The sequence below is a fragment of the Oncorhynchus clarkii genome, chromosome 23 (genome assembly GCF_045791955.1).
Source record: "Oncorhynchus clarkii lewisi isolate Uvic-CL-2024 chromosome 23, UVic_Ocla_1.0, whole genome shotgun sequence".
Classification (NCBI taxonomy): Eukaryota; Metazoa; Chordata; class Actinopteri; order Salmoniformes; family Salmonidae; genus Oncorhynchus; species Oncorhynchus clarkii.
Window position 1 is genome coordinate 42,127,401 of NC_092169.1, and position 72,089 is coordinate 42,199,489.

At 43.9% G+C, this 72,089-nt stretch overlaps 1 protein-coding gene across 1 annotated transcript; it reads right to left on the reverse strand.

The window, feature by feature from the left end:
* Window positions 1–15,770: 15,770 nt before the first annotated feature.
* LOC139381090 (heparan sulfate glucosamine 3-O-sulfotransferase 3B1-like) lies at window positions 15,771–55,342 on the reverse strand. Its single transcript, XM_071124342.1, has 2 exons — window positions 54,444–55,342; window positions 15,771–16,459 (listed from the first exon to the last, which is right to left on the reverse strand). The coding sequence occupies exons 1-2, from the start codon at window positions 55,028–55,030 to the stop codon at window positions 15,841–15,843; spliced, it is 1,206 nt and encodes a 401-aa protein (XP_070980443.1). The 5' UTR covers window positions 55,031–55,342; the 3' UTR covers window positions 15,771–15,840.
* Between the last annotated feature and the right edge of the window lie 16,747 nt (window positions 55,343–72,089).

Consider the following 72,089-nt stretch of genomic DNA (forward strand, 5'->3'; position numbering starts at 1 on the left):
GCGCTCACCAGTAGCCCTCCGCTTACTGATGAGCTCTGGCTTTTACTGGACATGAAGTGACAAAATGACCAGCGGAACCGCAATAGAGACAGAGGCGGTTGGTGATTCTCCGTTCCCTCTCCTTAGTCGAGATGCGGATACCTCCCAGCTGCATAGGCTCAGCACCCGAGCCGGCAGAGGAAGATGGTAGTGATGCGGAGAGGGGGGCAACGGAGAACGCGAGCTCCTTTCCACGAGCTCGGTGACGAAGATCAACCCGTCGCTCAATGCGAATAGCGAGTTCAATCAAGGAATCCACGCTGGAAGGAACCTCCCGGGAGAGAATCTCATCCTTTACCTCTGCGCGGAGACCCTCCAGAAAACGAGCGAGCAAAGCCGGCTCGTTCCAGCCACTGGAGGCAGCAAGAGTGCGAAACTCAATAGAGTAGTCTGTTATGGATCGATTACCTTGACATAGGGAAGACAGGGCCCTGGAAGCCTCCTCCCCAAAAACAGATCGATCAAAAACCCGTATCATCTCCTCCTTAAAGTCCTGATACTGGTTAGTACACTCAGCCCTTGCCTCCCAGATTGCCGTGCCCCACTCACGAGCCCGTCCAGTAAGGAGAGATATGACGTAGGCGACACGAGCAGTGCTCCTGGAGTAAGTGTTGGGCTGGAGAGAAAACACAATATCACACTGGGTGAGGAACGAGCGGCATTCAGTGGGCTCCCCAGAGTAACACGGCGGGTTATTGATTCTGGGCTCCGGAGATTCGAAAGCCCTGGAAGTGGCCGGTGGATCGAGGCGGAGATGGTGAACCTGTTCTGTGAGGTTGGAGACTTGGGTGGCCAGGGTCTCAACGGCATGTCGAGCAGCAGACAATTCCTGCTCGTGTCTGCCTAGCATCGCTCCCTGGATCTCGACGGCAGAGTGGAGAGGATCCGAAGTCGCTGGGTCCATTCTTGGTCGGATTCTTCTGTTAAGGTGCGTGAATGAGGACCCAAAAGCGAATTAACAAAACAGAGTTACTTTAATGACGAAACACACGTAGGCTCAGATGGACAGGCAGATTCCGACAGGACAGGACAAGGTTAGATGAACAGGCAGATTCCAACAGGACAGGACAAGGTTGCAGCAAACACGACGATAGTCTGGTTCAGGCATGAGTAACACAAACGAGAATCCGACAAAGACAGGAACAAAAACAGAGAGAGATATAGAGGACTAATCAGAGGGAAAAAGGGAACAGGTGGGAAAAGGGGTGACGAGGTAGTTAGGAGGAGACAAGGAACAGCTGGGGGAAAGAGGGGGAGAAAAGGTAACCTAATAACGACCAGCAGAGGGAGACAGGGTGAAGGGAAAGGACAGAAACAAGACACAACATGACAATACATGACACTTTCGCAAGGCACTGTAAATGTCTCCTAGCCTCCCAGTCATAGACTACTTTCTGTCCCTAACAGTAACATGGAAAACTGAAACTATACACAAACAAAATAGAAATGTTTTTATCAAACTGAAACTAAATAAAAAACAGTAAATCAAATAGAAAAACATATATATAACAGCTAATAAAAAATCACCAAACTATAATAACCTTGGTGTGTTCTCTCTGCTGTCTCCTGTAGTCCACGATCAGCTCCTTAGTTTTGTTGACATTGAGGTTATTTTCCCTGCACCATTTGTAGGTTGGCTCTCACCTCCCTGTCCAAATGGTCTGCACCTGCTCTGAAGACAGGGCTTGGGTTGCCATCTGTGCCGGCAGCCTTGTAAGAGTTAACATACCTGAATGTCTTACTCACGTCAGACACAAAGATGGAGAGCACACAGACCTCATCGGCGGCAGAGGCCAACTGTGTTTTACTATTAATCTAGATACCCTCTGTGTCTCCGTCACACACACATCCAGACTCATGCAGTGGTCTAATGCTAATAATCACACATTAGATTAGATGTTACTCGTTCTTATACTAGACTAGGCTACAGTAAACTATTGTCTGGGATGGTTTCTCATCAGATTAGAGATTGAAGCCACCCATCCATCTGTGGAGGATGAGGCTTCTAACAGTGGAAAACAGTAGAATGTCCATCCCTGGTTATTGTGTGTGTGTGTGTGTGTGTGTGTGTGTGTGTGTGTGTGTGGCTTGATCCCTATGCACTCTACATTATTAATGGACGTCAGTCAGCGTGTCTCTGACCACACTTAAGTGTCTCTGCAGGGGCTCCTGCAGTAATCACAACACACACAAGCTTGTCTACACTCCACACCGGCTCTGATAAAACACATACACACACACACACACACACACACCACAGGCTCACTGACTCCTACTGTTAGTCTGCTGTCTAGTGTCCTCTACATGTTTATTGTCTGGGTTTGTTCTGTCTTCTATCAGTAACCTGTGATGTCTCAAAACCTTGTTCTGTCTTCTATCAGTAACCTGTGATGTCTCAAAACCTTGTTTTGTCCTCTATCAGTAACCTGTGATGTCTCAAAACCTTGTTCTGTCCTCTATCAGTAACCTGTGATGTCTCAAAACCTTGTTCTGTCCTCTATCAGTATCCTGTGATGTCTCAAAACCTTGTTCTGTCCTCTATCAGTAACCTGTGATGTTTCAAAACCTTGTTTTGTCCTCTATCAGTAACCTGTGATGTCTCAAAACCTTGTTCTGTCTTATATCAGTAATCTGTGATGTTTCAAAACCTTGAGGAGGTACATTATACAGGTCCTGGTACCATGTACCTTCATCTATTTATCCATCCCAACAAAGACATACAGCATTCAACCCACCATCACCATAGAGGCATACACTATTCACTGGAGGAGCAGTGTTATATAGACACACACATGCAGTACACATTTACTTATACGCACACGTGCTCACACAATGTGTGCAAGCATATAATATAGTAATCCTAAATACACACAAACAGACACTAACACAGACACACATGGAAATGAACAGTCATTATGTTCACACTGGACTGGCAGGTGTATCAACATCCTGTCTTGGTACTGTAAGTGCTCACGTTCACCTCTTTGTTCTTCAAACCCCTTTTCTCCTAAAGCCTTCTCTTTGTTCTGGCCGCCTGTCACCAACCTATATTTATATTTCCTCTAACGTCCCTCTCTAAAGGCTGATGGGACGCCATCACTTCGCCACCATGTGAAAGGCAGCTGCAAGAAGGGTCTTGCCACATCCTAGGTCTGAGTGTAACAGCTAAACATCCTTTCAGTGTCAGCCCACTGAGCCTCATATTGGCAGGCTGCCCCAGCGGGTACAATAACAGTATAGTACACTACACCTTACAGTACACCTGTCAGAATGACCAACAGACAAACAGCATCCTGTAATGGGTCTGGCATGTCACTCAGCCACAGGCAACACCTGGGCCACAGGGATCCTCAATACAACACTTACCAGGCCGAACACCTTGGCCACAGGAATCCCCAATACAACAACACTTACCAGACCCAACACCTGGGCCACAGGGATCCTCCTTACTAAAACACTTACTTAGGCTATATGTCCATGTAGATTTTCTTTATACATTGTTAACAAAATGACTTTTAACACAGTGACTCTCTGTGGTCACTAAAGGATCCCATGGCACTTATCGTAAGAGTAGGGTTGTTGACCCCGGTGTCATGGCTAAATTCACAATCTGGCCTTCATACCATCAAGGCCACCTAACTTCTCTGGGATTTGTGGGACGGTGGCGTCCCACCTCGCCAACAGCCAGTGAAATTGCATGGGGTCAAATTCAAAACAACAGAAATCACATAATTAAAATTCCTCAAACATACAAGTATTTTACACCATTTTAAATATAAACTTCTTGTAAATCCATCCACTGTGTCTGAATTTAAATAAGCTTTACAGTGAAAACACACCAAACAATTATGTTAGGTCAGAACCTAGTCACAGAAAACCATACAGCCATTTTCGAAAGAAGGAGAGGTGTCAGAAAAGTCAGAAATAGCGTTATAAATATTAACTTACCTTTGATGATCTTGATCGGAATGCACTCCCAGGAATCCCAGTTCCACAATAAATGTTTGTTTTGTTCGATAAAGTCCATAATGTATGTCCAAAAACCTCCTTTGTGTTCACGCGTTTAGCCCAGTAATCCAAATGCATAATGCGCAATCACTTGTTCAGACGAAATGTCAAAAAGTTCTACTACAGTTCGTAGAAACATGTTGAACGATGTATAGAATCAATCTTTAGGATGTTTTTATCATAAAGCTTCAATAATGTTCCAACCGGAGAATTCCTTTGTCTTTAGAAATGCAATGGAACGCAGCTAACTCTCACTGAGGTGCGCGTGATCAGCTCATGGCACTCTGCCAGACCTCTGGTTGAAACAGCTCTCAATCTCTCCTCCTTCATAGTGGAAGCCTGAAACAAGGTTCTAAAGAATGTTTGCATCTAGTGGAAGCCTTAGGAAGTGCAATATGACCCCATAGACACTGTATATTGGATATATTCAGACTGTTTTCTATTCAAATGTACTAATTATATGCATATTCTAACTTTTGGGCCTGAGTAGCAGCAGTTTACTCTGGGCACCTTTTTATCCAAGCTACTCAATACTGCCCCCCCAGTCCCAAAGAAGTTAATCATCCCAGTTTCCCGTTGGTTCATTCATCCCTTTCCTCTCCCCTGTAACTATTCCCCAGGTCATTTCTGTAAGAATGTGTTCTTAGTCAACTTACCTGGTAAAAATCGTTGTACTTTTATAAAATGGTAGGAAGGGAGAGATGGTGGGGGTGGGGGTAAAGGAGGGAGAGAGGGGGAAAGAGAATAACTAGAAGAGGGATAGAAGAAGAGGGATAAGACCAGGCAAAGTATGATTGAATGATCTTGTAGATGCCAAACTGGATACGGTGTCACTCGTAATGCCCCTTAACCCTGCATGGCTTAATCAGTCATTACCTTGTGTAAACTACCTGGTGTAGCATTACCCCTCCCCCCTCAGGTGGGTCAGCGAATCTCCTCCTGAGCTGATAAAATGATAAGATAGACTTTCTCTTCTCCTATTAGCCTACCTGTTTCTCTGACAGCTGTGGACCAGACAGCCTCAGCATGTTTGACATCTGTCAGACAGAAAGGTTCACTGGAAGGATAGAGGAGTAGATGGGTAGAAAGGCCTCCAAATTTAAAGGGGCTTTTAGTGAATGGGGAGGACACTGTCTGTATGGATGGCTGCTTGGCTGGTGGGGGGATTAGCAGAGAGCAGGTATCGTTTAGCCTGTTTGCTCCTAGAGAGGAAGAAGCTAGTTCTCCCAAGAAGAGGCTGAACATAACAAATGTCTCATTGGATATGACTCACCCTGTCTCTCTTCACTCCTTCACAGCCCCACTATTACTGTTGTTCGCTCTCCTTTACTCTCCATCAATTGAAATGGAAATGCTACAATTGAAAATCCCAGATAGATGGTCAGGGTGTGACATCAACTGCTTGCTTGGAGGTATTTCTGCCTCCTTTGGTAAAGAAAGCGGTTTCTTTACCAAAGGAGGCAGAAATACCTCCAAGCAAGCAGTTGATGTCACACCCTGACCATAGAGAGCTTTTTGTTCTCTTGGTTAGGTCGGGTGTGACTAAGGGTAGGTTATCTAGGTGAATATATACAGTGCCTTGCGAAAGTATTTGGCCCCCTTGAACTTTGCGACCTTTTGCCACATTTCAGGCTTCAAACATAAAGATATAAAACTGTATTTTTTTGTGAAGAATCAACAACAAGTGGGACACAAACATGAAGTGGAACGACATTTATTGGATATTTCAAACTTTTTTAACAAATCAAAAACTGAAAAATTGGGCGTGCAAAATTATTCAGCCCCTTTACTTTCAGTGCAGCAAACTCTCTCCAGAAGTTCAGTGAGGATCTCTGAATGATCCAATGTTGACCTAAATGACTAATGATGATAAATACAATCCACCTGTGTATAATCAAGTCTCCGTATAAATGCACCTGCACTGTGATAGTCTCAGAGGTCCGTCAAAAGCGCAGAGAGCATCATGAAGAACAAGGAACACACCAGGCAGGTCCGAGATACTGTTGTGAAGAAGTTTAATGCCGGATTTGGATACAAAAAGATTTCCCAAGCTTTAAACATCCCAAGGAGCACTGTGCAAGCGATAATATTGAAATGGAAGGAGTATCAGACCACTGCAAATCTACCAAGACCTGCCGTCCCTCTAAACTTTCAGCTCATACAAGGAGAAGACTGATCAGAGATGCAGCCAAGAGGCCCATGATCACTCTGGATGAACTGCAGAGATCTACAGCTGAGGTGGGAGACTCTGTCCATAGGACAACAATCAGTCGTATATTGCACAAATCTGGCCTTTATGGAAGAGTGGCAAGAAGAAAGCCATTTCTTAAAGATATCCATAAAAAGTGTCGTTTAAAGTTTGCCACAAGCCACCTGGGAGACACACCAAACATGTGGAAGAAGGTGCTCTGGTCAGATGAAACCAAAATTGAACTTTTTTGGCAACAATGCAAAACGTTATGTTTGGCGTAAAAGCAACACAGCTGAACACACCATCCCCACTGTCAAACATGGTGGTGGCAGCATCATGGTTTGGGCCTGCTTTTCTTCAGCAGGGACAGGGAAGATGGTTAAAATTGATGGGAAGATGGATGGAGCCAAATACAGGACCATTCTGGAAGAAAATCTGATGGAGTCTGCAAAAGACCTGAGACTGGGACGGAGATTTGTCTTCCAACAAGACAATGATCCAAAACATAAAGCAAAATCTACAATGGAATGGTTCAAAAATAAACATATACAGGTGTTAGAATGGCCAAGTCAAAGTCCAGACATGAATCCAATCGAGAATCTGTGGAAAGAACTGAAAACTGCTGTTCACAAATGCTCTCCATCCAAACTCACTGAGCTCGAGCTGTTTTGCAAGGAGGAATGGGAAAAAAATTCAGTCTCTCGATGTGCAAAACTGATAGAGACATACCCTAAGCGACTTACAGCTGTAATCGCAGCAAAAGGTGGCGCTACAAAGTATTAACTTAAGGGGGCTGAATAATTTTGCACGCCCAATTTTTCAGTTTTTGATTTGTTAAAAAAGTTTGAAATATCCAATAAATGTCGTTCCACTTCATGATTGTGTACCACTTGTTGTTGATTCTTCACAAAAAAATACAGTTTCATATCTTTATGTTTGAAGCCTGAAATGTGGCAAAAGGTCGCAAAGTTCAAGGGGGCCGAATACTTTCGCAAGGCACTGTATATATCTATGTTGGCCTGGTATGGTTCCCAATCAGAGGCAGCTGTAAATCGTTGTCTCTGATTGGGGATCATATTTAGGCAGCCATTTCCCCATTGTGCTTTGTGGGATCTTGTCTAGGTATAGTTTCCTGCGAGCACTACATTGAGCTTCATGTTTCGTTTTTTTTTTCGCTTTATTTGTTTTTGTTCTTTGAGTTTCTCTTCCAAATAAGAGTTTCAGCGGCGGTCTGCAGTCCGGAGCCTCCAGCGACAGTCGGCAGTCCGGAGCCTCCAGCGACGGCCGGGAGTCCGGAGCCTCCAGCTACGGTCTGCAGTCCTGAGCCTCCAGCGACGGTTCCCAGTCCAGAGCCTCCTGCGAGGGTTCCCAGTCCGGAGCCTGCTGCGAGGGTTCCCAGTCCGGAGCCTCCAGCGAGGGTTCCCAGTCCGGAGCCTCCAGCGAGGGTTCCCAGTCCGGAGCCTCCAGCGAGGGTTCCCATTACGGAGCCACCGGCGACTATCTACGGAGTACCCGGAGACGATCCACGGCCGGTTCCTCCCGCGACGATCCACAGTCCAGATCCTCCGGCAACGATCCACGGTCCGGAGCCTCCTGCGACGATCCACGGTCCGGTTCCACGGAGGGATCCGCGAGCAGAGCGGGGTCTACGTCCCAAACCGGAGCCGCCACCGAGGCTAGAGTCCGCACCTTTGGGGGGGGGGGGGGGGGGGGGGTACTGTCACGCCCTGACCTTAGAGATCCTTTGTATTCTCTATTTTGGTTAGGTCAGGGTGTGACTCGGATGGGGAGTTTTTGCATTTCTATGTTGGCCTGGTATGGTTCCCAATCAGAGGCCGCTGTCTATCGTTGTCTCTGATTGGGGATCATATTTAGGCAGCCTTTGTCCACCTGTTTTGTGTGGGATATTGTTTTTGTGTAGCTGCCTGTGATCAGCCCAGAACGTCACTTTTCGTTTTCTTCTGTATTATTTTTGGTGAGTTGAATATTTATTAAACATGTGGAACTCTAAGTACGCTGCGCCTTGGTCCATTCATTCCAACGACCATGACAGTTGAGGTGGGCTTGCCTTGCTTGTGAGGGAGGCAATCCATCCTCCTTACAGCCATTCGTATGGATAGTGGCTCCATGTTGGGTTTTAAAAGGATAGCGGGGCCAGTGGCCTAAATTATTGATGCCCCCCCTGCAGCCCCATGGCTGTGTTCCAACCATTGTGACAAGACTGTTTGGATATTGTGCAATTGCTTTGCAGCTTGAAGTTAATAAGATCAAACACACCTCATATAGCAACCCGCTCTAGAGACAAGGCTGGGGGAGGGGGATTGAGGGAGGGGGACAGGGAGGGAGGGATTGAGGGGATTGGTAAAGGGGAGGAGGGGGATTGAGAGGGGAATGAGAAAAAAGGGCAAAGAAGACAGCAAAGAAAGAGAGGGAGAGAGAGGATGGGGGTTTGGCTTTGTGTGTCTATACGGCTGACAAGTGTCTAGCTGGGCTCTCATGATCTAAACCTCCAAACCTCACAACAGCAGCACCCTATCAGCCTAACCCACCGTAGCCATCAGCCGCCCTGGGAACACTGCAACTACCCACACTGCCTTTCCTCTGCTCCAGCTCCAACAATGATTAGACCAGTCAAACTGTGTCCTCTATGATGACGATGATGACCCGGCAACGTACTCTGATGACATCTGACAGTCCCCGGCCAATTCTGAAATTGCACCATATTCCTTATATAGTCCACTAATTTGTCCAGAGTCCACATGTGACTCTATAAAGGGACTATTTCGGGAATATAGGGAACAAGATGCCATGTTGGATGCGCCCAAACCCATTTCCAAGGCCCAGTGCCTGTCCCATATTCTTCCTCTCTCTGTCTTTCTGTCACCTGTGAGCAACACGTTTATCAGGTTATTATCCAGTCGTTTAATAATACAGGGGTCTGTATTACAGAACTGCCAATGGGGGCGGTGTTGCTGTTTATATTCAGAACTACATTCCTGTAATGCTTAGAGAAGATCTCATGTTAAATATTGTTGAAGTAATATGGCTACAGGTTCATCTGCCTCACCTAAAGCCCATTCTTGTGGGAAGCTGCTATAGACCACCAAGTGCTAACAGTCGGTATCTGGATAACATGTGTGAAATGCTTGATATTGTATGTGATATCAACAGAGAGGTGTATTTTCTGAATGATTGAAATATTGAATTGCTTTCATCAACCTTCCCACTCATGAGAAAGCTTCAAACTGTAACTAGTTCCCGCAACTTGGTTCAGGTTATCAGTCAACCTACCAGGGTAGTTACAAACAGCACAGGAAAGAAATCATCAACATGCATTAATCACAACTTTACTAATGCTGTAGAAATGTGCTTTAAAGCAGTATCCAAATCCATTGAATGTAGTGATCACAATATAGTAGCCATATCTAGGAAAACCAAAGTTCCAAAGGCTGGGCCTATAGTTTAGAAGAGGTCAAACAATATGTTTTGTAGTGATTATTATGTAAATAATATTTGCTGGTCTGTGGTGTGTAATGAGGGGAAACCAAACGCTGCACTTGACACATTTATGAAATTGCTTTTTGCAGTTACTAAAAAGCATGCACTCATTAAGAAAATGGCTGTAAAAACTGTTAAATCCCATTAGATTGATCAGGAATTGAAAAATGGTATGGGCTGAGGCAAAAGGTATGGCAAATAAGTCTGGCAGCACAACCGATTGGCAAACATACTGAATATTTAAAAATCAGGGGACTAAACTAAATAAAATAAAAAATAAACTATACTATGAAACAAAAAGAAGTGTGTATGTCGTGTGTACAGTTCTACTGCATGCTACTTTTCATGTTTGTTTGACATATTTCATGTGGAAATGTTACGGAGCGTATAGAACGCCCCTGGTTTGGAACCTAGTTCCAGCATGTCAGCATCCCCGTCAGAACACAGCGAGGTAAACACGGCACCTCTGACATGGTGAATGGGGCCCTGTTGAGACATGAAGGTGTTCCATTCTCTCTCTCTCTCTCTCTCTATCTCTCTCTCTCTCTCTCTCTCTCTCTCTCTCTCTCTGGCACACACACACACACACACACACACACACACACACATACACACACACACACACACACACACAAAAACAGCCCCATAAGTAAACAGCCCCAAAAATTAACAGCCAGAGGTGTATCTTATTAGCCCACACTAGGTACTAGGAAACGGTGTATCTCTTTCAACAGAGGGTACCAGGGTATGTGCGAGGGGGGCATCAGACCCACACTAAGCCCAAACCTCCCACGCTGCTCTGGGTCACCCCACAACCACAAAAGCCCGTAGATCCACTACTACACACACAGAAAAACACACAGACACAAATGTGCACACCCCAAACATGCATGCATGCGCACACGCCTTCCAACCATGGTGGATGACACAACATGGCCTCAGTCTGCACCTCCCAACCGTGGTGGATGACACAACATGGCCTCAGTCTGCACCTCCCAACCGTGGTGGATGACACAACATGGCCTCAGTCTGCACCTCCCAACCGTGGTGGATGACACAACATGGCCTCAGTCTGCACCTCCCAACCGTGGTGGATGACACAACATGGCCTCAGTCTGCACCTCCCAACCGTGGTGGATGACACAACATGGCCTCAGTCTGCACCTCCCAACCGTGGTGGATGACACAACATGGCCTCAGTCTGCACCTCCCAACCGTGGTGGATAACACAACATGGCCTCAGTCTGCACCTCCCAACCGTGGTGGATGACACAACATGGCCTCAGTCTGCACTAGAGCTTCTCTGACAATAATGAGATACTCTGACAGTAACTCCATTGTAGAGGAAAGGTACACCACAGGAAAAGTATTATAGATCAAATTGCGCAATTTGAACAACTATTTACTGTCTGAGTGCACTAGGAACAACTATTTACTGTGTGAGTGTACTAGGAACAACTATTTACTCTCTGAGTGCACTAGGAACAACTATTTACTGTGTGAGTGTACTAGGAACAACTATTTACTCTCTGAGTGCACTAGGAACAACTATTTACTGTGTGAGTGCACTAGGAACAACTATTTACTGTGTGAGTGTACTAGGAACAACTATTTACTGTCTGAGTGCACTAGGAACAACTATTTACTGTGTGAGTGTACTAGGAACAACTATTTACTCTCTGAGTGCACTAGGAACAACTATTTACTGTGTGAGTGTACTAGGAACAACTATTTACTCTCTGAGTGCACTAGGAACCACTATTTACTGTCTGAGTGCACTAGGAACAACTATTTACTGTCTGAGTACATTAGGAACAACTATTTACTGTCTGAATGCACTAGGAACAACTATTTACTGTCTGAGTGTACTAGGAACAACTATTTACTGTCTGAGTGCACTAGGAACAACTATTTACTGTCTGAGTACATTAGGAACAACTATGTACTGTCTGAATGCACTAGGAAGAACTATTTACTGTCTTAGTGCACTAGGAACAACTATTTACTGTCTGAGTGTACTAGGAACAACTATCTACTGTCTGAGTGTACTAGGAACAACTATTTACTGTCTGAGTGGACTAGGAACAACTATTTACTGTCTGAATGCACTAGGAACAACTATTTACTGTCTGAGTGTACTAGGAACAACTATTTACTGTCTGAGTGTACTAGGAACAACTATTTACTGTCTGAGTGCACTAGGAACAACTATTTACTGTCTGAGTGCACTAGGAACAACTATTTACTGTCTGAGTGCACTAGGAACAACTATTTACTGTCTGAGTGCACTAGGAACAACTATTTACTGTCTGAGAGTAACTAAATGTGTAAACAGCGATTTACTAGCTTACTTATTGGAATTGCTCGACAGCTAAACTAGCACTTTGTGCATGTCATGTGGAGAGAACGACAGATCATTACTTTATTATGTTCTTTTGATGTGCAAAGATTCCATATTCTACATTTCATATTCTGACATTGACAATTTCATATTATTTTCATATTTTCACATTTACATTCAAAAGATGATCTTATAAAGTTAGACACATTTTTGGTAAAATATATACTTTATTTCTTCATACAAAGTAATAGTTTGAATGTTCAGCATTTCATTATTTAAAAACATTTCTTCCATTTTGCTCTTTCACTGTGTAAAATTCCTTTGATGTACAAGATACCACAAAATACTTGATGTCCATGTTCCTTTTCATTTTTAAACATACCGAATCTGCTAAACCTCTAAATATGAACCACATTACACGCAGACGGGGTGGGAAAGACAAACAACCCTAGCATTATATTTTGTAGATCTCTAAAAGGGTTGAATAAAACTCAACCAGAACGGATACAGCAGAGGTGGATCGTGACCATGAGTGCAAGCTTTTGAGATAGCGTTTCCTTTCGGACCGATCCTATTTCCTATAAAGTGCACTACTTTTGACCAGAGCCCTGTAGTCCTTGGTCAAAAGTAGTGCACTAAATAAGGAATAGAGTGCCATTTGGGATGCACCCCTATTCTCTTAGTAGCATGAATAACACCATAATTCCAATGCATTAGTGGGATTGTAAATGTAACAGAGGGCAACAGCCCCAGTCTCCTTTACTCCAACCGTTACAGAGAGAAAGATTGACATTACTCAAATTCAGAATTTCCTGCTCTATACAAAGGCCATTTTAAATGTTTTCAACAAACATTGCACTATAAGGAGAGAAGGGGAGGTTGAGGCGTTGTCCATATAGGCATGATCATTGAAAACAGGTGTAAATTCCTTGGTGGTAAAAGCCACTATGTGAATAAGGGACCAGTAAAATGCTGGGACAACCCCTCATCTCCACTAATACCATCCACTGGTTTGAGATTTTAAAAAATCTACCTTCATAACTGGTTCCACACTGTTGAAATGAGATGGAGGTCGGGTATTTGAATTAGACTGGGTAGTTTAGAGGCGCAACATTTTCTTAAAACTTACCATACTGTCACTTCTTTTAATGATATACTTTTAAATTGCCAATAGTCAGTGACAGACACTTTCAACTTTGCATTTGATTGGAGGTAATTTAATGTGTAGTATGTAGGGGAAAGGATGTGCATATTCACTCTGGGTCCCTCCACACTCAGCCGTTTTAGGCTTACCACCCAAATGGTCTCCTATTCACTATGGGCCCTGGTCACAAGTAGTACACTGTAAGGAATAGGGTGCATATTCAGCAGTTTTACAATCCAAAGAGGATAGGATGGCTTTGAAGTAGCCCCTACCTGCGAGAGTATGGGCCAGCATAACTAGACTGTTTCTCATATGAAGAACGTTTTCATATCATCTGTATCAGACATCCTACCTCAACTCATGCCAAGCATTCTCACTGTGCCATGAAGACAATGGTTGTCCCAAATGCCACCCTATTCCCTTTATATTTCACTACTTTTGACCAGGGGTCACAAGGCTCTGGTCTAAAGTAGTGCACTATATAGGGTAGTGTGCCATATGGGATGCATTCAAGGACTATACTACAGTCCTCCCCTGATCCAGTGTGTCCTCCCCTCTCAGTCTCTTCAACAAATCAAATGTCCCTCAGAGCAAATTTGAATGTGTATGACCTTTGAACCCTGGCTCTGAGCACACAGTGTCTTGTAATGGGAGCATTAGTATAGCGGAGAGGAGACCTGAATCAATGGGCCTCAGTAAAGTTATTCCATTAGCATCATGTCAATATGGAGCCATATCAATGTGATGCAGTCAGAAATAGGATTTAAACCTTTGGTGGATGGGCCATTCATTAGAACAGGCTATAGGAGCACTAGAAGAGGAAGGCCACGCATTAAGCATGGCTGACACAATGAGCAGCAGTTAGGCCTATTGATCCACCTGTTATTAAGTGAAATGGACATGGACATGGTTGGGCCAATGACAGGGCAGGAGATCAGCTGGTTAGGCCAATGACAGGGCAGGATATCAGCTGGTTAGGCCAATGGGACGGTATGATAATGGGTTGTGGATGGGGGTAACCGGTAATAACTGAAATGACCTAATTTCAATGAAACACAGTGTTTGAATGGATGGAACAGAAACCGATAGGAGTAATGTGGGGATGAGGGTCTGATGATGTCTATTGAGGAAGGGTTTGATGATGACTATTGAGGAAGGGTCTAATGATGGCTATTGAGGATGGGTCTGATGATGGCTATTGAGGAAGGGTCTGATGATGGCTATTGAGGAAGGGTCTGATGATGGCTATTGAGAAAGGGTCTGATGATGGCTATTGAGGAAGGGTCTGATGATGGCTATTGAGGATGGGTCTGATGATGGCTCTTGAGGATGGGTCTGATGATGGCTATTGAGGAAGGGTCTGATGATGGCTATTGAGGAAGGGTCTGATGATGGCTATTGAGGAAGGGTCTGATGATGGCTATTGAGGAAGGGTCTGATGATGGCTTTGAGGACAGGTTTGATGATGGCTATTGAGGAAGGGTCTGATGATGGCTATTGAGGAAGGGTCTGATGATGGCTATTGAGGATGGGTCTGATGATGGCTATTGAGGATGGGTCTGATGATGGCTATTGAGGAAGGGTCTGATGATGCCTATTGAGGAAGGGTCTGACGATGGCTATTGAGGAAGGGTCTGATGATGGCTATTGAGGATGGGTCTGATGATGGCTATTGAGGACGGGTCTGATGATGGCTATTGAGGAAGGCTCTGATGATGTCTGTTTGAGGACAGGTTTGATGATGGCTATTGAGGAAGGGACTGATGATGGCTATTGAGGATGGGTCTGATGATGGCTAATGAGGAAGGGTCTGATGATGGCTATTGAGGAAGGGTTTGATGAAGGCTATTGAGGATGGGTCTGATGATGGCTATTGAGGAAGGGTTTGATGAAGGCTATTGAGGAAGGGTTTGATGATGGCTATTGAGGAAGGGTTTGATGATGGCTATTGAGGAAGGGTTTGATGATGGCTATTGAGGATGGGTCTGATGATGGCTATTGAGGAAGGGTTTGATGATGGCTATTGAGGAAGGGTTTGATGATGGCTATTGAATATGAATGTTTAAATCAGAATGCACATGAATGGAGTATGTATTACTGTTCTGTCAAACTCTATACCCATAAAATGGGGCCTTAATAAATATCCCTCTATTCTTCCTTAAAGTATACTGTTGACATTAGGGACCATTTTAACTCTACTGAGTATACATGAGGGACCATTAAGTGAAGAGAAAAGAAAAAAAACATTAAAGGTGGAATGTAAAAAATATAAAACAAAGTGTGGGCCAGATATTATGCATGTACATATATGGTTAGGCAGCTTAGTGAATTAATTGCTTAGAAATAAAAAATAAATTATTATAAAATAGATTTCTGTACATCTTACACACACACACACACACACACATACATGTACATATATATGCATATATATATATATATATATATATATATATATATATATATATATATATATATATATATATATATGCATATATATGTACATGTATGTGTGTGTATATATATATATATATATAGCAACATCTCCCATGTCTTATTTGCCATTCATTGAATTACAGATAATAAAATAAACAATGTGTTCTCCCAAATTCACATCCTTCAATCCCAACCAAAGTTATGTCCCGTCATCTGGTAGAACTTCATGTTGAAAGGCCTGTAGAAGTCTCGTAGCCTCTGCACCACCTCTGGGTGGATGTTGGGGTGGGTCCGCCCTTTGGTTTTGCCCAGGCAGTGGGGCTTGCTGCTGCCCTCAGCCTTCTTGAGGCACGGGAAGCCCTTGGTCTGGTTGAAGTAGAAGTGTTTGTCTGTGATGATCCTCTTGAGTCCCAGGAAGTCCTGCACCCTGCCCAGCTCTCCGGCCGGGTCGCTGATGAGATGCTCCCCGCTCACAAACAGAATCTGGCCCATGGGGAAGTACTGTAGCCAGTTGTCCAGGTGCTTAGCATAGATGCCAATCTGGATGGCGCTCCAGGACGTGTCGATGAGCCCCGTAGTCCTGTTTTTGAAGGACAGGCTCTCGAAGGTGGGAATGTCTGGGTTCTTTGACAGTGTCTGTGTGTAGTCAGAAATAGCCCTGGTAATGGGGTCCCTCACCACCACGATCAGCTTGGTGTCCCGGGACATGGCGGAGATCCGGGCCGGGGCTTCTCTGGTCACAAAGTAGCTGGGGGTCTTCTCCATGGTGATCTGGCCCTCCAGGGTCTTGGGCATCAGCTCCCTGAGGAGAAGGAGGACAGGGTTAAAAGAGCATCTATGACTCATGACTATTACAACTATGAAATATTACATTTTAAAGCAATCAGAGAGAGAGAGAGAGAGAGAGGGGGGGAGAGAGAGAGAGAGAAAGAGAGAGAGAGAGAGAGAGAGAGAGAGAGAGGATAATCTTGCATATAGTCATCAACCAGATGGAGAGCGGTGTTCTACAATCAATGAGCCAGTCAGTCAGAGAAGGTCACTTCTTACCTGGGCAATAGCAAACAGAGAAGTGCCCAGTCTCATCCCTCTGTCTGTCTATCTGTCTGGCTGTGCCAACTACCCTAATGGTCCAGTGAGGCTGGGCTAAATCTAAATCCACCCTGCCTCTTCAAACCATTAACCACTTAGGCAGCAAAGCTTAATCTGAAATTTCACTGACTCAGCTAGAGCCCTCTATGGCATGCCCATGGTGGAGTGCTGCTTCAACAACAAGCCCTGGAGCTGTCTGAAATTAGATTTGACTTGTTTCAGACCAGCCAATGTTTCTAACAGGGCCCGGGCCAGCCAGGGTGGCTGTGATAGGGGGAGTGAGACAGACATGTCAAATCTATAAAGTAAAACCTATATGAACAACACATTTTGAATGAAAAGTGAATGTGCTCTCCACTGTGGTTTCATGTTTCAGAAATGGTAGCCAATCATGGAGAGTGGATTATGGTGAGGCAATAAGAGGGGCTTTGATGGACACCGGGACACAGATCCCATTTCCATCACTGGTGGAGAACCCCTGGAGCCTCTGGCAGAAAACCCTGTATTTCTCTGATTTCTACACGTGATCATTTGTTTCTGATACCGCTAGCTGGAGGTGAGGTGGTCCTGCTATAAACCGGAGATTACAGGTACTAGTACTCATGCTTATACATGCTCATTAACACACACACACACACACACACACACACACACACACACACACACACACACACACACACACACACACACACACACACACACACACACACACACACACAAACACACACACACACACACACACACAGCCTTGATACAACCCTGCAGGACACACAGCCTTGATACAACCCTGCAGGACACACAGCCTTGATACAACCCTGCAGGACACACAGCCTTGATTACAACCCTGCAGGACACACAGCCTTGAAACAACCCTGCAGGACACATACGCATAAATGCACACTAGAAGCATGATATTATCTTGTTTGAACCCCGATCAAGTGCAGCAGTGTGCAGTGCTAGAAAGAAGAAACACCAATGGAAATACAACCCAGAATTATCTGTTTATTTATTCCCCCCTCCCCCCTATTTACTGTTCATGTCTGGTTGTTGGTGGTTTTTGTCATTGTTTTGCTTTTCTCTTTTTCATTTGCATTGGCAATGTAAACACGTTTCTCATGCCGTTGGAGCCCTTCGAATTGAATTGATATAACTCAAGCAGGCAGGCTGTAGGGGGCATACACTCACAGAGATAAGGGTTCCTGTTAGCCTATTGTCGCCTGACTATTTATTTTAGTTTTTTTTATTTAACTTTTATTGATTGCAATCGCTGTGTCAGATTTAAAAAAAACTTTACGGAAGAAGCATAATCTGAGAACGGAGCTCAGAACCCAAAACAGCCAGAGGAATATCTGCCATTTTGGAGTCAACAAAGTCAGAAACAACACCATAAATATTAACTTACCTTTGATGATCTTCATCAGAAGGCACTCCCAGGAATTCCAGTTCGAAAATAAATGACTGATTTGTTCCATAAATTTCCATAATTTATGTCCAAATAGCCACTTGTTGTTAGCGTGTTCAGCCCAGTAATCCATCTTCATGAGGCACAGGCACTTCATCCAGACAAAAACTTGAAAAGTTCCGTTACAGTCCTTTAGAAACATGTCAAACAATGTATTGAATCAATCTTTAGGATGTTTTTAACATAAAACATCCATAATGTTCCAACCGGAGAATTCCTTTGTCTTCGGAAAAGCACTGGAACGAGAGGTAACTCTGTCGGGAGTGAGGGTCATGAGACCAAGGCACTCTGCCAGACCACTGACTCAAAGAGGTCTCATGAGCCTCTCCTTTATAGTAGAATCCTCATTCAAGTTTCTAAAGACGGTTGACATGTATTGGAAGCCGTAGGAAGTGCAACTTTATCCATATCTCAGTGTCTATTCGGTAGGGCAAGCTTTGAAAAGCTACAGACCTCAGATGTCCCACTTCCTGGTTGGATTTTTCTCATGCATGTCATATGAGTTCTGTTATACTCACAGACATCATTCAAACTGTTTTAGAAATGTCAGAGTGTTTTCTATCCAATACTAATAATAATATGCATATATGAGCATCTGGGTCAGAGTAGGAGGCAGTTCACTCTGGGCATGCTATTCATCCAAAAGTGAAAATGCTGCCCCCTATCCCAAAAAGGTTAAGGAGAAGTCTATCTTTAATTCTGTGAATAACACTTGTATCTTTTATCAATGTTTATGATGAGTATTTCTGCAAAATCACCGGATGTTTTGGAATCAAAACATTACTGCACGTAAGGTGCCAATGTAAACTGAGATTTTTGGATATAAATATGCACATTATTGAACAAAACATACATGTATTGTGTAACATGATGTCCTATGAGTGTCATCTGATGAAGATCATCAAAGGTTAGTGATTCATTTTATCTATATTTCTGCTTTTTGTGACTCCTATCTTTGGCTGGAAAAATGGCTGTGTGTTTTTTCGACGTGGCTATGACCTAACATAATCATATGTTGTGCTTTCGATGTAAAGCATTTTTTTTTAATTGGACAGATGGGTAGATTAACAAGATGTTTATTTTTCATTTGCTGTATTGTGTGAAAGTGTGAAATATTTTTTTATTTTGCGCGCTGCCTTTTCAGCGGAATGTTGTTGAGGGGCGCTTCACTCAGTTGATCTACATGTGTGTTTGTGTGCGGAGCAGGATTTTTGGAGCATTGGACAATTTTTGTTAACATGATATCCCCACCAGTCCCACTCCCATTCACAAGGGGGCAACGTTTTCTTGTAATGTCTTTTCATTTGGTGAAATCAAGGAAGAGTTGCTTTTCCTTGCTAGAAGTAGCTAGCTGGCAGCCTTGCTAGCCTGGCTAAAAACATAGAAAGCTAGCTAGCCTTTTTAGTTTCCCACATTCAGTCCATGTGAAATAATCAGATGTATAATTTTAAAACATATTCATATACTTGCCGGCTTGTGTATTCTCTCTCTAATTCTTTCTTTCTTTCTCTCTCTCGGAGAACCTGAGCCCTAGGTCCATGCCTCAGGACTACCTGGCCTGATGACTCCTTGCTGTCCCCAGCCCACCTGGCCGTGCTGCTGCTCCAGTTTCAACTGTTCAGCCTGCGGCTATGGAACATTGACCTGTTCACCGGACGTGCTACCTGTCCCAGACCTGCTGTTTTCAACTCTCTAGAGACAGCAGGAGTGGTAGAAATACTCTGAATGATCGGCTGTGAAAAGCCAACTGATATTTACTCCTGAGGTGCTGGCCTGTTGCACCCTCGATAACCACTGTGATTATTATTATTTGACCCTGCTGGTCATCTATGAACATTTGAACATCTTGGCCATATTCTGTTATAATCTCCACCCGGCACAGCCAGAAGAAGACTGGCCACCCCTCAAAGCCTGGTTCCTCTCTAGGTTTCTTCCTAGGTTCTGGCCTTTCTAGCCACCGTGCTTCTACAACTGCATTGCTTGCTGTTTGGGGTTTTAGGCTGGGTTTCTGTACAGCACTTTGAGATATCAGCTGATGTAAGAAGGGCTTTATAAATACATTTGATTTGATATTCATTCCCATATCAGCTAAACATAGAACATTGTGTATTGGTCATGGAGAAAAAAACAAATGGCTATCTAGCTGGCTACATCAGGTTCTAATTCATGGACATGTACTTCTGGTTAAGACTACTGCACCTCATGGCTAATTCATGGAAATTTACCTCTGGCTAAGAATACTGCACCTCATGGCTAATTCATGGAAATGTACCTCTGGCTAAGACTGCTGCACCTCATGGCTAATTCCTGGACATTTACTTATGGCTAGGACTACTGCATCTTATGGCTAATTCATGGACATGTACATCTGGTTAAGACTACTGCACCTCATGGCTAAAACTACTGCACCTCATTGCAAAAACAACTGCACCGTATGGCTAAAACTACTGCACCTCATTGCAAAAACAACTGCACCGTATGGCTAAAACTACTACACCTCATGGCTAAAACTACTGCACCTCATGGCTAAATCTACTGCACCTCATGGCTAAAACAACTGCACCTCAAGGCTAAAACTACTGCACCTCATTGCGAAAACTACTTCACCTCATTGCTAAAATTACTGCACCGCGTGGCTAATTCATGGGCATGTACTTATGGCTAAAGGTACTGCACCTCATGGCTAATTCATGGACATGTACTACTGGCTAAGACTACTGCACCTCATGGCAAATTCATAGACATGTACTTCTGGCTAAAACTACTGCAGCCCATTGCTAAAACTACTGCACCTCATGGCTAAAACTACTGCACCTCTACTGCAAACTACTGCACCTCATGGACATGAACTACTGGCTGGTCCCTTCAATGAACTACTAGACATGGTGTGTAGTGGAAATTCCCTTTCTGGGAGAGACAGTGCAAGTGACAGAGGAGAGAGAGGGGGGTGTTGGAGAGACAGAGCAAAAGAGAGACCTCTTGCCAAATGTATGACCATATTAAAGACACATATTTCCCTCAGATTACACAGACCCACAAAGAATTTGAAAACAAATCAAATTTTGATAAACTCCCATATCTATTGGGTGAACTACCACAGCGTGCCATCACAACAGCAAGATGTGTGACCTGTTGCCACAAGACAAGGGCAACCAGTGAATAACAAACAGTATTGTAAATACAACCCATATTTATGTTTATTTATTTTCAATTTTGTACTTTAACAATTTGCATATCATTACAAAACTGTATGTAGATATAATGTGATATTTGCAATGTCTTTATTCTTTTGGAACTTCTGTGAGTGTAATGTTTACTGTTAATTTGATTGTTTATTTCACTTTTGTTTATTATCTACTTCACTTGCTTTGGCAATGTAAGCATATGTTTCCCATGCCAATAAAGCCCTTAAATTGAAATTGAATTGAGAGAGGGGGGGGGGGGGGGGGGGGGGGGGGTGGTGATGATGAAATAAAAGAGACAAAGCCCAGGGGGGTGTGAGGTAACTAGGCAGATGTGTAGTAGTTTCAACAGAGTATTTCAAGAGCCAGCCATTGATCTAATTCTGAATATAAACTGGGTGGTTCGAGCCTTGAATGCTGATTGGCTGACAGCCGTGTTATATCAGACCATATACCATGGGTATGACAAAACATTTATTTTTACTGCTCTAATTACATTGGTAACCAGTTTATAATAGCAGTATGGCACCTCAGGGGTTTGTGGTATATGGCCAATATACCACGGCTAAGGGATGTATCCAGGCAATCTGCATTTCGTAGTGCTTAAGAACAGCTCTTAGCCATGGTATATTGGCCATGTACCACACCCCCTTTAGCCTTATTGCTTAATCATATGAGATTGATTGCTGACATATCAGAAGAGAAGAGAGAAGAGGGAAGAGAGCCAAGGCTCCTTCCAAAAGCTAATGAACTGCCTATTGAAATCAAACGAGATTCACTGAATCTCTCTCTGCAAGAGCATGACAGATCTCCCTTTAGTAAGCAGAACCATTAATAGATAGAGAAGAGAGAAGTAAAGGCTAGACTGATTATACAGTGCCTTGCGAAAGTATTCGGCCCCCTTGAACTTTGTGACCTTTTGCCACATTTCAGGATTCAAACATAAAGATATAAAACTGTATTTTTTTGTGAAGAATCAACAACAAGTGGGACACAATCATGAGGTGGAACGACATTTATTGGATATTTCAAACTTTTTTAACAAATCAAAAACTGAACAATTGGGCGTGCAAAATTATTCAGCCCCTTTACTTTCAGTGCAGCAAACTCTCTCCAGAAGTTCAGTGAGGATCTCTGAATGATCCAATGTTGACCTAAATGACTAATGATGATAAATACAATCCACCTGTGTGTAATCAAGTCTCCGTATAAATGCACCTGCACTGTGATAGTCTCAGAGGTCCGTTAAAAGCGCAGAGAGCATCATGAAGAACAAGGAACACACCAGGCAGGTCCGAGATACTGTTGTGAAGAAGTTTAAAGCCGGATTTGGATACAAAAAGATTTCCCAAGCTTTAAACATCCCAAGGAGCACTATGCAAGCGATAAAATTGAAATGGAAGGAGTATCAGACCACTGCAAATCTACCAAGACCTGCCGTCCCTCTAAACTTTCAGCTCATACAAGGAGAAGACTGATCAGAGATGCAGCCAAGAGGCCCATGATCACTCTGGATGAACTGCAGAGATCTACAGCTGAGGTGGGAGACTCTGTCCATAGGACAACAATCAGTCGTATATTGCACAAATCTGGCCTTTATGGAAGAGTGGCAAGAAGAAAGCCATTTCTTAAAGATATCCATAAAAAGTGTCGTTTAAAGTTTGCCACAAGCCACCTGGGAGACACACCAAACATGTGGAAGAAGGTGCTCTGGTCAGATGAAACCAAAATTGAACTTTTTTGGCAACAATGCAAAACGTTATGTTTGGCGTAAAAGCAACACAGCTGAACACACCATCCCCACTGTCAAACATGGTGGTGGCAGCATCATGGTTTGGGCCTGCTTTTCTTCAGCAGGGACATTGAAGATGGTTAAAATTGATGGGAAGATGGATGGAGCCAAATACAGGACCATTCTGGAAGAAAACCTGATGGAGTCTGCAAAAGACCTGAGACTGGGACGGAGATTTGTCTTCCAACAAGACAATGATCCAAAACATAAAGCAAAATCTACAATGGAATGGTTCAAAAATAAACATATCCAGGTGTTAGAATGGCCAAGTCAAAGTCCAGACCTGAATCCAATCGAGAATCTGTGGAAAGAACTGAAAACTGCTGTTCACAAATGCTCTCCATCCAACCTCACTGAGCTCGAGCTGTTTTGCAAGGAGGAATGGGAAAAAAAATTCAGTCTCTCGATGTGCAAAACTGATAGAGACATACCCCAAGCGACTTACAGCTGTAATCGCAGCAAAAAGTGGCGCTACAAAGTATTAACTTAAGGGGGCTGAATAATTTTGCACGCCCAATTTTTCAGTTTTTGATTTGTTAAAAAAGTTTGAAATATCCAATAAATGTTGTTCCACTTCATGATTGTGTCCCACTTGTTGTTGATTCTTCACAAAAAATACAGTTTTATATCTTTATGTTTGAAGCCTGAAATGTGGCAAAAGGTCGCAAAGTTCAAGGCGGCCGAATACTTTCGCAAGGCACTGTATATATACACACACACAGGTGAGCCCTTACACATACGCACACGCACACGCACACACACACACTCAATTCCACTGTTTCTTCAAGAGCGTTGATCCCACTTAAAGTGTTTATACAGCCTTCTAGAATGTCTTCAAGGAATATAAACCAAAGTCAGCCTTCAAATTCAAAGCATTAGTCACTAATTCTCTGTAGAAATGATGGTGATACAGCCGGCAACCTTTTTGTCTTACATAGTGCTAACATGCTGCATGAAGTGCCTAGAACCAAAACAACTCAGAACAACAGCTCTCATTCTAATGACAATGGGGCCTGGCGATATGAAGGGATAGGAAGAAATAGATAGGGATTGGGAGGGATAAGGAAGAGATACGGAAGGATAGGAAGGGATAGGGAAGGATAGGAAGGGATAGGGAGGGATATGGGAGGGACATGGGAAGGATAGGGAGGGAAATGGGAGGGATAGGGAGGGATTCTCCTGATTCCTGCTTACAAGCAAAAATTAAAGCAGGAAGCACCAGTGACTAGATCAATAAAAAAGTGGTCAGATGAAGCAGATGCTAAGCTACAGGACTGTTTTGCTAGCACAGACTGGAACATGTTACAGGAATCCTCTGATGGCATTGAGGAGTACACCACTTCAGTCATTGACTTCATCAATATTCATCGAAAATTCATCGATGACGTCGTTTCCACAGTGACCGTACGTAGATACCGCAACCAGAAGCCATGGGTTACAGGCAGCATCAGCACTGAGCTAAAGGCTAGAGCTGTGGCTTTCAAGGAGAGGGACTCTAACCCAGAAGCTTATTAGAAATCCAGGTGTGCACTCTGACAAACCATGAAACACGCAAAGCATTAATACAGGACTAATATTGAATTGTACTACACAGGCTCTGATGCTCGTCGGATGTTGCAGGGCTTGCAAACCATTACAGACTACAAAAGGGAAGCACAGCCGAGAGCTGCGCAGTGACATGAGCCTAGCAGATGAGCTAAACTACTTCTATGCTCGCTTCGAGGCAAACAACACTGACACATGCATGAGAGCACCAGCTGTTCCGGAAGACTGTGTGATCACGCTCTCCGCAGCCGATGTGAGTAAGACCTTTAAACAGGTCAACATTCACAAGGCCGCAAGGCCAGACGGATTACCAGTACGTGTACTGCAACCATGCGCTGACCAACTGGCAAGTGTTTTCACTGACATTTTCAATCTCTCCCTGTCTGAGTCTGTAATACCAACATGTTTTAAGAAGACCACCATAGTGCCTGTGCCCAAGAACACTAAGGTAACCTGCCTAAATGACTACCAACCCGTAGCACTCACGTCTGAAGCCATGAGGTGCTTTGAAAGGCTGGTCATGGCTCACATCAACACCATTATCCCAAAAACCCTAGACCCACTCCAATTTGCATACTGCCCCAACAGATCCAGAGATGATACAATCTCTATTTCACTCCACACTGCCCTTTCTCACCTGGACAAAAGGAACACTATGTGAGAATGTTATTCATATTGACTACAGCTCAGCGTTCAACACCATAGTGCCCTCAAAGCTCATCAATAAGCTAAGGACCCTGAGACTAAACACCTCCCTCTGCAACTGGATCCTGGACTTCCTGACGGGCTGCCCCAAGTTGGTAAGGGTAGGCAACAACACATGCGTCACGCTGATGCTCAACACAGGGGCCCCTCGAGGGTGCTTGCTCAGTCCCCTCCTGTACTCCCTGTTCACTCATGACTGCACGGCCAGGCACAACTCCAACAGCATCTATTTAAATTTTCAGATGAAAAAACAGTGGTAGGCCTGATCACCGACAACAACGAGACAGACTATAGGGAGGAGGACAGAGACCTGACCATGTGGTGCCAGGATAACAACCTCTCCCTCAACGTGACCAAGACAAAGGAGAAGATCCGCAAAAGGTTCTACAGCTCCATCAAGAGCATCCTGATTGGTTGCATCACTGCCTGGTATGGCACCTTCTCGGCCTCCGACCGCAAGGAACTACAGAGGGTAGTGCGAACGGTCCAGTACGTCATTGTGCCAAGCTTCCTGCCATCCAGGACCTATATACCAGGCAGTGTAAGAGGATGGCCCTAAAAATTTTCAAAGACTCCAGCCACCCTAGTCATAGATGGTTCTCTCTGCTAACGCACTGCAAGCGGTACCAGAGTGCCAAAACAATAGTCAATAGTCAATAGTCAATAGTCTCGCTATTGTTGTTTTCCTGCTGCTCTTAAATTACTTCTTACTTTTATCTCTTATTCTTGTCTGTATTTTTTTAAACTGCATTGTTGGTTAAGGGCTTGTAAGTAAACATTTCACTGTAAGGTCTACTACATCTGTTGTTTTTGGCACATATGACTAAAAAAAATAGATTAGATTTGATATGAAGAGATAGGGAGGGATATGAAGGGATAGTGAATGATAGGGAGGGGTATAGGAGGGATATGGGAGGGATAGGAATGGATAGGGAGGATAGGTAGAGATAGGGAGAGTTAGAATGGGAAGGCAGATTGAGGTAGAATGTGCATGCTGACAGATTATGCTGATCTAGGGAATCCCTTGTGAATTAATTGTTGGAGGTTGAGATGGCTGGATGGATGGAGAAGGTAAAGGGAGGGTAGAGTTGGACAGAAAGAGTAGGAAGACAAGACCTGACAAATCCACCACAAGAAGAGAAGGCCCCTCAATAAAAACATCCCCCTCTGACTTGACCCACTCAACTCTGAGAAGAGTGGCAAAGAAGCAGAAAGGGAGGGAGTAGAATAGAAGAGAAGAGGAGGAGGGATATCAGTTTAGTGGGAAGAGTAGCTCTTGCGGGGAACAATGCCTATTATGCTCAATTTGATTTATGAGGTAGTTCTGTCAGCAAACCGGCAATTGTGTGACAACGAGCCCCTCTTTTTCCCTGCTTTCCTTTCAAAACGAGGGCATTGTCCTTTGGCGGCGGGGTGAACAGGGCAGTGGCCAGGCCATGGGGGCGGGGGCGGGGGTGGAGGGGGCTGGGTTCCTATTGAGGACTGAGTGGAAGCACTTCTAGATCACTCTCAGCTTTGAGTGAGAGGAGCTTTTGGAGAGTGTGGTTCCCCAGAGGTTCCCCCTGGAACACTCGGCTGCCCCCTGGGTTCCATGAGCTCTAGGAAGATTCCACTGTCTCTCTCTGCTCTGTCTCACATGGGAGAAATGTCTTTACACTAAACAACTAACATCTATCCATGCTTTAGTATGATATATTTTACCAATCAAATTGTACTATTATTTTTCTATTCTCTCTCTCTCTCTCAAGCTCTCTCGCTCTCTCAGATGAACACGAGAAGAGAGATGTAGATACAACGTCGTCTGGTAAAATACAAAGACTTGTCTTTCTTTTGCGGTATAAGATAGGCATCTTCAGCCCCACTTGTTCCTTGACTGGGCATCAAAGTTTGGAGAATGTTGTGAATTATACCTATTTAACCCCTGTTCTCGGCAACATGCTGACAAATAAGTCTGGGCTCAAAGTAGTCTATTAAGTATTCTATTGGTGCCTCTCTCTGTTCTGAATTTAGAAGAATCCTTCTGCATTGTTCGACTCTGAGGACACATTGAAGTTGGCTGTTTTCCTAAGCACCATTTATCACGGCATGGATGATGAAGGGTCCATTCTACAAAGGAAAGTATATTATATTTGACAGTTTTTTTGTAAGAACTAATTTGAACAAATTCAACATCTTGAGCCCTCTATAGGGTGCTGAAAGAAAGGTACTACAGTCTGTTTGTAATGGCCCAGCTTGTCTGTCTGTGAAATGGGATTGAAATTAGTAGAAAGAGTTTATGTAACACACACATACAGTGGATGCCACTGACTGAGCAGACAGGCAGATAAGCTCCACTATCGTGGATCTCTGCATACATATTTTCAAAGCAGTGCTGAGACACACACAGAAGCCAGATGTTTTGAAATATACCCCGATGAACCTGGAGTCTGACATTATATTTAAACGCAGAGCAAGGTTGCGGCTATAAATTCAAAATAATAAGAGGAGATAAGAGTTAAGAAGAGGACAGGAGAGGAGGAGATAAGAGGAGAGGATATAAGAGGACAGGAGAGGAGAGAAGGAGATAAGAGGAGAGGATAGGAGGGGAGTAGCTAAGTGGAGAGGAGAGGATGAGGAGATCAGAGGAGAGGAGGAGATATGAGGAGAGGAGGGGAGAGAAGAGGAGGAGATAAGAGGACAGGAGACGAGAAGAAAGAAGACAAGTGGAGGAGAGGAGAGGAGAGGAGAGGAGAGGAGAGGAGAGGAGAGGAGAGGAGAGGAGAGGAGAGGAGAGGAGAGGAGAGGAGAGGAGAGGAGGAGATAAGAGTAGAGGAGCAAAGAGGAGATAAGAGGAGAGGATGGTAGGTTCCTGTACATGGCCATTTAGTGTTTCCTGGCATCATTTCCAGTTTGAAGAGATCCAGGGATCTCCTCTTAACCTAAGGGGCAGGAGATTGCATGCGTGGATTGCCTGTGTTCGCACTTACGTCTGTGCGTTCTCTTGATTGTGTGTGTAGTCTCTATTTGTTAGTGAGTAAATGACTGTCTGGCTGCCTGACTGGCTGGCTGGTTGACTGCCTGACTGACTGGCTGACTGTGGGATGAACCCTATTTGATACTAAAGCACCATTAAGCCTTGAGAAGGAGCCCCTCTTCAGACTGTCAGGATACTTTCCATCCAGGCCTGGAGCTACACATTAATAGACCTCGCTGAATAAATGGTGTCACTGGATCTCTGTAAGATGTCGGGTTGGATGGTGGAACAGGCACAAACAATCACACCACATACAGAAGGCACAAACAATCACACCACATACAGACACAAGCCCCTGGAAGAGGCTGTCTGAGCGGTCTACTGAAGAGGAGAGATGAATAATGTAGACAGGCGTAGCCTCACAGATATACTGACACACTGACCTGGCTGGATGGCTGGCTGGCTGGCTGGCAGAGCCCAGCCTCTTTCAAACCTCTACCACATACAAGGAGACAGACTCTCAGAACATCATAGGAAAGAATTGACCTTCGGCTCCAACGTTAACAAACAATGAACTTAAACAGCCCATACATCACTGAAATCACAGGGAGAAATATGCCAACAAAGGGCATTCTTATCTAAGCATGTTTACTCTTAATGTCTATCTGGTTTTAGTTCAGGCTATGGACCAGCCAGAGAAGAGTAAATCAAGAGAAAGTAACCGACACATACAGAGTGAGGGATTGTATCTCAGGCAGAGTCAAAAAGACACACCAACACTGTATTACTGTACCCACCAGCTTTATATACTTGCTTGCACTACAAATGGTACCCTATTCCTTATATAGTGCACTACTTTGGACTAGAGCCCTATGGGCCCTGGTTAAAAGTAGTGCACTTTATAGGGAATAGGGTGCTATTTGGAATGCATTCACATCACAATAGTCTCTGTTTTTCCATGAAAACACTTAACTGAGGATAGAGTGGTCCAGAAGCCTTTCTCACAACCACATTGGTTCCTTTGTGGTGGGTTACCATCCCCACAGCATGACACACACAAATCACTCAATTCAATAACTCACCATTTGCTACACGGTCTGTTTCGGGTATATTTTTTGCTAATCAGCACCTCTGGAAGGAAAAAATAACAGTAAGAAAGTGGCATTGTTCTAATCTGAAGGAGTTACAGGCCTGAAGCCATGCAGGGTGAGTGACATCACTGAGTGTTAATAAAAGGACTGTGGTAAGGAGAGGCAGGGTGAGTGACATCACTGAGTGTTAATAAAAGGACTGTGGTAAGGAGAGGCAGGGTGAGTGACATCACTGAGTGTTAATAAAAGGACTGTGGTAAGGAGAGGCAGAGTGAGTGACATCACTGAGTGTTAATAAAAGGACTGTGGTAAGGAGAGGCAGAGTGAGTGACATCACTGAGTGTTAATAAAAGGTCTGTGGTAAGGAGAGGCAGAGTGAGTGACATCACTGAGTGTTAATAAAAGGACTGTGGTAAGGAGAGGCAGAGTGAGTGACATCACTGAGTGTTAATAAAAGGTCTGTGGTAAGGAGAGGCAGAGTGAGTGACATCACTGAGTGTTAATAAAAGGACTGTGGTAAGGAGAGGAAGGATGAGTGACATCACTGAGTGTTAATAAAAGGACTGTGGTAAGGAGAGGCAGAGTGAGTGACATCACTGAGTGTTAATAAAAGGACTGTGGTAAGGAGAGGCAGAGTGAGTGACATCACTGAGTGTTAATAAAAGGACTGTGGTAAGGAGAGGCAGAGTGAGTGACATCACTGAGTGTTATTAAAAGGACTGTGGTAAGGAGAGGCAGGGTGAGTGACATCACTGAGTGTTAATAAAAGGACTGTGGTAAGGAGAGGCAGAGTGAGTGACATCACTGAGTGTTAATAAAAGGACTGTGGTAAGGAGAGGCAGGATGAGTGACATCACTGAGTGTTAATAAAAGGACTGTGGTAAGGAGAGGCAGAGTGAGTGACATCACTGAGTGTTAATAAAAGGACTGTGGTAAGGAGAGGCAGAGTGAGTGACATCACTGAGTGTTAATAAAAGGACTGTGGTAAGGAGAGGCAGAGTGAGTGACATCACTGAGTGTTATTAAAAGGACTGTGGTAAGGAGAGGCAGGGTGAGTGACATCACTGAGTGTTAATAAAAGGACTGTGGTAAGGAGAGGCAGGATGAGTGACATCACTGAGTGTTAATAAAAGGACTGTGGTAAGGAGAGGCAGGGTGAGTGACATCACTGAGTGTTAATAAAATGACTGTGGTAAGGAGAGGCAGGGTGAGTGACATCACTGAGTGTTAATAAAATGACTGTGGTAAGGAGAGGCAGGGTGAGTGACATCACTGAGTGTTAATAAAAGGACTGTGGTAAGGAGAGGCAGCTCTCCATGTGGTATAAATAAAACAGTGAGGGTGGTGGGGGAGTAGGGAGGTGGGGGAGAACGTTGGTGGGGGAGTAGCAAGGTGTGGGAGTGGGGGAAATCGGTGGGTGATGGGGGAGTAGTGTGGTGGGTGAGTAGGGGAGTGGGGGAACATCGGGTGGAGAAGCAGGGGAATGGGGAGTAGAGCAATGGGGGAGTAGCGTGGTGGGCGAGTGGGGGAATGGGGGAGTAGGGGAATGGTGGGGGATTAGGGGAGTAGGGGAATAGGGTGGTGGGGGAGTAGGGGAGTGGGGGAGTGGTGGGAGAATAGGGGAGTGGTGGAGTGGTGAAGTAGGGGAGAGGCGGAGTAGGGTAAGGAGAGAGCAGTGGAGGAATAGGTTGGTGGGGGAATTAGATGGTGGGGGAGTAGGGGAGTGGGGGAATAGGGTGGTGTGGGAGTATGGGAGTGGTGGAGTGGAGGAGTAGGAGATGGGGAGAAAGGGAGTAGGGGAGTGGTGGAGTAGGGGAGTGTGGAAGTAGAGGAGTGGTGGGGGAGAACGGGAGTGGGGGATTAGGGAAATGGGAAGTGGTGGAGTAGGGGTGGTGGGGGAGTGGTGGGGGAATAGGGTGGTGGGGGAGTGGGGGTGTGGTGGAGTAGGGGAGTGGTGGAGGAATAGGGTAGTGTGGAAGTAGGGGAGAGGTTGGGGAATAGGGTGGTGGGGGAGTGTGGGGGAGTAGGGGAGTGTGGAATTAGGGGAGTGGTGGAGTAGGGGAGTGGGAGAGTAAGAGAGTGGTAGAGTATGGGAGTAGGGGAGTGGGAGAGTAAGAGAGTGGTGGAAGTAGGGGAGTGGTGGAGTAGGGGAGTGTGGGAGTAGGGGAGTGTGGAAGTAGGGGAGTGTGGAAGTAGGGGAGTGGTGGAGTAGGGGAGTGGTGGAGTAGGGGAGTGTGGGAGTAGTGGAGTGTGGAAGTAGGGGAGTGGTGGGGGAGAACGGGAGTGGGGGATTAGGGAAATGGGAAGTGGTGAAGTAGAGTAGTGGTGGGGGAGAGGTGGGGAATAGGGTGGTGGGGGAGTATGGGAGTGGTGGGGGAATAGGGTAGTGGAGGAGTAGAGGATTGGGAGTGTAAGGGAGTGGTGGAGTAGGGGAGTGTAGGAGTAGGGGAGTGTGGAAGTAGGAGAGTGGTGGGGGATTAGGGTGGTGGGTGTGGTAGGGAAGTGGGGGAATAGGGTAGTGGGAGAGTAGGGAAGTGGTGGAATAGGGGAGTTGTGGAGCAGGAGAGTGGTTGGGGAGTAGGGTGGTGGGGGAGTAAGAGAGTGGTGGGGAATAGGGTAGTGGGGGAGTAGGGAAGTGGGGGAATAGGGGAGTGGTGGATAGGGGAGTGGTTGGGGAGTAGCGGGTGGGGGAGTAGGGAAGTGGGGGAATAGGGTAGTGGGGGAGTAGGGAAGTGGGGGAATAGGGGAGTGGTGGATAGGGGAGTGGTTGGGGAGTAGGGGAGTGGGGGAATATGGGAGTGGTGGATAGGGGAGTGGTTGGGGAGTAGCGGGGTGGGGGAGTAGGGAAGTGGGGGAAAAGGGTAGTGGGGGAGTAGGGAAGTGGGGGAATAGGGGAGTGGTGGATATGAGAGTGGTTGGGGAGTAGGGGAGTGGGGGAATATGGGAGTGGTGGATAGGGGAGTGGTTGGGGAGTAGCGGGTGGGGGGGTATGGTGGTGGGGGAGTAGGGAAGTGGGGGAATAGGGTAGTGGGGGAGTAGGGAAGTGGGGGAATAGGGTAGTGGGGGAGTAGGGAAGTGGGGGAATAGGGGAGTTGTGGAGCAGGAGAGTGGTTGGGGTGGTGGGGGAGTAGGGGAGTGGTGGGGGAGTATGGTGGTGGGGGAGTAGGGGAGTGGTGGGAGAGTATGGTGATGGGGGAGTATGGTGGTGGGGGAGTAGGGAAGTGGGGGAATATGGTAGTGGGGGAGTAGGGAAGTGGGGGAATAGGGTAGTGGGGGAGTAGGGAAGTGGGGGAATAGGGGAATGGTTGAGGAGTAGCGGGTGGGGGAGTATGGTGGTGGGGGAGTAGGGGAGTGGGGATATAAAGTGCCCCTTCACTTCCTTACCTTAAATAAGGTATTTCTGTTGTTTTTTTTTACTGTTTTTGCTTTGTCATTATGGGGTATTGTGTCTAGATTGTTGAGGATTTTTATTTATTTAATCCATTTTAGAATAAGGCTGTAATGTATCAATGTGGAAAAAGTCAAGTGGTCTGAATCCTTCCCGAAGGCAGAGAAATTCCTTATTTCAACTATCTACGCACTCTCCTCCTCTCACCCTTTCCCTCTCACACTCCCTCATCAGCTGTCTGTGACCAGGCAAAAAAAATGAATCAAAGCCAAATCGTCATATTATGACCACTAAGCGCTACACACAGCCTACATCGTTGTCAAGTCATACTCAACATAACTACTTGAACTAATGTGTTAGTAAACCCCCTATGACTCTCTGGTCTGGAAACAGCACTGGCTCTCTGGTCTAGACACAGCCCTGGCTCTCTGGTCTGGAAACAGCACTGGCTCCCTGGTCTGGAAACAGCACTGGCTCTCTGGTCTGGATACAACCCTGACTCTCTGGTCTAGACACAGCCCTGGCTCTCTGGTCTGGAAACAGCACTGGCTCTCTGGTCTGGAAACAGCACTGGCTCTCTGGTCTGGATACAACCCTGACTCTCTGGTCTAGACACAGCATACATGTCACCATCCCCATTACAGACAGACAGACAGACAGACAGACAGACAGACAGACAGACAGACAGACAGACAGACAGACAGACAGACAGACAGACAGACAGACAGACAGACAGAGACACTCACTCACTTAATCACTCACTACCGGTCAAAATTGTAGAACACCTACTCAATCTAGGGTTTTTCTGTATTTTTACATTGTAGAATAATAGTGAACACATCAAAACTATGAAATAACGCATATGGAATCCTGTAGTAATCAGAAAAGTGTTAAACAAATCAAGATATATTTTATATTTGAGATTATTCAAATAGCCACCCATTGCCTTGATGACAGCTTTGCACACTCTTGGCATTCTCTCAACCAGCTTCATGAGGTAGTCACCTGGAATGCATTTAAATTAACAGGTGTGCAATCTTAAAAAGTTATTTTGTGGAATTTCTTTCCTTCTTAATGCGTTTGTCTTGTCAGAAGATAGGGGTGGTATACAGATTACAGCCCTATTTGGTAAAATACAAAGTCCATGTTATGGCAAGAACAGCTCAAATAAGCAAAGAGAAACAACTGTCCATCATAACTTCTTCTTCAGGCTAGGGTCTATTTTTCTCAATTTCCGTCGGACTGACGTACCAAAAGTAAACTGCCTGTTGCTCCGGCCCTGAAGCCAGGATATGCATATAATTGGTACCATTGGAAAGAAAACACTCTGATGTTTGTAGAAATGTTAAAATAATGTAGGACACAATAGATATGGTAGGAGAAAATCCAAAGAAAAAACAACCAGAATAATATTTTTTGAGAGCACATGCTCTTCCAATGGAACGTCTAGGGAAATAATAAAATCTAGCTCCCAATATGCAATTCCTATGGCTTCCCCTGTCAGTAGTCTTTGTTCAAGGTTTCAGGCTTGTTTCTTCCAAAATGAGAAAGAAATATGAGTTTTACTACAGGGACACAGACTTGGAAATTCGTATATGTGCGCGCACCTGCTAATATCGCTTTCCTATTGAACATACTTCTTTCCGTATGAAATATTATAGTTTAATTACATTTTAGGGTATCTGAGGATTACATAGAAACATATTTAGGGGTACATTTTCTGATTCCTATCTTGGCATGTTGAACGAGTGTGTTACTCAAATCAATGGCGCCAAATAAACAGACTTTATGGGATATAAAGAAGGATTTTATCTAACAAAACGCCACTACATGTTATAGCTGGGACCGTTTAGATGACAAATCTAAACGGAATACTTAAAACCTCTTAAGTCTACCCCTTCCTTTTTCGAACATTCTGTTAAAAATCGCGCAACTTTTCAGCGTCCTGCTACTCATGCCAGGAATATAGTATATGCATATGATTAGTATGTGTGGATAGAAAACACTCTGAAGTTTCTAAAACTGGTTAAATCACGGCTGTGACTACAACAGATTGTGTGTTTCATCGAAAAACGCAAGAAAAACTGCTCTCTGAAAGCTAAAAATAATTTCCATAAGTCACTTTCATGGGTTGTTAAAAGGGCACAAAATTCATTATGGATCTGCATGCAATTCCTACAGATTCCACACGATGTCGCCATTGTCGTCATTTTCCAGGGAGTTTTTTCTTGGTAAATCCAACTAACTGGATTCAATTTCTTCCGGTCTCCACCAGGATGTTTTGAATGTGCACATTGGCAGCCATTGATGTGAAGACGAGGAGCTATTGAATACACATCGCCCTGTAATCATTTTGATAGATTATAAACGTTTACTAATACCTAAAGTTGGATTACAAAAGTATTTAGAAGTGTTTTGTGAAAGTTTATCGTCGACTTTTTTAATTTAAAAAAATGACGCAGCGTTTAAAAACAATGTTTTTTTCTGAATGACACAGCTACCATAGAAAGCTATTTTGGGTATATATGGACCGATTTAAACGAAAAAAAGACCCAATAGTGATGTTTATGGGGCATATAGGAGTGCCAAGAAAGAAGCTTGTCAAAGGTAATGAATGTTTTATATTTTATTTCTGCGTTTTGTGTAGCGCCGGATAAGCTAAATCTTTGTTTACGTCGCATTCAGGCATTTTGAGGTGTTGCATGCTATCAGATAATAGCTTCTCATGCTTTCGCCGAAAAGCATTTTCAAAATCTGACTTGTTGGCTAGGTTCACAACGAGTGTAGCTTTATTTCAATACCCTGCATGTGCATTTTGATGAACGTTTGAGTACATTTAGCATTTAGCGTAGCGCATTTGCATTTCCAGGTGTCTACTTGAGACATCTGCGTCTCAAGTAGGAGCAAGAAGTTAATCGCTATTTGTGAATTTATGAGACCTGTGCCAGTGGGAAAATATGTTGATGTGGGGCGCCGTCCTCAAAACAATCTCATGGCATGCTTTCACTGTAAAGCCTACTGTAAATCAGACAGCGCATTTAGATTAACAATAATTTGAGCTTTTAACCAATATTAGACACTTGTTTGTACCTAAATGTTTAATATCCATTATTTGTATCATTATTTATTTGAAATGCGCGCCCTCCTGTTTCACCGGAAGATGTCCGCCTAGCCTTAATTAATGAATGTCAGTCAATACAGACAATTTCAAGAATTTTGAAAGTTCAGTTCCAAAAACCATTAAGCGCTATAATTAAACTGGTTCTCATGAGGTCCGCCAAAGGAATGGAAGATGCAGAGTTACCTCTGCTGCAGAGGACAAGTTCATTAGAGTTACCAGTCTCAGAAATTGCAGCCAAAATAAATGCTTCACAGAGTTTCAAGTAACAGATACATCTCAACATCAACTGCTCTGAGGAGACCGTGTGAATCAGGCCTTCATGATTGAATTGCTGCAAGAAAACCACCACTAAAGGACATCAATAATAAGAAGAGACTTGCTTGGACCAAGACTTGTGGAAATGTGTCCTTTGGTCTGGAGTCCAAATTTGAGATATTTTAGTTCCAACCACCATGTCTTTGTGAGACGCAGTGTGGGTGAACGGATAATCTCTGCTTGTGTATTTTTCACCGTAAAGCATGGAGGAGGAGGTGTGATGGTGTGGGGGTGCTTTACTGGTGACACTGTGTGTGATTTATTTAGATTTCAAGGCACACTTAACCAGCATGGCTACCACAGCATTCTGCAGCGATACGCCATCCCATCTGGTTTGGGCTTAGTGGGACAAACATTTGTTTTTCAACAAGACAATGACCCAACACACCTCCAGGCTGTGTAAGGGCTATTTTAACAAGAATGAGAGTGATGGAGTGCTGCATCAGATGACCTGGCCTCCACAATCACCCGACCCCAAATTAAGATGGTTTGGGATGAGTTGGACCGCAGAGTGAAGGAAAAGCAGCCAACAAGTGCTCAGCATATGTGGGAACACCTTCAAGACAGTGTGAAGCTGGTTGAGAGAGTGCCACAAGTGTGCAAAGCTGTCATCAAGCAAAGGGTGGCTATTTGAAGAATCTCAAGTATAAAATATATTTTGATTTGTTTAACACTTTTTTCATTACAAAATGATTCCATATGTGTTTTGATGTCATAGTTTTGATGTCTTAACTATTATTCTACAATGTATAAAATATTAAAAATAACGAAAAACCCTTGAATGAGTAGGTGTTCTAAAAATTTGACCGGTAGTGTACACAGACACACATGTATATATACACACACGCTACTTTGCATCCTGTTTGAATTGGCTGACATCCATAACTGCCTGAGAACTTTTTAAAGGCAGGTGAGCTACAAAACGAGGGGATTTCCCCGTTGTCAGTCAGTTTACAGGGATCCATATTTGTATTTGTGTGTGTGTGTGTGTGTGTGTGTGTGTGTGTGTGTGTGTGTGTGTGTGTGTGTGTGTGTGTGTGTGTGTGTGTGTGTGTGTGTGTGTGTGTGTGTTCACCATGACATGTCTCTCCTCCATTACTCCCAGACAGTACAGCTGTGGTGTGGGTTAATGGTGTAAAAATTCCTCTGGCTAACATATAATTAGTGTTGTGTGGCAATAGTAACACAAGTGACAATTAAACTGTTCATTTGTGATGAGAATAATGACAGCAGTGTTGTTGTGCTCTTGGATCCTCAGGCAGTTCTAAAGCGCGGTCTTGGATGATAGCCTAGATAATGTCTGCTATAATATCTCAGTGCATCCCGAAGACAAGATAAATTGCAGTTAAGTATAGTGAGCTGGTCGGGGCACACGTTGTTAACCAACTGCTGCTAGTTCCAGTTATCGGCCAGCGTTGATGTCCAAGATGGAGCGAGATTTCAGGGTTTCATTATTTCATTTGTATGTCGGATAACCATCGACAGCACGATGACAAATGTTTTCTTTTCGCCCTCCGCTGTCTCTAGCGAGGGCCTCATGGTTCGCAGCGAAACATGATCCGCTCACACTCCATGCCAGAAAGACCAAAAAAAATCTGAGATTTGAAAAAGACATTTGAGAAATGGGTCCTGCCAACAAAATATGTGAGCCTTGGCCAGAACACTTTAGAGTTTGTTTTCACAAGACTTTTCAACTGTTATACAGTAATTATTCACTGTATTTTTACCTCACGTACGTCTTGCTGTGCTTTTCTGTGCTCAGTTCCACAGGATAATCATATCCTGTTGTCTCACTATATGATAGTTTACCTTTTTCTCACAATTATTTAGGAAACTCAAACTGTTCCTGCCAAAGTTAGTCCAGTCCTGTGTCTCAGGGGTCTTCAACCTTTCCTTGCTCAGTGACCCCCTCGCAGGCAAACCGGCAACCCAGGGACATTAGCAAAAAAGGAAAAGTCCCACACACTGGGGAGCCAGAACCAGCCAATAACAATTAGTATTTGCCCCAAAATGTGCTTTATTACAGACAGAATTACTCCTCACATTCATCAGCTCTCTGGGTGGCTGGTCTCAGACAATCCTGCAAGTGAAGAAGCCGGATGTGGAGGTCCTGGGCTGGCATGGTTACATGTGGTCTGCGCTTGTGAAGCTGGTTGGATGTACTGCCAAATTCTCTAACGCTGGAGGCTCCTTATGGGAGAGAAATTCATATTAAATTATCTGGCAACAGTGCTGGTGGACATTCTTACAGGCAGCATGCCAATTGCACACTCCCTCAAAACTTGAGACATCTATGGCATTGTGTTGTGTGACCAAAACCTGATTATTTTAAAGTGGCCTGTTGTTGTCCCTAGCACAAGGTGCACCTGTTTAATCAGCTTCTTGATATGTCACACCTGTCAGGTGTGGGTTCAATTCCCACGGGGGACAAGTCAGTCGCTCTGGATAAGTGTCTGCTAAATTAATTAAATGTAAAATTATCTTGGCAAAGGAGAAATGCTCACTAAAGTGGGTGTAAAAGAAAAATAAGGTTTGTGTGTGTATGGAACATTTCTGGCATCTTATTTCAGCTCATGAAACATGGGACCAACACTTTACATGTTGCGTTTATATTTTTGTTTAGTGTACACTGCCAGTCAAAAGTTTTAGAACACCTACTCATTCAAGAGTTTTTCTTTATTTTTTATATTTTCTATATAGTAGAATAATAGTGAAGACAGACATCAAAACTATGAAATAACACATATGGAATCATGTAGTAACCAAAACAGTGTTAAACAGATCAAAATATATTTTATATTTGAGATTATTCAAATAGCCACCCTCTGCCTTGATGACAGCTTTGCCCACCGGTAGTGAATATATCATTATTTCATTTTTCGGTGACCCTTGGTTGAATACCCCTTCTGGATCTAATTTGTGTATTTATTTTATTCAAATTGTTCTGGTGGAGGTTTGCAGAGGTAAAGGTGCATACCTTGCTGCTAGGTAAATCAACATTGTTCCGGGATTTGTCCAACAATTCAGTAAAGCTCCACTCAACTCTGCTCTCTCTTACAGGAACAACCTGCATACTAACTTCAAACAGTCCTACTGAACACACAGAGAGGGAATATGGTCCAGGTTAAAACAATTTCTTACAGGCATGTGGCCATGCAGGGTAAGTGACATCACTGGGTGTTAATAAAATGACTCTGGTAAGAAGAGGCAGCTCTCCATGTGGTATAAATAAAACAGTGAGGATAGTGGGGGAGTAGGGGGGTGGGGGAAAATGTTGGTGGAGGAGAAGGGGGGTGGGGGAGAATGGTGGTGGAGGAGTAGGGAGGTGGGGGAGAATGTTGGTGGGGGAGTAGGGGCTGGGGGAGAATGTTGGTGGAGGAGTAGGGGGGTGGGGGAGAATGTTGGTGGAGGAGTAGGGGGTTGGGGGAGAATGTTGGTGGGGGAGTAGGGGCTGGGGGAGAATGTTGGTGGAGGAGTAGGGGGGTGGGGGAGAACATTGGTGGGGGAGTAGGGGGGTGGGGGAGAATGGTGGTGGAGGAGTAGGGGGTGGGGGAGAATGTTGGTGGGGGAGTAGGGGGGTGGGGGAGAATGGTGGTGGAGGAGTAGGGGGGTGGGGGAGAACGTTGGTGGGTGAGTAGGGGGGTGGGGGAGAACGGTGGTGGAGGAGTAGGAGAGTGGAGGGGTGGGGATATAATGTGCCCCCTTCACTTCCTCCTCTCATGTAGCTCACTGTTTTTGACCAAGACCCATAGGTACTAGAGAATAGGGTACCATTTGGGATGCAACCCGAGTCTCTACCTTGAGCTGTTGCCATTTATAGAAGTGGTTTTCTACTGAAGCAGGAGGAATGAGGACTAGCTATGCTAAAAGGTTCCTTCTCTTTCACAATTCCTTTCAGAACGATGGAGGTCCCATTGGTTCCTTGGGTAAGACAACATTCACCTCATCACTTTGATTGACATGTGATACAAAATAAGGTATAGCTGACACTGCAATAGTGAGCCATGCCAACAAGTAAATCTACTCCGAGCGCAGACATTTCCTCGACACGTACACACCAGTGGCGGTCGGTGCCGTTTAAGATGGGCATTGCCTTATTTCTATTACAGCATGTTGGATGACTGTCATTCATATTCCATTCACCCAGCTCAATATAACATCTATTGGTTTAGTCTACCCTGTACCCATCGGGAGGGTGCTACAACCTAGCCTATGAATGAAAATGTACAACGTAGGTGCACAGGTTGAGAGAATTTTCAATAACTCTTTTCACAATCTTGTCTGCATCTAGCTGATCAAGGGTGTAATCATTAATCCAACAGTTGCAAATGTGAGTTTCTATAGGACAAATTCAGGTATGTTTATCCCTGTTTCATTCCGTTTGCTTCAATTTAAGAAACGTTTTTCAACAGAATCGGTTTTCAATATGGTCCAAGTTAAAACGATTTCTACTAACTCTTTATGTTAGATGTTCAGTTTAGAAAACTGCTATAGCGTAGCTGTACAACTGTGCAGGGGAATAATGCTAACGTCACCCAGTGCTATAGTGTAGCTTTATAACTGTGCAGGGAAAGAAAGAATGCTAACTCCACCCAGTGCTTTGATCAGGAACTAAAGGAAAGCAGAAGATAGAACCAATAGAGAGAGTGGAGAGAGAGAGAGAGAGAGAGAGAGAGAGAGAGAGAGAGAGAGAGAGAGAGAGAGAGAGAGAGAGAGAGCCAATGGGAGTTTGGCCCCTGGGTTTGATTGGCTGGGTTGCCTTGGAGATGAGCTGTTCTCCTCTGAGGACCATTCACTATCGAGAGAGAGAGACAGAGAGAGACAGCAACACAATTAGAACCAAACAAATCATGAGAAAACAAAAAGATAATTACTTGACACATTGGAAACAATTTAGAAAAAAACAGAGCAAACTAGAATGCTCTTTGGCCCTAAACAGAGAGTACCCAGTGGCAGAATATCTGACCACTGTGACTGACCCAAACTTAAGGAAAGCTTTTACTATGTACAGACTCAGTGAGCATTGCCTTGTTATTGAGAAAGGCCGCCATAAAATGTGGAAACTAAGCTGCACATCCTAACCTCCTGCCAAATATTTGACAATGTTCGAGACACATATTTCCCTCAGATTACACAGACCCACAAAGAATTTGAAAACAAAAATTATTTTGAGAAATTGGGGGTGAAATTCAACAGTGTGCCATCACAGCAGCAAGATGTGTGACCTGATGCCACAAGAAAAGGACAACCAGTGAAGAACAAACACCATTGTAAATAAAACCTATATTTATGTTTATTCATTTTCCCTTTTGTACTTTAAATATTTACACATGATTACAACATTGCATATAGACATAATGACATGTGAAATGTCTCTAATATTTTAGCAATTTTTGTGAGTGTAATGTTTACTGTTCATTTTTTATTATTTATTTCACTTTTGTTTATTATCTATTTCACTTGCTTTGGCAAGTGCTTGCTTTGGCAATATATATATGTTTCCCATTCCGTTAAAGCCCCCTTGAAATTAATTGAGAGAGAGAAATCACTCAGAGCTCCTGATGAGGTGTGCTCTTTTATGGCCGAGGATAAATAGAACACATCCTAGTCCCTGCTACCTAACTCTCACTTTCCCTCTCACAGCCCCAGCCCCTACCCTATCCTCATTCCCTGCCAATGCTCAACCACACCCTAATGGTTACCTCTGGGACTTAATACCTGGGACAAGTCGAGGTTTACAGGTTTACTGTCATCTCCTTCTCCTCCTCCTCCACGCCCACCCCTTTCTCACCTACCACTCTCGTCTCTTAATATCTGGGGGAGCAAAGCCAACAGAACACAGACTGGCCATGGTGTTGGAAGGAAAGCTGTGTAAGAAAGAGGCTAATGAATAACAAAGCATATAGGAAAGCTTATGTGTTTTTCTCTCCAACTCCAAGCCCCTGAGCTCTTTTTAACGTGCCAAACAGTGTTTATTTAGCAGCAATGAATGACCATTAACTCAAGAGGGAGGTCTGATATTGCTCTGACATGTGTTCCCACATCCAAATAATCACCTCGTTAAATACTGCCCAATTCACCAACACCACAGAGGGAGGGTCTGTTCAAGGAGAGAGAGAGGGGAAGAACATCACTACCTCAGAAGACCATAGCTCATCTTCTTCTTTTTCAATGATTTATTCTTCATCCTTGCCTCCCTCATCTAGCTCTGACTCCAGTCCCGGGGGGAATACATAAACGATTTCTCAAGAAACAGACAGACAAACAAGTGTCTGCTCTCCTCATCCAGAGTGAATGAATGAGCGCAAGCAATAGTCAGAGTTTTTTTTAAAGTTATTTACTGTGTGTGTTTGAGTGTGTGCATGCGACACTGAGTTCCTCTCCGGCTCAGTGTCTTTTATCCATAGTTCCAGTAGGAGGTTCCTGCCTGTGGCGGCCATCTTCTTCCCAATGTTGTGGTCAGTCCTCAATAGGCTCTCACATGGGCCACCAGGTTACCACAGTGCTGCACTAGCTAGCTGCCACTCCCCTCTCCCCAGGTCACCCCTTTCACAATTAGCCGGTGGTAATTTGGGGATGCAAGCTCAAAGCTGCCTTTCTACAGCATCCAGCCCCCTCCTCCACCCCTATTCTAGCCTCCATTCAGTAGGGCCATACCGGCTTAGGCAGCGGGAGCGAGGGCCTCTTCTCCCCTTCTGTGCTGACCAAAGGGCTCTCTGGGTCATTGAGGCCTGCAGGGAGACCCGCCCAGGATCGGGCGGACAGAGCACAACATGTGACACTATTCTTATTTTCCAATAGACGGAGTGCACAGCTGGAGAATGGAGAAAGGAGATTCTGAAATGAGAGGATGGGTTATTTTGGGGTGGAGGGGAGAATGGGGGGGGGGGGGGGCAGTCAGGGTTGAGGGTTGAAGCCTGACCACAAAGAAAATAATCCTCTCTCATTTGGGACCACTGGGGAAGTTTACCCAACACTGAGGAATGGTTTCGAGCTACTTGTTTTTATGTTTGCTGCTCTCGCTCTTTGAGGAGGGGATGTCAACCTGCTGTCAGCGGTACGGTTGGCTGGTCGGCCATGTTGGCCCCTGAGGAGGGGAGCTGTGGAGGGAGGGAAGGCCAGGATGTAGGATACAGGAAGCCATCAGAGTGCAACGTATCAGACCGTCACAGAGTCAACATTCCTCTCTAACTATAACTACAACGTAATAGCAGCCGTTTTCAGTTTGCGGTTTCACAGAATATTTCAGCTACCTCATCAGATAAATCCCTTACAGTGAATACATTTTCTGTCTCACAGATGGAAAGTCAGGTTCCTTAATTCAGCAGGTTAGTTTGTATATCGACATAACAAATCATGTTTTCCTGTGTTGATAGTGGATACTCAGCAGGTTAGTCTGTAAATAACGTAACTAACCATATTTCTCCCTGTGTTCTGAGGGAGTGAAAAGATTTGGAATACCCAATGGGACCTGTAGGGTCCAGCAGCCCTGTAGGGTCCAGCAGCCCTGTAGGGTCCAGCAGCCCTGTAGGGTCCAGCAGCCCTGTAGGGTTCAGCAGCCCTGTAGGGTTCAGCATCCCTGTAGGGTCCAGCAGCCCTGTAGGGTTCAGCAGCCCTGTAGGGTTCAGCTGCCCTGTAGGGTTCAGCAGCCCTGTAGGGTTCAGCAGCCCTGTAGGGTTCAGCAGCCCTGTAGGGTTCAGCAGCCCTGTAGGGTTCAGAAGCCCTGTAGGGTTCAGCAGCCCTGTAGGGTTCAGCATCCCCGTAGGGTCCAGCAGTCCTGTAGGGTTCAGCAGCCCTGTAGGGTCCAGCAGTCCTGTAGGGTTCAGCTGCCCTGAAGGGTTCAGCAGCCCTGTAGGGTTCAGCAGCCCTGTAGGGTTCAGCAGCACTGTAGGTTTCAGCAGCCCTGTAGGGTTCAGCAGCCCTGTAGGGTCCAGCAGCCCTGTAGGGTTCCGCAGCACTGTAGGGTCCAGCAGCCCTGTAGGGTTCAGCAGCCCTGTAGGGTTCAGAAGCCCTGTAGGGTTCAGCAGCCCTGTAGGGTTCAGCAGCCCCGTAGTAGGGTCCAGCAGTCCTGTAGGGTTCAGCAGCCCTGTAGGGTTCAGCAGCCCTGTAGGGTTCAGCAGCATTTTCCTGCTCTGCAGATGGTCAAGCACATAGTGCCTGTCAGTCAGCAGCAGCCATACTGGCTTCCAGTCAAAGGCCCTTAACCCATCTAACCCTTCTACACGCTTCACCTACAATCAGGCCAGACTAATCAATACACACTACTCTCTAAGGACCCAGGGACAACGCTTTGTGTCATCTGTGTGTGTTTGGTGTCTGTCTGTGTGTGTGTGTTGACCATTCTTTTGACTGGAGAAGAAAATTATAATGTTTCACAGCTGCGTCTCAAAGCATTTCCTCGTCACAGGAGAAGACTTAAAAGCTGGTTGACTGACTCCATCATTCTCCATTTGAGGTAGTTTCTATTTTTTTGGACAACACTCACATTCCTTCCAGACTTTCGTGTTCGATCAAATTAGTTTAAACTTTGCCCGCATGGCATTAAAACCAGGTGGCCTTTCTGCCATCTTGCCTGCCAGAGAGAAAAGGAGAGGTATTTCTGCCATTCTGCCTGCCAGAGAGAAAAGGAGAGGTATTTCTGCCATTCTGCCTGCCAGAGAGAAAAGGGAGAAGTCTTTGTGACATTCTGCCTGCCAGTGAAGAGGGAGAGGTCTATCTGCCATTCTGCCTGCCAGTGAGGCGGGAGAGGTCTATCTGACATTCTGCCTGCCAGAGAGAAAACAGAAGAGGTCTTTCTGCCATTCTGCCTGCCAAAAAGAAAAGGGAGAGGTATTCCTGTCATTCTGCCTGCCAGAGAGAGTAGGGAGAAGTCTTTCTGCCATTCTGCCTGCCAGAGAGAGTAGGGAGAGGTCAGTGGAGAGGACAGTGTGTGTTGGGTCACCTACATGTAAACAGGAGTGCTCCTGTGGTGAAGAGATAAAGAAGAGACATCCAACCAGAACTGTCCTTGACACGGACATGAGCCCCTGTCTGGTCTCTGGAAGCAAGGGGCAGGACAAGCTGGCCCATAGATAACTATCAACTCACCGACTTCTGCAACCATCTCCAGTTTGATAGCGTAACATGATTTTTCCACTATGAAGCCCCCTTTTGAACAATGCTCCACTTGTCCCTTTGTTGTGGTGAAGTTTCTAAGCAGGCCTTAACTAGTGTCATGTCTTTACTATCATTAAACTGAAGACTTCATTTTATCAAAGATTCTCTGTAATTAGTTACTTGATTAAACTGAATAATCATGTACCTGCAATTAACTAGGAAGTTGGGGCACCAAGGAAAGTATTCAGATTACAAAGTTATAATTTCCCAATATAACCTTTCAGATATTTTCATATGTGATCAATAGTCTTCTGATTAATGATGAATTTATTTTACTTCATGTTAGTCTCATTCCAAACGTCGTAAATTGTTGGTTATCTACACGAACCCAGTCTTCACTATGAGTCATCAATACATCAATTGTCTTAAATTATTTATTTATTACTAACAAAGTAATTCACAAAAATTCATAAACAAATAGTAAATATGGTTACATGAAATGATAGAATGTGCTGACCAGGCATGGCGGCTTGTTTGACAAAAGGGAAGTGGGGGTTTTACCAAGAAGTCACTACAGAGTTAATTATAACAATTAAAATGCTAATAATTTACACATGAATGCTCACTCATTTGGGAACAATTGCAATCAATATATATATTTATGCTCAGTGTGTCGTCTTGATCGCTGGTGAAAAGTCTTTATTTTGTAGAATTGTCCGTCTCTCTCCCTCTCTCTCTCTGTCTTGGTTAGAGGGGATAGTTCAAAGTGACATTCGTTATAGAATGGATGTTTCGGCAGTTGTCATTCTTCGCGTTCAATGATACTGAATTCCTAGCTGCAGACTAGTAGTCAATATCAAAGACTTGTTCTTATTCTGTCGGTATCGATAGTCTAATAGTTTAACCACGTGGTATGGTTAAAAGATTCAGCAATGGTCTGCAACCTTTGTACTCCCGTGATTGAGAGAAACATGGTCTGCTGATAATTTCTCAAAGTTGGGTTTTATTCGGAATGGCAGAAGAGGGCTGTCCCAGGATGTCTGACCCTAACTGGGCTCAGGGGCGGTCCTCTGATTTAGTTCAAATCAAAAGTGAATTGTATTTTTCTTCATTAAACAGTACACAATCAAATTACACAATTATACAAACAGTATCATACTCACTAATTCAGCTTATACAACAATTAGATGTAAACCTCATATCTGAGGCTATTATATAATGGTAATGTGGCCACACCGTCTCTCTTGAGCTTCCCAAGTTGTGCCAAACAGACCAGTTCGTAGCTGGATTCTTCACCGATCTTTTACACTTTCTCTGGAACATGAAATTTGTTCGTACCTCAAGTTCTGTGAGGTGGAAGGATTTCCTTTGTCTCCATGAAAAACTACTCTCTATAACTGTGTGTCCATGAGGTCTTCTCAGGAATTTACGACCTCTGACCACAGCAGTCTGGTTGTAGAAGCAGAGAGCGGGGGATGGTGCTCGCTGTACTCAAAGAGGGCAACGTCATGACACTAGATAACCAAAGCTAGCTGCCATTAAGTGTTTACTTCTTTGGTTCTTTATCACAGGGTGGAGGGAAACAAGGTTCAAAGGCCCAAAAAGAGACCCTGCTCAGGGATGGCGCCATTTAAGTCCAACTAGTCCTTCAACAGAAGACTGAAGCATAACCTTGATCAACCACTGCAAACAAAACAGCAGCCAGATTAACTTGGTATTGTTGAGAAAGTCCATCCACGTTTCAATTATCGATTAGGGGTTATTTCTGAGTTATGTATATTAATTTAATACATCACATGAATGGATTGTACTCTCTATATGGGAATGTCATTACTACAACACTCCTTCCGTGGCCTCCAACTGCTTTTAAATGCAAGTAAAACTTAGTGCATGCTCTTCAACCGATTGCTGCCTGCACCCTCCCGCCCGACGAGCATCACTACTCTGGACGGTTCTGACTTAGAATATGTGGACATCTATAAGTACCTAGGTGTCTGGCTAGACTGTAAACTCTCCTTCCAGATTCACATTAAGCATCTCCAATCCAAAATTAAATCTAGAATCGGCTTCCTACTTCGCAACAAAGCCTCCTTCACTCATGCTACCAAACATGCCCTCGTAAAACTGACTATCCTACCGATCCTTGACTTTGGCATTGTCATTTACAAAATAGCCTCCAACACTCTACTCAGCAAACTGAATGTAGTCTATCACAGAGCCATCTGTTTTGTCTAAGCCCCATCCATATACTACCCACCACTGCGACCTGTATGCTCTCGTTGGCTGGCCCTCACTTTATATTCGTTGCCAAACCCACTGGCTCCAGGTCATCTATAAGTCTGTGCTAGGTAAAGTCCCGCCTTATCTCAGCTCACTGGTCACCAAAGCAGCACCCATCCGTAGCACACGCTCCAGCAGGTATATTTCACTCGTCATCCCCAAAGCCAACACTTCCTTTGGCTACCAGTTCTCTGCTGCCATTGACTGGAACGAATTGCAAAAATCACTGAAGCTGGATTCTTATGTCTCCATCTCTAACTTTAAGCATCAGCTGTCAGAGCAGTTTACTGATCACTGTACCTGCACACTGTGAATAGCACACCCAACTACCTCATCCCCATATTGTTTTTTATCCTCTTGTTCTTTTGCACCCCAGTATCTCTACTTGTACTTCATCATCTGCACATCTATCACTCCAGTGTTAATGCTAAATTGTAATTCGCCTCCATGGTCTATTTATTGCCTTACCTCCCTATTCTTCTACATTTGCACACACTGTACATATATTTTTATATTGTGTTATTGACTGTATGTTTGTTTATGTGTAACTCTGTGTTGTTGTTTTTGTCACACTGATTTGCTTTATCTTGGCCAGGTCGCAGTTGCAAATGAGAACTTGTTCTCAACTGGCCTACATGGTTAAACATGTTTTATATTTTTTATTACATGTAATGGTGAACTAAGGGCCATTTTGTAATGCAGGGACATTATATAGATGTTCACACCACCTCAGCTCTCTTTGGTGGTGTCATTGTTCTGAGTATACAGGTTCCAGAGAGGTTCAAACAGCCGTCATTCCCTAATGTATAATAATAAACATGACAGTTCACAAGTATCATAAGTACACTCATTAACCACAGACAGTAACGGTCAACAAAGGAACGTTGCACATTCCCCAAGAGCTCCAAATCAAGGGAAGAATCCACTTTATTTTCAAGACAAAAAAAAGTTTGAATGCCAGAAACTCAATATAAACTTTTGTTCAGACTAAGCTCAACTAGTATCTTTCTTATAGGCAAAGGCTGGGGACATTATGCAAAAGTACAGATTGATCTTTCCTCAGTTATTCTCACAAGAGTGACAGATTCCATATCTAGAGCTTGAAAGTTAGAAGGAGCCTTGTGGATATAAGTGTTCAGAAGTACATGTTAAACCATAAAAACACTTGTTGGGAGGAGCCGTGAAAGGGCTCAGTACAGCACTGCAGAGAGCTGACAGGCAGCTAAGATGAAAGCCCACGACACGTTAGCAAACCACAGAACCAGTCATTATAAATCAAAGCCCCTTCATGATCAATACATCTGTATGGAATGTGAGCACAGAAAGAGAAGCACCACATACCACCAAACTATCATAATCAACTTGACAAATGTAGACTAAGTTGTAGATAAAATCTACATGTCATTTGGATGAGGAAACAAAAGCTTTGACATGACAGAAGAAACTGGTAGGAAATAGAGAGTGAAAAGTGTGAAGAAGGAATTGTGAACAGTTAATGAAAACAGTCCAACTGAATGGACCTAACAGTACCTCTAGAACTAATAAATCTACATTCAGGTTCAGTTCCAGGAGGTAGAACCATAGAATTAGAATACTAATTGAATAGGATCTCTATGGGTAGAACACAAGAGTGATCCATGTTGTGTTCTAAAAAGTATAAGACTGAGAAAATCTCTCTCTCTAGTTGGAGGAATTCCAAGGCTAAATGTAGGTGTCCATGGGCTCACAGAGACAAAGATGGTGCAAACTAGCCAGAGAAGAACAGTGTAAGGCAAATGAACATCATGGCATTACACAACCCTTTATAAATGACCCATACATCCCTTTCGTTGATCTTCTCCTTGAAGAAAAAAAGAAACTGGTGCCCAGATATAGACATCTGTGATTGCATGAGAGGAGTCACTACAGCATACTAAAAACATGAGACGCTTTCTGACAAACTGGGTTAGATCGAAAAACCCAGCTGAACTTTTCAGTCAGTTGAACAGTGTGTGTTGTGTGTGTGTGTGTGTGTGTGTGTGTGTGTGTGTGTGTGTGTGTGTGTGTGTGTGTGTGTGTGTGTGTGTGTGTGTGTGTGTGTGTGTGTGTGTGTGTGTGTGTGTGTGTGTGTGTGTGTGTGTGTGTGTGTTTGTGTGTGTGTGTGGATGTGTTTAACTATTCTTGTGGGGATCAGAAGTCTCCACAAGAATAGTAAACTAACAAAAATTTGACCAACAGGGGATTTTTTGGCGTTTTTGGGGTTTAAGGTTAGATTTTTTTTGGGGGGGGGGGGGTAGAATTATGTTAAGGGTAAGGAACTAGGGCTAGGTTTAGGGTAAGAGTATGGGTTAGGGTTAGATTTAGGGTTAAGAGCTAGGGCTAGGTTTAGGGTAAGAGTACGGGTTAGGGTTAGATTTAGGGTTAAGAGCTAGGGCTAGGTTTAGGGTAAGAGTACGGGTTAGGGTTAGTTTTAGGGTTAAGGGCTAGCTTTAGGGTAAGAGTACAGGTTAGGGTTAGTTTTAGGGTTAAGAGCTAGGGTTAGGTTTAGGGTTAAGGTTAGGTTTTGGGTTAAGGTTAGGGTAAGAGTACGGGTTAGGGTTAGAGGTAAGGGAAAATAGGATTTTGAATGGGATTGAATTGTACTAAACAGCAATTTGACCACAGATCTAACTGTGTTCCAATATTATTACCATTGTCCCATCAAATGATAAGCCTAAGGAGATAGAAACAGATAGGGGTTTATGGGCCCAGATAAACCACAGCCAGGAGCCCAGCCAAAGCACAGCCAGGAGCCCAGCCAAACCACATCCAGGAGCCCAGCCAAACCACAGCCAGGAGCCCAGATAAAACACAGCCAGAAGCCCTGCCAAACCACATCCAGGAGCCCAGCTAAACCAGAGCCAGGAGCCCAGCCAAACCACGGCCAGGAGCCCAGATAAAACACAGCCAGGAGCCCAGATAAAACACAGCCAGGAACCCAGCCAAACCACATCCAGGAGCCCAGCCAAACCACAGTCAGGAGCCCAGATGAAACACAGCCAGGAGCCCAGCCAAACCACATCCAGGAGCCTAGTCAAACCACAGCCAGGAGCCCAGATAAAACACAGCCAGGAGCCCAGATAAAACACAGCCAGGAGCCCAGCCAAACCACAGCCAAGAGCCCAGATAAAACACAGCCAGGAGCCCAGCCAAACCAAGGCCAGGAGCCCAGCCAAACCACAGCCAGGAGCCCAGATAACACACCACCAGGAGCCCAGATAAAACACAGCCAGGAGTAGATAAAACGTAGATGCATTTGTGTTTATTTTATCTGTTGGTTCCCAGCCAGCATCATATTTTCTCTGTAAACAGTGTTGCAAGAGAGAGGGTTACAACCGTACAATTAGAATACTAGAATGGCCATGAACCTTCTTATGATGGGATAAAGGTCAGCCATTTTGGTCAGGGAATTGGTCAACCATGGTTTGCCAGTCATGTGATAAGATTGTGTAGAATTGATCTGCACTGTATGTTTGTTAGCTAGCTAGCCAGACAGTTTTAGAGGAATGATTACATACATTTTTCAAATTAGCTGCCAATATTCCAAAATTCCACTCAAACAATGCAGTCAACCCACAGCCGTACACTGGCTGAAATCAGTTGATGATAGGACTGAGACAAGTTGTAAATGCAACAACTACTGATACTGTATCATAAAAGCACTCACACTTTCCAAGAAAACAAAATGTTGACATTTATCGTCTGTTTACATATATTTCAGAGGCTATTTATACAGAAAATGTGTATAAAACCTGTATAAACTCTATTTATAACTTTGTGACAATACTTTACGTTGACAAAAATTATATTATACAATTTCTAATATATCCCATGCCTTTCTTTTATTTTCCTGCTTAAGAAAAATCTGTATTATGTCTCTACTGCCATTCATTCCAATTAAACTGGTTTTGATTTCTTCCTGACCAATGTCAGGGAGAAATGGAATGCCAATTTCATTCCATTCTGGAACTTTCTCAAATTTAGGGCGCGTTGGTAAATTCCCTCTGGCTATATACCCTGACTTCAGAGCACTCTCGTATGAGTGTTCCGAGACCAGAATAACTGATGAATTTACGAACACTCAACACCCGTTGAATATGACCAGTAAACGTCGGCAAAAAAGCGTCATTAAATTGTTGCCAGCAGCACAGTTACAGTCGCCAACGCTCTGAATTTCTGAACACCCAGAGCGCAGTCTGAGCGCACTCTGGCACTCACCCGCAACACCGACCCAAAAGAATACACCGTAGCCATGGTCCACATTACCGTTATCACAAACTGTTCAATGTTCCCTATTATCCGTGGATGTTCTTTCTAAAATGATGCATTTGTGACGAGGAGATCGGGTTAATGGACAATGTAAATAAAATGATATAACTAGCACCATTTGGATAACGTATTTCAGCAAACGTGTGCACAGTTTATCAAAGCCTACTTGTAAGCTATGTCTATCAATGCTAATTAAAAAGCTCAAGTTGGATCCTTCCCTGAATAAGTAGGCGGCAGAAAGTGTTTTTATTTTAAATCAAATCCATAGAGCCCGCCACCCCCTCTAAACACCCAAATTTCTCATGCCGCTTTTTCTTTCATTTCATTGCCTTACTTTAGTTGGGGCCCTCAACCACCTCGCAAATTTAACAGCCCGGCTCTTCACACCATACTGCACCAAATCCGGTTATTCAGAGGGGCATGCAATCCAGAAGTGTTTTTATCAATTTGTCAGATAAGCTATTAGTTCTGCTCCGCGTCCAGGGAAAAGAGAGGAAGAAACTCTCCCTAAGCTAAAACAATGTCCCAGGGGTTAAGGCGAGAAGGAAACCATCCACTATGCTCTCGGATTTTGCTGCAAAGACCTTCAAGTTTATTTCGGGTACGTTTCACTTAAATAAAAATTCACACATTTCATCCATGGACTTCATTCTTTTAAAGTGTTGCTTTGACTAATTTATTTAGGTAAGATGATTAGGCTACATAATGTTCCACTCATATTGATTGGATATGAGTTGCAATTGCCGAGTCGTCGCTGACTATAGTGGCCTATTTAAAAACAGGTCTAAATTATATTGCTAAGCCAAGCGCCATCAATTGAGTAGGCCCTAGTTATTTTACAGGTCGAGTCAAGAGAATGCAACGCGAGATAGAGTCCTCAATATTTGTGTTATTAGTCACACTTGCTCTGCACGTTGTTTATCATGTTTAATTATGCATGAAGAATATAGGAGAGGGAGGGACAGGGTGGGTCATGTATTTCCAAATATTGATCAAGGAATAGCGCTCATACTGTTGGTGGGATTTTGTATTAATTAATTATTGAAGTAATTCTGGCATAAATGTTTTATTCTTTCTACTACAGTAGCCTACTTAGCCTAGTATATTAGGCCTCCTGCCACTCATTGTCTGTTAAAATGTAAATGGCCGGTGTCAAGGTATAGCTACCATCTGAAAACACGTTTGAATCATTTTTGTTTGATTGATGTTCTCAGAGAAGCTCAGTGCTATTGTGTTGTAGAGTAATTACTGTTCCATCCGAGTGCATGTATGATGTATTTCTATTGAAATGTGTAAATATAAAAAACTGTAATTAATAATGAAAGTAATCAAGCACATCTTACTTCAAATACATTAGGCCTACACTTTCTCGATCTTGAATTCATTACATTTCCACATCAGACCACAACGTGCACATTGCCTAACCTTTTCAGCGTTATAGTATAAGAAACGCATGTATAACTAGCTTCTATTCATTCCAATTATTTATTTATATTCAAAGGTTAAACTCACCTCAACAGAGCTGAAAAGTAACCCGTTAACTTGCAATGTTGCACTGTGTCCAATAGAGACCACTGCACAACGTGGAAACCGCACAGCCCATAGATTAGCCTATGTGACAGTGTATTGATTCAGGCATAGTCTAGCCTACTCCCGGAACATGGTGAAAGATGAATACAAAAATATGAATTTGTTCTCACTAATGCTATTCAATTACCCTACAGTTTTACTCAGGTTTGAATACTGGATGATCATATGTCCACGTTGATGCCAAGACTGATTGGATTTTGGAAAAGCACCTTACTAACAAATATACAGGACAAAACATCGATTGAAATAATAGTAAATAACTGTGTCTTATAAAGATATTCTATCGGCCCAAATATGGTCACTGACATTATCCCTAAACATTTATATAGAATACATTTATGTGGCAAATAGAGATATGATCAAGACCTATTAGTATGCATTATGGAGTTAACTAAATTGATTTTCCGGACATATTTAGTTCTATTTGATACATTATCAATACAAATCGTATTGTAAAAAACGCACAGACACAATTCGCCTGAATTCTGATATCGAATCCTTTACATGCACTGTTTAATTATATAATGATTACAACTTTGTAATAAATAGGATAATCAAGCTTTTCCTGTGATTTAAATACGTTGTTAACTATACCATTCTAAGTCGATATTCGAATGTTTTAACGCGAAGAAACCCTTCACAGTTTGCAATCCAATATGTTTTTTTGGGGGATGGAAGATATAGGCAATGAAACGAAAAGCAATAGGCTGCTATGGACAACTATTGGAAGTTGAGCTCTAATAACTGGATGGATAGCTATGACTGTCATGCCTATTCCCTCACCGTTTATTGTATAGCGCTGGTTGATCTATGGGAATCATTGATGTACGGCTGATAGCCTATCTTTAATGCACATCGAACGTGAGAGCATACAATGTTGATGTATTTACCTGTACCACTCCAGTCCGTTCTCGTAGTTACGGTCGAAGAAGTGAGGCTCCGCTCCCACAGCTCTGATGTCTGGATGCACGCGGAGGAACTCGAGCAGCGCGCGCGTCCCTCCTTTCTTTACCCCGATGATGATCGCCTGCGGCAGTTTCTTGCTCCCCAAGTCGTTGGAGAAACTTGACATCGCACCGGGTTCAGGAGCTCTCTGCCCCTCACCCCTCATCTCACCCCAGTCCTCAACTCCTCTGTACGCGTCTATCTCTTTATTGAGCAGGTCTCTGGAGGAGGTCCGGACGGATGGTTCGTCGTAATCGGATTCTATATCCACCCAGGGTGGGATAGGGAGTAGTCTGGACATGAGGTCCGCTCTGGCGTTATTCTCGGTCTTTTTACCGACCACCGACCCCGTCCCAGTCTCCTTTCCCCGGTTATTGTCCACGACCAAACTTGGCATGGGGGCGCAGTAGCCCACGCAGGAGTAGAGCATATATACCCAGAGTAAAAACATGATGCCGAGCAGAAATAATGTATTTTTTACCGGGCTGAATGAGAACGCATACAGATTGTGGGAAATCTGGCTATATTCCATAAATCTTTAGGTTGCATACCATATTGCAGCAACACATATTGTCAAAACCACTCACTCTCGATTGTACCTCAAGTATCCTCGCCATTCACCTAAAACGAAAAAAATAATAAACCAAGCAAATAATCTAAAGCGGATGATGTATCCACGAGTGCAAAGTCATTGCATGCTATAAATGTTATTCACCAGAACCACGGGAAATAATTCGGAAATTGAAAGGAACGACTGGTGCACTTCAGTGGTGCTACTCCAAGCCCCAGCCGTCTCTCTCCACAAGCACCACCGTCGCAAAACCTTTCTTCAAACTGTTAGTTTGAGGGCTTCCTCCGAGGACAAGACATTTACAGCGCAAGGGGGCGTACGGGTAGTTCTGATTGACAATCACCATGGCCAATTGACGCAGGCAAGCTAATTAGCAAGCTAAACTGACCTATCACATGAGATTGTGGGAGGGCGCTCGCGTGGGATCCTCGTTGAGATCATTAAGTAAGGGATAGTCAACGAGCGGCTAAGCGTTCTATGGAAAACAATGAACGACGTGGAACAGACCTTCCAAGGAGTTACATTATTTTACAGAGAACGCATGGAGCCCCGAGTTGATCATCCCTTTTATACCAGGGCTATAATTTAATACATTTGCTGATAGAAATTAGTTAATTTTCCGGTAGAAATGTGTTCAACATTAACTGAAGTAGCTGGCAAGTTTACTAGATATCTACAGTAGTTGCCGTGGTAACCAAACCATCAGTCCCAGCTTGCTATTATGAACATCAAAATCAACTATGTCAATAATGTTTTCAATTCGACTTTTGCTTTTAAAAGCAGCTCAAACAAAACATGTATAAAAATAACTATATCCATTAAATTATACTATGCAAATATAACATGTCTCATTTAATCAATTAGGCCCGAGGGGATGTGGAATATGGCCAATATACCACGGCAAAGGGCTGGTATATTGACCATATATCACAAACCCCCGAGGTGCCATATTGCTATTATAAACTGTTTACCAAATAAGTGTTTTGTCATACGGTCTGATATACCACGGCTGTCAGTCAGACAATCAGTATTCAGAGCTAGAACCACCCAGTTTGTAAAGGGAAATAATCCATGCTCTAAAATTCCCTTCAAGACATTCAGAAACAAGTATTCAACAATGCCATGACATATTTAAGCAATAAGGCCCGAGGGGGTATGATATATGACCAATATATCAAGGCTAAAGACTGTTCTTAACCACGACAACGCAGAGTGCCTAGATACAGCCCTTAGCCCTATACCACAACCCCCTGAAGTGCCTTATTGCTATTATAAACGGGTTAACAACATAATTAGAACTGTAAAAGTAAATGTTTTGTCATACCTGCGGTATGTGGTCTGATATACCATGGCTTTCAGCCAAATCAGCATTCACGGCTCGAATCACCCAGTTTATAATGTCTGTATACCACGGCTGTCAGACAATCAACATTCAGGTCTCGAACCATCCGGTTTATAAATGCTCTTATTGGACGAAGAGACATTATGGATTCTAATCACTAAAGAAATTCTAAAGTGTTCAAATTATTTTTGCCAAGGCAGCTGTGAAGTCCACCAGCTGTGCTATTCCCTTTTTTAAAATTGTATTTTTATTTTTGAGCATTATTTAATGTATATGAACACATTGTATTGGATAGGGTAGTCTGCCCTGGTTCTGTGTCATATATCCTACAGGCCTACGGTAATACATGATTTATTATGCATAACGATGACCCATCTTGTCTTCTCAAACTCAATATCAACTGATGTAATTGTTGCTGGCACAGATCTTCTGTATTGCCAAACATATAGGCCATCGATTGTGGGAAGCACAGTATATAGGCTGTATATAAGTTAAATAGGCTGCATTATACGTTAAATATTTCCTTCCATATTTTCAAGGAGAAAAACAGTTCGATTATTGTGCTTGCAAATAATTGTAGATGCAGAAAGTAGCGGTGGTTATCAAAGGAGAGTAAGTAGCCTTAGCCATTTGATTATTAGTATTTATTTTTTACACTGAACAAAAGTAGCCATTACATAAATATTAATAACAATGGTTCATACCTTTATTATTGATAACAATACATGAATTATCAGCAGTTGCATGACAACAATGACAAGACTTAAAACAATGATTTATTTTGTTGTTATTATTATGATCGAAAACGACACAGTAATTCATTTTGAGTTATGTTAGTGTTGCAAGAAAAACATTTTCTTCGTTCGTTGAGGACTTTGCCCTATCCGTTTGTTATTTGTTAATGTTAAACTACTCTTTTTTATGCCAACGGCAAATACCCCATGTTGGCCTAAATTCAATGTAAATACTCAGAGAAATGTCGACTTTAAATGAAAGCTGTGTGTGCTGGAACTTTCGATCCAGTTTACCAACAAGCCTCCAAACGTTTTGCTCGCTCTGATAAGGTGGCTGGCTATTCATGATTAAATAAACGCATTTGCATACCTGTTGAGAACGTTTTCACTCTCACATGGATATGAATGTTACAATGTGGATTAAACATGTTTTACGTTTTTGGAGCAACATATGAATGCTCATTCATAAAGGTACACTTTTGTTTATTATTTCTTACTGCATATGAACTCATAAGGATACCTCATGAACTGGTGAACATGTTCTTCTTAAATAAATTAGACAAACGTTTGGTAAATAAACCAAGTATTTTTTCGTAAATTGTCAAGGCAACTGTTGTAGCCTAGTAGCCTACAGACCTCTGCCAGCGTCTGCCCAACAGCCTACAAACTGATGCATGTTACATGAAAACTAAACCCATTTTCAGAGGACAAAAAAACGATTATATTTTAGCATGATCGTCGTAAACAATATTTTTAAACCATCAAAAAGGACAAAACATCAACAAGATCTTAGCAGACCTAAATTACAGCAATTTTTTAACACAACTTTGCACGGCTGACGTAACTCAATGAAAACCTTAACATTGTTTAATATAACTTCAAAGGACATCTAGCTTCACATGAATTAGGGGTCCTAGCACCGATGTGACTGGAAAAAATAATACTGTTATTGTAGGAGTTATTTTACTTATTATTATTAAAATGAATAACTGATAAAACCAGATGATAAAACAACGACTGCCAAAAAAGATTAGCCTACTTGAGCCTGAACATTTAACAGACACTTCACATTTCAAAGATATCAGTAATGTTAATGATATATAATTTACAGGCCACCATTTTTGTATCTGAGCTTGAATATCTCACAAGTTCTAAATACATTTCGTACAAGATCAAGTAAATCGGCCACGATCTGTTAAAAGGCCACATATTTACTTTTAAAGTATGCTACATTACCGAGGGATCGGAGGTAAATCCACGACTCCAAGAGTAGGCTACTTTACATGACTGGCCAGGCACAATAAGGCCGCCCGGGGAGACTCCGCCAGATGTTACGGTCAAGTATCAACTCAGTCCTCCTTCGGGACTCGGGCTCGTTCGGGAGTCGGGATACACATCGAGTGCACAAAACATTAAGCACACCTTCAGGACAGCCTCAAGTAGTTGGGGCATGCACTCTACAAGGTGTCAAACGCGTTCCACGGGGATGCAGACCCATGCTGGCTTCATTTCCCACAGTTGTGTCAAATTGGCTGGATGTCCTTTGGTTGGTGGACCATTCTTGATACAGTTCTTGACGCACAAACCGGTGTACCTGGCACCTACTACCATACCCTGTTCAAAGGCACTTAAGTATTTTGTCTTGCACATTCACCCTCAATGCCACACACACAATCCATGTCACAATTGTCTGAAAGATTATAACTCTTTCTTTAACGTACATCCTCCCCTTCATCTACACTATTTGAAGTGGATTTAACAATTGACATCAATAAGGGATCATAGCATTCACCTGGATTCCCCTGGTCAGCCTGTCATTGAAAGAGCAGGTGTTCCTAATGTTTTGTACACTGAGAAAATCTTCTATTAATGGTAGCCTATCCCACAATCTCACTCAATTCGTGCAAATATGTACAACAAATATTTCAGCAGATTTTGTGCATTTCTGTGTGACTTTTTGTGTTAAATACCCCCAAAATGTTTATTTTTTATTTGTATTTAACCTTTATTTAACTAGGCACGTCAGTTAAGAACAACTTCTTTTTTACAATGACCGCCTAACGCGGCCAAACCCAGAGGACGCTGGACCAATTGTGTGTCACCCTATGGGACTCCCAATCACGGCCAGATGTGATACAGCCTGGATTCAAACCAGGGACGGGGGAGGGGGGGGGATTGGGGGGGCAAACTTCCAGAACAAAATTTTAGAGTTATTAGAGCAATGCATTTCGGGCAATGGTGTTCTACACTGCTTTTTGTTGTGTCCCACATTTATTTATATATATATATATATATATATATACATATATATATATATATATATATATATAAAAAACATTCTAACTCAATATTGTTAATTATTACAGGGCTGTGAAACCCATAGCCTAATGGCCTCAGACTGAGCATTTCTCACCATTTATTTACGGAGAGCAATTTTCATTTTATAACAGGTAGTGTCCATTTATTTACAGTAGTGTTGATTAATTATTGCTTCTTCAGTGCAAATACAGAATATGTATAAAAATGGCAACTATACGAAATGTTAAATCAAGCAGGGATTTAACACTATTTATGCATGTTAATCACTACTGAAATGTGCAAACTACAAACAATAAACCAGTTAAAGATAATGAATACATGTTCTGAACACCTCCAAAATAAAGGTCATGTGGTTTGGTAAGAATAATGCCCCTCTCCCTACAGGTGTGATTACTAGCAACTTTTTAGGGTTTAGAGCTTTAGGTTGTCATTTCAACGATACACTGTCCTTCTCTCAGCACATATCAAAGCTGCAGGCTAAAGTTAAATCTAGACTTGGTTTCCCCATTTCATAATCGCTGCTCTTTCACCCCAGCTGCCAAACTAACCCTGATTCAGATGACCATTCTACCCAAGCTATATTACGGAGACATAATTTATAGATCGGCAGGTAAGGCTGCTCTCGAGCGGCTAGATGTTCTTTACCATTCGACCATCCGAATGTGCTAGAAGGCCAGCATCCCAGAGTCGCCTCTTCACTGTTGACATTGAGACTGGTGTTTTGCTGGTACTATTGAATGTAGCTGCCAGTTGAGGAATGTTTCTCAAACTAGACACTCTAATGTACTTGTCCTTCTGCTCAGTTGTGCACCGGGGCCTCCCACTCCGCTTTCTATTCTGGTTAGAGCCAGTTTGCGCTGTTCTGTGAAGGGAGTAGCACACAGCGTTGTACGAGATCTTCAGTTTCTTGGCAATTTCTTGCATGGAATAGTCTTCATTTCTCAGAACAAGGATAGACTGATGAGTTTCAGAAGAAAGATCTTTGTTTCTGGCCATTTTCAGCTGTCCTAACATAATAAGCGTTTTCTAATGATCAATTAACCTTTTAAAATGATACATTTGGATTAGCTAACACAATGTGCCATTGGAACACAGGAGTGATGGTTTCTGATAATGGGCCTCTCTACGCCTATGTAGATATTCCATTAAAAATCAGCCGTTTCCAGCTACAATAGTCATTTACAACATTTACAATGCCTACACTGTATTTCTAATCAATTTGATATTATTTTAATGGAAAAAAAATGGCTTTTCTTTCAAAACCAAGGCCAAAGACTGGCCTTTTGGTAGGCCGTCATTGTCAATAAGAATTTGTTCTTAACTGACTTGCTTAGTTAAGTAAAGGTTACATAAAATACAATATTTTTTTTAATTTAAGGTGGCGATAAACACCATCTTTCCCAGTAGCTGGATATCTAGTTAGGAAAACAGTAATCCACGTCTGAGTCGCTCGGAAGAGTCAGATTTGAACCAGAGTTGAACATGTTTAACAGTAGGATGTAGTACACAGACATTAACTTACTAACACACCATAGCTGCTCTTTGGCCCAAAGTTGGATCAACAAGTGTGGGTGTATCCTTCTTTTCTCTCCTCAATCCCCCATTTACCAACATATTCAGTTTGAACAGCTTGTCATAAACCCACAGCTTCATCGTGAAACATAAGATGAGGTATCAGTACTGTGTTTGTGTGTGTGTGTGTGTGTGTACATTGTGTGTGTCCAGAGCACCCGTAGCGGCCGTCCAGTTCATGACAGGGGGAATGGCCCCCACCACAGCTCCCACCCAGGTGTTGGTGATGCTGAGCCTCTTCAGGGGGGTGTAACAGCAGGTGTAGAGGAAGATGTTGAGGGCCCCCAAGGGCCCTGTTAGAGGGTTCACAGCCAGGGTCAACACGATGATACCAGGGACCCCACAGGCTAAGGTAAAGCCCACCACATGGAGAGGACTGAGGGAGAGAGCGAGAGGACTGAGGGAGAGCGAGAGAAAGGACTAAGGGAGAGATAGAGAGAGAGAGAAAGGATAGAGGGAGAGGGAAGGACAAAGTGATGGAAGTACAGAAAGAGGAAGGGGGAGGGGAGGGAGGGAGGAAGAGAAAGACACAATCTTAACAAATTCAGCAAGCAAAAGCAACACTGAACACCGGGCTTAACGACAGAGAGAATGCTGAACACCGGGCTTAACGACAGAGAGAATGCTAAACACCGGGCTTAACGACAGAGCGAATACTGAACACCGGGCTTAAAGACAGAGCGAATACCGAACATCGGGCTTAAAGACAGAGCGAATACTGAACACCGGGCTTAAAGACAGAGCGAATAACTAACACCGGGCTTAAAACTATTTTGGATCAAATCCCGTCAACGGGATCGATTTGACAACATCCAGTGAAATGGCAGAGCGCCAAATTCAATTTAAATTATTAGAAATATTTAACTTTCATACAATAACAAGTGCAATAGACCAAATTAAAGCTTTACTGCTTGTTATTCCAGCCAATGTGTCAGATTTCAAAAAGGCTTTACGGCGAAAGCAAACCATGCTATTATCTGAGGACAGCACCCCATCAACCAAACACATGACAATCATAATTCAACCCGCCAGGCGCGACACAAAACTCAGAAATAACAATATAATTCATGCCTTACCTTTGAAGGGCTTCTTCTGTTGGCACTCCAATATGTCCCATAAACATCACAAATGGTCCTTTTGTTCGATAAATATCGTTGTTATATCTCCAAAATGTCAATTTATTTGGCGCTTTTGATTCAGAAAAACACTGGTTCCAACTCGCCCGACATGACTACACATTATCTAAAAAGTTACCTGTAAACTTTGTCCAAACATTTCAAACAACTTTCCTTATCTTATTTAAAAAAAAATGTAAATAATCAATAAAATTTAAGACGGGATAAACTGCGTTCAATAGCGGATAAAATGAAAGTAGAGCGAGCTTCAGGTCGTGCGCCCCAACCACAACAGAACACTTGGCTGTCCACCCAGATAGGAAATGGCTACTTCTTCATTTCTCAAAGGAAAAACATCAACCAATTTCTAAAGACTGTTGACATCTAGTGGAAGCAATAGGAACTACAAGCATATTTTTATTAAAACGGGCTTGCCAAAGAAAACAAATAGAAAACAGATTTATTTTTTCCCTGTATGGATTGGGCTTGGTGTTTCACCTGCCAAATCAGTTCTGTTTTACACACAGACATTATTCAAACAGTTTTAGAAACTGCAGAGTGTTTTATATCCAAATCTACTAATGATATGCATATCCTAGCTTCTGGGCCTGAGTAGCAGGCAGTTTACTTTGGGCACGCTTTTCATCCGGACGTGAAAATACTGCCCCCTAGCCCAAAGAAGTTAATGACAGAGCGAATACTGAACACCAGGCTTAATGACAGAGCGAATACAGAACACCGGGCTTAAAGACAGAGTGAATACCAAACACCGGGCTTGAAGACAGAGCCAATACCTAACACCGGGCTTAAAGACAGAGCGAATACTGAACACCTGGCTTAAAGACGAAGAGAATACTGATCACCTGGTTGAAAGACAGACTGAAAAAAGGGAATAGAACAATTGCTCAATCCCCATCACAGATCTACAATGCAGCCTTCATGGTCTGATTGAGATAAGCAGACATGTGGAGATTATAGGATAAGATGATAATAGCCCCACATGCAAAGACACACACACACACAAACACACACACACAGCGAGCGCCACAGAGCCGGGCCATAGGGCCGGGCCACAGAGCCGGGCCACAGAGCTGGGCCACAGGGCCGGGCCACAGGGCCGGGCCACAGAGCCGGGCCACAGGGCCGGGCCACAGAGCCGGGCCACAGGGCCGGGCCACAGAGCCGGGAACGGCGCATAGTCTGAATACAGGGGATTAGAGGAGAGCTCATGTGATCAGCGTTTGTCAGGGATAAAAGTGGCCCTGAAAGACAAAGAGTGTGGCTACGTGGCTGTAGGCATTACACACGTCCAGAGATCAAACCCTCCTCAGGCCTAACCACAGAGACCCCGGATTTTAACCGGATGAAGACTTCCTCCTTCTTTTTCTGGCTTTTATTGAAAGCAGCTAGCTAGAGACTGGTTCAAATTCACAAGTAAATACTTTGTAAATTAGAGGGGGGGAGGTTTGGAGATTAAAATATTGACCAAACGCAGCAGGATTTCAGTAGAGAAAACTGGGCTTTTATTTTCCGTTGAGTTCATAGGATAGTGTATTAATGGGATTAGTGGTGTTATTTCTGTTTTTTTTGTGGTGTGTGGTGTGTGTGTGTGGTGTGTGTGTATGGCCTGGGTTTGGGTTATCTCTGTGTGGGTCGAAGTACGGAATGTGTCACGCGGCCTGAGGGGGGGTTATCTGGCTTTTGTTTACAGTTGATTTATTTTGTACTTTTTACCCCTTTATCTCCCCAATTTCGTGGAATCCAATTGGGAGTTACAGTCAACTCCTGTACGGACTCAGGAGAGGCGAAGGTCGATATCCTAATATGGGCATATCAACTTCCTAACACACCATAGCTGGTCTTTGTCCCATGCGTCCTACAAGAGCCATGCGTCCTCTGAAACACGACCCTGCCAAGCAGAACTGCTTCTTGACACACTGCTTGGTTAACCCAGAAGACAGCCGCACCAATGTTACGGAGGAAACACCTGCCGACACCTGCCGACCATGTCTGCGTGCAGGCGTCCGGCCCTCCAAAAGGAGTTGCTAGAGCTCAATGAGACAAGGACATCCTGGCCTGCCAAACCCTCTCCTAACCTGGACAATTGTGCACCGCCTCATGGGTCTCCTGGTCGGCTGCAACACAGCCTGGTATTGAACCCAGATCTGTAGTGAAGCCTCAAGCACTGCGATGCAGTGTCTTAGACTGCTGCGCCACTCGGGGGGCCCTCATTGTTTACAGTTTGACACTGTCCCAGTCATAAAGCGGTCAGCCAGGTCAGTCAGCACTAAACACTAAGGCAATGTATCTGAAGCTGGCTGGCTATCAGAGGGAACTTACTCTCCACAACCGGGGGATAAATTGTCTTCACCAAGTTCTAAGTTATTCAAGCTAGAGTGAGAGAATGAAGAGACGATGACGATTTATACAGTAACATAGGTTGAAGGCGTGTCTTCAGGGGTGGTTAGTGTCAGGCATCCAGGCTTTTCCAATTAGATCAATGAAAAGGGCTACACTAAGGAATGTTTATGTGTTCAATTGAAATGAGACCAAGAGTGTGAGGTCCCCCCCCTCACCACCACCACCGCCGTCTCTCTCTGAATTGGTTATGTTCCAGAACCACCACATGCTTCAACATCACACCACAATAGAGAATGACTCAATTTAATTGAAAGATTAGAGGCAGAGGAGAGCTCTGACAAGATGTCCAGAAAGTTTATCAAAGATATCCACCAGTACGCTTGGTTATATAAGATTAAAAAAAAACTTTTCTTCATTGAGCATATTTTATCATCGGAGCTTGAGCTGGGTCCAGGGATCCTCATGGAGAGAGAGCGGATGGGGGGGGGGAGAGAGAGAGAGAGAGAGAGAGAGAGAGAGGATGGAGAGAGAGCGGATGGAGAGAGAGAGAGAGAGCGGATGGGGGGGGGGGGAAGAGAGAGAGAGAGAGAGAGCGGATGGAGAGAGAGAGAGCGGATGGGGGGGGGAGAGCGGATGGAGAGAGAGCGGATGGGGGGGGAGAGAGAGAGAGAGAGAGAGAGAGGATGGAGAGAGAGTGGATGGAGAGAGAGAGAGAGCGGATGGGGGGGGGAGAGCGGATGGAGAGAGAGCGGATGGGGGGGAGAGAGAGAGAGAGAGAGAGAGAGGATGGAGAGAGAGCGGATGGAGAGAGAGAGAGAGCGGGTGGAGAAAGAGAATGTGAGATGCTGAGGGCTTGTTTGACAGCGACTGTAACGGTTGTCTAGGCCACAAATGGCACCTTATTCCCTATATAGTGCACTACTTAGGCTATGGTCATATTCTCTATGTAGGAAATGGGGTGCCAATTGAGACCCAGTTGTAGCTATCCAGCTGGTCCACAGGTTACGTGTGTGTCACACACATTACTCAGTCACGTCAACAACAGGAGGTACAGACACAGCCAAGCTGTGTTTGGAGAACAGTCTACATCCTGAATCACCAAATCAACAAGAGGAGTGTCCTTTAAACAACACGTCCCATGAGGATTCCACTGTGGACATGACAAGATAGGGCCAGGTCAGGGTTCAACACAGTTGTTATGGTAGGAGTCTTCTCATTTACCCTGGAGTTCCCCTAGTCCAGGGATCATCAACTAGATTCAGCCAGGGGACAATTTGTTATTGAGCGGGTGGTCAGGAGGCCGGAACATAATTACTAAGAATTTGAAGACTGCAAATTGATCCACAAGAAGCTCAAACATGGCCCAGTGTTCCTCAGTTGGTAGAGCATGGCGCTTACAACGCCATGGTTGTGGGTTTGATTCCCACGGTGGACCAGTATGGGAAAAAAGTAGGAAAATGTATGCCTTCACTATTGTAAGTTGGTCTCTGGATAAGAGCATCTGCTAAAAATGACCAAAGAAATATCATATTTGACTAAAACCTCATCATTTCAAGTCTTGCTTCCATTTGTATACAATCACATATCTCTCTATTATGAGTGGGAATACTTTGGAACAGATTTTCTAAATTAAAATCACTTGAAGTAAAACAAATGGAAAATGAAAAGTGGATCGGCGATGGCTAGAAGGCCGGTGAACTGTCGATCTCACGGTAATTGACCGTTAATTAACAGACACATTTAGCATCTCCTGGCTTCCACACATTGATGCAAACCTATGGAACGTCTACATTTAAAAAGTCAAGTAAATCGATCTAATATAGCCTACACCTTCACAATACAACCATTATCTATTTTAGAAAGGCCTAAAGAAACATGATATGAGGAAAAGAACAGAAGAGCACACTGAGTTAACCTTATGTTAGGTCCTGATCTGGCTTTGCCATATGGCTGTGGACTACTGTAACGGTCGTCGTCGGTGGAAGAAGGTGAGGACCAAGGTGCAGCGTGATATGTGTCCATATTTAATAAATGAACACGGAAATAACCAAATAACAAAGAGAAACGACCAAAAACAGTTCTGGCTGGTGCAGACACACAACAGAAAACAGAAAACAAACATCCACGAAACACAGGTGGAAAAAGGCTACCTAAGTATGATTCTCCACAGAGACAACTAACGACAAAATCTAAACCTATAGGGGAGGGTCTGGGTGGGTGTCTGTCCGCGGTGGCGGCTCTGGCGTGGGACGTGGACCCCACTCCACCATAGTCCTTCTCCGCCTCTCTACCCGCCTCCGTGGCCTCTTTAACACGGCGCCCCTCGCCGCTGACATCGGACTGGAGAACCAAGCCACGGGTCCTGAATGGACGGGAGATTCCGGCAGCACCGGACGGAGGGGAGTTTCCAGGAGAACCGGACGGACGGGAGATTCCAGCAGCACCGGATGGACGGGAGATTCCGGCAGCACCAGACAGATGGGAGATTCCGGCAGCACCGGACGGACGGGAGACTCCGTCAGCACCGGTGTGAAGGGCAATTCTGGCAGCTCCTGGCTGACTGACGGCTCTGGCAGCTCCTGGCTGACTGACGGTTCTGGCAGCTCCTGGCTGACTGACAGCTCTGCCAGCTTCTGGCTGACCGGCTTTGGCAGCTCCTGACTGACCAGCGGCTCTGGCAGCTCCTGACTGGCGGGCGGCTCTGGCAGCTCAGGACAGACAGGAGACTCTGGCAGCTCAGGACAGACGGGATACTCTGGCAGCTCAGGATAGACGGGAGACTCTGGCAGCTCAGGACAGACGAGAGTCTGGCAGCTCAGGACAGACGGAAGACTCTGGCAGCTCAGGACAGACGGGAGACTCTGACAGCGCTGGGCAGGAGGAAGACTCTGGCAGTACTGGACTGACGGGAGACTCTGACAGTGTTGGGCAAGAGGAAGACTCTGGCAGCACTGGACAGACGGGAGCACTGGTAGGAAGGAGACGGACAGACAGCCTGGTGCGGGGGGCTGCCACCGGAGGGCTGGTGCGTGGAGGTGGCACCGGATTGACCGGACCGTGAAGACGCACTGGAGGTCTCGAGCACCGAGCCTGCCCAACCCTACCTGGCTGTATGCTCCCCGTAGCCAGGCCAGTGCAGCGAGGTGGAATAGCCCGCACTGGGCTGTGCTGGCAAACCGGGGACACCATGCGTAGGGCTGGTGACTTGTACCCCGGCCCGAGGAGACGCACTGGAGACCAGATGCGCTGAACCGGCTTCATGGCACCTGGCTCGATGCCCATTCTAGTCCGGCCGATACAAGGCGCTGCAATGTACTGCATTTCTAAAGACAAAGGAATTGTCCGGTTGGAAAATTATTGAAGATGTATGATAAAAACATCCTAAAGATTGATTATGTTTCTACACTGTAATGGAACTGTTTTGACTTTTCGTCTGGACTAAGTGCCTGCGCCTTGTGAATTTGGATTTGTGAACTAAACGCGCAAAAAAAAAGGAAGTATTTGGACATAAATTACGGACTTTATCGAACAAAACAAACCTTTATTGTGGAACTGGGATTCCTCGGAGTGCATTCCGATGAAGATCATCAAAGGTAAGTGAATATTTATAATGCTATTTCTGAGTTTTGTGACACCTCTGCTTGGTTGATAAATGATTGTATATTTTTCTGTGGCTAGGCGCTGACATAATTGCATGTTGTGCTTTTACCGTAAAGTTTTTTTGAAATCTGACACAGCGGTTGCATTAAGGAGAAGTCTATCTATAATCGTATGAACAACACTTGTATCTTAGATCAATGTTTATGATGAGTATTTCTTTAATTTGGCGTGGCTCTCTGCACTTTCACCGGATGTTTGTTTGAGACAATGCATTTCTGAACATAACACACCAATTTCAAATGAGGTTTTAGGACATAAAGATGAACTTTATCGAACAAAACACACATTTATTGTCTAACATGGAGTCCTGGGAGTGCCATCCGGTGAAGATCATCAAAGGTTAATGATGAATTTTAACACTATTTCTGTCTTTTGTGGCACCTCTCCTTCTTTGGAAAATGGCTGAATGGTTTTCTGTGACTAGGCGCTGACCTAACATAATCGCAAGGTGTCCTTTTGCCGTAAAGCATTTTTGAAATCAGACACTGTGGCTGGATTAACAAGAAGTTTATCTTTAAAATGGTATATTATGCTTACATGTTTAAGGAATTTTAATGATGAGATTTCTGTTGATTGAATTTGGCGCCCTGCAATTTCACTGGCGCTAGCGTCCCACATATCCCAGAGAGGTCACATCGGTGACACGACTGCACACGTCCTTATCCAATTCGGAGGTGCATCAAAATGCAGCAGAAAAAGAAATGTCCCTTTTTCAGGACACTGTCTTTCAAAGATAATTCACAAAAATCCAAATAACTTCACAGATCTTCATCATAAAGGGTTTAAACACTGTTTCCCAAGTTTATTCAATGAACCATAAACAATTCATGTACATGCACTTGTGGAACAGTCGTTAAGACACTGACAGCTTACAGATGGTAGGCAATTAAGGTCACAGTTATGAAAACTTAGGACACTAAAGAGGTCTTTCTACTGATTCAGAAAAACACCAAAAGAAAGATGCTTAGGCATGCTGCAAGGAGGCATGAGGACTGCAGATGTGGCCAGGACAATAAATTGCAATGTCCGTATTGTGAGACACCTAAGACAGCGCTACAGGGAGACATGACGGGCAGCTGATCATCCTCGCAGTGGCAGAACCCGTGTAACAACACCTGCACAGGATCGGTACATCTTAACATCACACCTGCGGGACAGGTACAGCATGGCAACAACAACTGCCCGAGTTACACCAGGTACGCACAATACCTCCATCAGTGCTCAGACTGTCTGCAATAGGCTGAGAAAGGCTGGACTGAGGGTTTGTAGGCCTGTTGCAAGGTAGGTCCTCACCAGACAGCACCGGCAACAACGTCGCCTTTGGGCACAAACCCACCATCACTGGACAAGACAGGACTGGCAAAAAGTGCTCTTCACTGACGAGTCACAGTTTTGTCTCACCAGGTGTGATGGTCAGATTTGCGTTTATCGTGGAAGGAATGAGCGCTACACCGAGGCCTGTACTCTGGAGTACTATTGATTTGGAGGTGGAGGATCTGTCATGGTCTGGGGCGGTGTGTCACAGCGTCATCGGACTGAGCTTGTTGTCATTGCAGGCAATCTCAGCACTGTGCGTCACAGGGAAGACATACTCCTCCTTCATGTGGCTTCATACAGGCTCATCCTGACACGACCCTTCAGCATGACAATGCCACCAGCCATATTGCTCGTTCTGAGTGTGATTTCCTGCAAGACAGGAATGTCAGTGTTCTGCCATGGCCAGCGAAGAGCCCGGATCTCAATCCCATTGAGCATGTCTGGGACCTGTTGGATCGGAGGGTGAGGGCTAGGACCATTCCCCCCAGAAATGTCCGGGAACTTGTAGGTGCCTTGGTGAAAGAGTGCGGTAACATCTCACATCAAGAACTGGCAAATCTGGTGCAGTCCACGATGAGGAGATGCACTGCAGTACTTAATACAGCTGCTGGCCACACCAGATACTGACTGTTACTTTTGATTTTGGCCCCCTCCTTTGTTCAGGGTCACATTATTCAATTTCTGTTAGTCACATGTCTGTGGAACTTGTTCTGTTATGTCTCAGTTGTTGAATCTTGTTATGTTCATACAAATATGTTAAATAAACGCAGTTGACAGTGAGAGGACGTTTCTTTTTTTGCTGAGTGTAGAAGATTTTGGATGAACAGTCCATATTTACTTTTCTTCAGCCAACAAGATGAGTAGGCCTAACGAACAGCAAAAGCACTAGGCGGTGTCACTCTACTATCACCCATAGTACAAAAGTGGACCTCTTCTATTCTGTGTGAGAAAAAAATATTTCAAAAATAGTCTGGGACAGTTGTGGGATGCAATAGATCCCAAATGAACACAACAACTAGCATCAACAAAAAAAATGTTACGCAATGAGGCTGACGCAACAGATCAGAACGTTTTGCTTGCTATTTCTCCACATTATAAGTGCAGCAATGCGCACACGACAATAGGCTATAAGTGTGTATGATCCATTAGCGGAAAACTCCATTATCAAAAGTGACCACAAATGCGATCATGCAAGTAATGCTTTTATTATAATTGTGCATTTTTTTAAGTGAAAATTATCTTCCCCAAACTTGAAACTCACACACTGCGTACGGTGTGTCCTAGTTAGGCTCTACACCTGTTGTAAAGCGGATAAACGTGCTTTATTTCAGAAGTTATTCGGCCACTTTTGTTGTGATACAAACCTTTACAAAACATATCGGCATATGGAATAGGCTCTATGAGGTGTGGGACTATGATTAAAAAAAGCCACAAGCTGGGCATCATTCACAAGTGATAATATGTCATTCACAAGTGATAGACTAATACTGTCACCCATCAGACTGTTCTTGTTTTAATCTTGTCTTTACATATACTAAATCATATACAGTACCAGTCCAAAAATTTGGACACATCTTCTCATTCAAGGGTTTTCTTTATTTTTGTAATTTTCTACATTGTAGAATAATAGTGAAGACATCAAAACTATGAAAATTGTTTTGATTTAGAATGGACCATTATCATGCACCTGTCTCAAAACAAGGGCAGGGGAAAAAGACATGTCATCTCTGGACTTCAGTAGCGAATGGAGGACGCTATTCTCCTGTTGTAAAGAGAAGCAATATTCTTAATATTAGGAAAGTTTAGAAATAAATATAGTAGGTCTAGCCTATAGAAAGCTGATGGAATCCTCCTCTTTTTAAGAGGCCATCACTCTGTTTTCTCACACAATTGCATTACCTATAGAAATGTGGCACAACATGAGCTCATGCGCTCTCATGAAGTGTTTGATTAGATTTTCGAATACATTTGCGTTGATGTCAGAGTGATTAGAGGGACAATAGGGTGCTGAGTACCAGACAGTTAGCACGTTTGGTCGGATACTAATGACCATCAGCACTATGAATAAATTATTACTTGGAATTTGACTGCCTTCTTGACTCGTGACGATAATATGGTCACCACACAGCCCTATTTTCAATGCAACATACCGAAACAAAAACTATGCAACAGATTTTGTTGTAGACAGAACGCATCGAAGTAAGCTTCAATTGCATTCACACTCGTAAAGTGTTTTTTTGCCTTAAAGGGACAGTGTTGCATTTTGAGACAGACGTGAATAAGCAAAGTAGCCAATAGGCAGGGGGTAGAATAATTTGTCTGATTCTCTGCAATAATGGTATGGGAATAATAATGCATTGTATTTTGTAAAGTGATTTCTTGTATCAAATAACAACACTTTCAGTCACCTCCTTGTTTGAAGTGTGTGTGTGTGTGTGATGCTGTGCTTTGCATGCACAGCAGCACTACTGTTTCATTGAAGGTGTACCCACGGCGCTCCCTGCCTCCCCAAGGCGCTCCCTGCCCCCTGCCTCCCCACGGCGCTCCCTGCCTCCCCACGACGCTCCCTGCCTCGCCACGGCGCTCCCGGCCTCCCCACG

What these genes read in the sequence shown, in the direction of transcription:
- LOC139381090 (XM_071124342.1), bottom strand. Translation starts at nt 55,030, where the DNA reads ATGGAATATAGCCAGATTTCCCACAATCTGTATGCGTTCTCATTCAGC. An exon ending in AACGGACTGGAGTGGTACAG is followed by an intron (nt 16,460 to 54,443) that starts GTAAATACATCA and finishes CCTTCTCCTCAG; the next exon opens with GGAGCTGATGCCCAAGACCC.